The 53,444-nt window shown below is 45.6% G+C and overlaps 1 protein-coding gene and 2 long non-coding RNA genes across 3 annotated transcripts; all 3 read right to left on the reverse strand.

Moving 5' to 3' along the window:
- Positions 1-9,451: 9,451 nt before the first annotated feature.
- Positions 9,452-11,519, reverse strand: LOC310680205. Its single transcript, XR_014512683.1, has 2 exons — positions 11,484-11,519; positions 9,452-9,590 (listed from the first exon to the last, which is right to left on the reverse strand). It is a non-coding gene; the product is annotated as an uncharacterized lncRNA (long non-coding RNA).
- A 2,220-nt stretch (positions 11,520-13,739) lies between these two features.
- LOC310680212 lies at positions 13,740-16,096 on the reverse strand. Its single transcript, XR_014512692.1, has 3 exons — positions 15,994-16,096; positions 15,769-15,874; positions 13,740-14,302 (listed from the first exon to the last, which is right to left on the reverse strand). It is a non-coding gene; the product is annotated as an uncharacterized lncRNA (long non-coding RNA).
- Positions 16,097-17,508: 1,412 nt separating this feature from the next.
- RGS16 (regulator of G protein signaling 16) lies at positions 17,509-28,730 on the reverse strand. Its single transcript, XM_083446567.1, has 6 exons — positions 28,486-28,730; positions 25,474-25,566; positions 24,407-24,468; positions 23,478-23,644; positions 21,040-22,431; positions 17,509-20,349 (listed from the first exon to the last, which is right to left on the reverse strand). Exons 1-5 carry the CDS (start codon positions 28,527-28,529, stop codon positions 22,231-22,233), a joined length of 567 nt encoding a protein of 188 aa, XP_083302693.1. The 5' UTR covers positions 28,530-28,730; the 3' UTR covers positions 17,509-20,349; positions 21,040-22,230.
- Positions 28,731-53,444: the final 24,714 nt, after the last annotated feature.

Raw genomic sequence — 53,444 nt, forward strand, 5'->3', positions numbered from 1 at the left:
TTGTTTTGTTCTATTGTTACATTATTTGTGGCCTTCTAACACTTTGGGAGAAGCCTTCTCTCCCTTTTCCCTTTAAAAATGAGGATCTGTGCTTTACACTCAGCAGGAAGGTCCATTTAAAAGAAAACATGTAGTTGGTTTGCTGCTGCTTTTTTGTGTTCTCAGGGGTCCACGTTAGCCTCCTGGCCCTGCTCCTCTAATATACCACAGCAACATCCCCCACTAGGAATCCCTACTTGGGCTTTCATTGGCCATCAGCAATATCCGGTGGAGCCAGGTGGAGAGAAATGCCCCATCTTGCCCATCTTTGGGGTTTCAAGAGGTACAGCCTCTGTGCATGTACAGAATTCATGATTCAGCAAATCTATTAAACCATTGAAAGAGTTATTTCCTCTGATTAAATTATCAAAGGAAGAAAGCAGGATTGGCTTTTCTCACCAGGGACACAAGGAAGGGGAAGGTGTATGTTTAAGAAATCAAATTCCCCAAGGGCTGAAACTCTGTTCAGCCAATTAAAAACCCCAAATTCTCTCAGGAGAGTGCTTCATATCTGGCGGGCAGGGCTTGTGTGCTTTGCTCATGATCCCTTGGATGTCCTGAGGCTGTTAGAGCAGCAGCCGTGAGTATTGGGGCTCTGGGAGTGAGACATTGTCCTCAGAAGGCAAATAGTAACTGAGGTTCCCTTTTCTCTCCCTTGGAGGCCCTGAACAAGGAGCTGGCCAGTTCAGGGCCTCCATGGGAGAGAAAAGGGGGGCCAGCACTTGTGCTAAAACGAGCTTTCATACGCGGTCATCCTGCCCCACACTCACATTCCAAAATATCTGCATGCTCACCTATCCAAGAGGTGGTTGGTGTTGGGCTGGGGGGTCCCAGAAGGCAAAATAAGTTGAGAAGCAAAGCCCAAGAAGTTTCAGGCATCCTCTTCGCATCCACCCAAACCCAATCTAAACAGCTTTGCTCCAGAACCAGCCCCTCCCTTCAGTTCTGTTCAGTTAAGAATGTCAGTTAAGAGGGACCACCTGTATTTTCTTGATTCTTGCCTGAGGTCATAATGGGCATGCACACTGGTATCTGTTTACCTGTAAGCACACACCTTTAGTTTATCTTTTTTAAAATAAAAATAAAATACAAGTTTCTCAATCTACCAGCTTTGCACAAAACAGCAGCCTTTTTGTGATCCATGGCAGTGAAAACCCCACGTTTTATGGTGCCCCCCCAAATGAGGCTTCATTGCCCTAACCCACAGGGTCACGAATTCTCCAAAGGTCCAATGTCATCTGATTCACTCCAAAGCAGCACCAAACACCCAGAGAATGCAACATTGGGGGTGGGGTGGGTGAAAACACTACATTTCCCATTCTTAGAGTGGCATACAAAGGATGAACAAAAGAATTCATATCTGTCTATATATTTTGTCTGTAGCAGCACTCAACCTCGGGAATCCCACCTACAATCTAAGGTGGAGCAGCCCAGAAACATGTTTGCCTCCTCAGCTGCTGTTTGTGAGAACTTGGCCTGAGCCGCTAATAGATTGAGCTCCCCTTTGCCAATGCACATCTGAAGGCAGTATCCAAAACAGCACACCTACTTACCCGCCCTCAAAGAAGTATGGGAAGCTTGGAAGATTTTGCAAGCAGTTCTGATTTTGCAGTAGATCTTCCCTTTTTCTGCTGTACCACAAATTGGCAGAATTTGTGTATGGGTTTGGCAGAGATGGTACACAAATGTACACCAGGGGATGCTAGTGCCTTAAAGGAGAGTTCTGGCACAGTTCCATCATTACGGATAGTGATGATCTCAAGTCTCTGAGCCCCAGGCCTTAGGTAGTCAAAGCAGCATGCAAGAGGGAAAGAGAATCAGACTTGGGTTTGTGAACATGCACAAGGTTTGCAAGAGTACACAAATCATTTATTTTTTTTGCGGGGGGGGGACTTCAAGGGGACTTCCCCCAAAATTAACCCAACGAGAACTGAGCTGGGTATGGAGTGTTGTGGAGGGGGAGGGTGAGAAAACTGAGGTATGTGTATGTATGAAATTGAGGGCTTATCCACACTTGCCTTTTGCCCCACACTTTTCAGGCAGAGTCCATGCTTAAAAGCATTGATTGAGCATTGTTGTTGCTGGTTTTTGCCCCAGAGCTTTCTTCACAAAAATCCACTCTTTAAAGCTCAGTCGGAGCAAATGGCGAATTGAAGGGTAGGCATGGACTGTGCCTGGAAAAGGCGGAGGATTTGAACTGTTGCTATAACCACTGGTGCTATAGTACAGTATATTTTAAAGGGCAGAAACTCATCATGACAGCTGTCATATAGCCATGCCAACTAGGAGAGTCCAATAATCTGGGTAGCTGTGCTGATCCAATACTGCAATTATATTATAATACCAGGGCTTACGCCCCTGCTTGCTTCACTCACTAACAGTGACGGAGTGGGAGTGAGATCTTCTTGCAATTAGAGGTCAAGAGATATGTAAAAGTAAGTGCTTTATATGATTCAGCCACATGGTGGAGCAATACACAAAGATTAAAGAAGCCATGATAGCCAGCTCTGAAAAGCTGGGATGGTTTGTGTCTTCAAAGGCATGGCAGTGTGGCTTGAAGTTAATGACTTGTAACACCTCACAGTCATCATCATCATATAATAATAATAATTTATTATTTATACCCAGCCACTCTGGGCGGCTTCCAACAAAATATTAAAATAAAATAGTCTGTCAAACATTAAAAGCTTCCCAGAACAGGGCTGCCTTCAGTTGTCTTCTAAATGTCAGGTAGCTGTTGATCTCTTTGACATCTGGTGGGAGGGGGTTCCACAGGGCAGGCACCACTACCCTGTAACTTGGCTTCTCGCAGGGAGGGAACCGCCAAAAGGCCCTCAGCGCTGGAACTCACTGTCCAGGCAGAACGATGGGGACGGAGTCGCTCCTTCAGGTATACTGGGCCGAGGCCGTTTAGGGCTTTAAAGGTCAGCACCAACATTTAGAATTGTGCCTGGAAACATACTGGGAGCCAATGTAGGTCTCGGGGGCCACTCCCAGTCACCAGTCTAGCTGCCGCATTCTGGATTAGTTGTAGTTTCTGGGTCACCTTCAAAGGTAGCCCCACATAGAGCGCATTGCAGTAGTCCAAGCAAGAGATAACTCCGGTGAGACAGTCTGTGGGCAGGTAGGGTCTCAGCCTGTGTACTAGATGAAGCTGGTCAACAGCTGCCCTGGACACAGAATTGACCTGCGCCTCCATGGACACCATGAACTGAAAGGTCCCGGGGGCGTTACCCTGAGCCTCAGCCACAAGGAATGTGCAGCAGCAGAAAATGGTCACGCTGTTCTAGGTTGCATCTATGGAAGTCCAGGGTCCTGATGAAACGAAGTCAAAGTCCTACTCTCTCCTACCTTGGTCAGGCCACACCTGGAGTCCTGTGTCCAGTTCTGGGCACCATCATTTAAGAAGGGTGTTGACGAGCTGGAATGTGTGCAGAGGAGGGCAACCAAGACAATCAAGGGTCTGGAAACTCAGATTGAAGAGAAACACTTGAAGGAGCTGGGTAGGTTTGGCCGGGAAAAGAGGAAACTGAGAGGAGATCTGACAGCCATCTTCAAATATCTTAAGGGCTGTCACATGGAAGAGGGAACAAGCTTGTTTTCTCCTGCTCTAGACAGTAGGACTCGAACCCATGGATTCAAGTTATAAGAAAGGAGATTCCAACTCAACATTCATAAAAACTTTCTGACAGTAAGGGCTGTTTGGAGTTGGAACAGATTCCCACGAGAGGTGGTGGACTCTCCTTCCTGGGAGGTTACTAAGCAGAGGTTGGATTGTCGTCTGCCATGGATGCTTTTGCTGAGATTCCTGCATCACAGGGGGCTGGACTAGATGACCCTTGGGGTCCCTTCCAGATATAAGTTTCTATGATTCTACGAAATGGATCTGGATTAATGACAGCCATCCACCATTTCATATGCAAAACTGCTTCCCACCCTTACTGATTAATATATATATAAAAGTAGACAAATAATAACTTACAAAAAGGATCAATAAACGTGTCACCTTTATTATATAAACTGTTATCATAATCACATGTCAAAATTTCTTTTGTGAATGAAATAAAATGGTTCCAATCAGTTTTTAATAACCAACAATCAAATGTAGAGCTTGGGGTACGTTTAAACATGGCTTAGATCAATTCCCCAGATGTTCAGTGTCCAGGGGTTCAGCGCCTGGCACCCAGAAACTCATGGCAAAGGGGAGTCTGGCACCAAGTAACTCATAACATTTCACTTCCTTGCAACCTAAGGAAAGCTGTTGATTGGCAGAAGACACTGGGCAGAAACAGAAGGAAACAGGGGGATGAGGAGGTCTAAGGGTGAAGTCCTGCTCCTGTCCATCATAATACTGGACAGATTATTACAGGATGTTGAGAAGGGTCGTTTTTTACTATTAATTGAGAAACAGCAGCCATCGTCTAGGCCAGGAGTGTTTTTCCTTGGTGACACCGCCATGTTGAAAAGTGTGTGTTTGCAAGGTGTTTCCTGTCCTGTCCAGAAATGCACCGTGCTGGATGAAGCCAGCTCTAGATCTTTCCTAAATAAATAAAATAAAAACCCACTGGAAGATATATTTGAAAAATTAATGTTAAGGGGAACATTGTTAAGCAAGATAGCTAAAGCAATAGGGACAGGGCCTCCATTGCGACACGTCCCCCTGCTGAGGACTTTGGGAAGAGCAACTATCTGAGGATAGTTCAGGAGAAAGGAGGCGGTTTGTGAGAAGTAATGATGTTTTCTGGCAAAATGAAGATTTCTTCTTCTTGAATGTAAGTAGGATGTCTAATTCTTTCTGCATTCTGCTTCTTTTGCTCTCCCTCAAGATTTAGAAACATAGGGCAGTAAGGCAGATCTGGAAAAAGCCTAGGTAAAGGTACAGGTACCCCTGACCGTTAGGTCCAGTCGCGGACGACTCTAGGGTTGCGCGCTCATCTCGCTCTATAGGCTGAGGGAGCCGGCGTACAGCTTCCGGGTCATGTGGCCAGGATGACTCAGCCGCTTCTGGCAAAAGCAGAGCAGTGCACGGAAAGGCTGTTTACCTTCCCGCCAGAACAGCACCTATCGTATTTTTCGCTCTATAGGACGCACCAGGCCATAAGACGCAGCGGACAATAGGAGGGGGAGAACAGGGGGGAAAAAATTCTCCCCCTCTCTGCTCAGCGTCCCTTCAGCGAAGCGGCAGGAGAAACGGAGCCCCTTCCATTTCTCCTCCCGCTTTGCTGAAGGGGCGCTGTGCAGAGAGGGAAAACGGTGCAGCGTCTCTCCAGCGAAGCGTAGCCTGGAGAGCAAGAGGGATCGGTGTGCACTGACCCCTCTCACTCTCCAGGCTTCAGGCGGCTATCCGCAAGCCTTCGGAGCATGGCGGGAACTCCTGCTGCACTCTGAAAGCTTGCGGATAGCTGCCTGAAGCCAACAGCGTGCAGCCTTTGAAGCCTCCACAGAGCAGTGGGGTGAAGTGACCCCGCTGCCCTGCGGAGGCTTTGCACAGCCATCCCCAAGCTAGAACAGTGAGATGGAGCGCTGCGCAGCGCTCGGCCTCGCTGTTCTGGCTTCGGGGACTGTCTTTGAAGCCTCCGCAGGGCAGCAGGGTGCTTTCACCCCGCTGCCCTGCGGAGGCTTTGCGCAGCCATCCCCAAGCTAGAACAGTGAGACGGAGCGCTGGACAGCGCTCCTTCTCCTTGTTCTGGCTTTGGGCTTAGCTGCGCAGCCTGCATTCACTCCATAGGGCACACACACATTTCCCCTTAATTTTTGTTGTTGTTTTTTTATAAAATAATTTTTATTAGCAAACCAATCAAATCACATTAGTTCCAAATTACAAAACCGAATTTTAATTTTTTGTTGGGGGTACCCATGCCTCGAGCTCAGAAAGGGATCCAATCATCTCTTATTTCTGCTGCTTTGATCATTTCCCCTTAATTTTTGAAGGGGGAAAAGTGCGTCCTGTAGAGCGAAAAATACGGTATTTATCTACTTCCACTTTGTGCTTTCGAACTGCTAGGTTGGCAGGAGCTGGGACCAAGCAACGGGAGCTCACCCCATCACGGGGATTCGAACTGCCGACCTTCTGATCAGCAAGCCCTAGGTTCTGTGGGCATCCGTGTCCCTATGGAAAAAGCCTATTGCAGACCAAATCTCCCTCCCAAACCTGGTATGTAAGGGCTTCCGGTTTTTCCGCCCTCCGTTGTGGATGTGCTTCAAGGGTTCTGCGCGCCTAGCAGCTGTTAGAGGGAACTTTGGGGGGCAATGCAGAGGCTACACGACCCCCAAAAAGGCTCTGGGTGTGGCCCAGGGCTGACATTGTCCGGCAGCGTCAAAAAAGGAACCCTTCGAAGCCCACGTCCTAACCAGGAGGTGAGTCGACAGACAGTACCTAGACGCAAGGACACGAGCAATCCTCAGCAGCAAGCCTCAGAGTCCCAAATGGTAAGAATGGCAGCAAAATCTCTCACTTTCTCAATCCCCTTAATTACTGCACTAAGCTAACAGGGAGAGCTTGAGGAGAAGAGGGTCCGTGAGACTTATTTATACAAAGTGAACTGCTCAGAAACAGACCCAAAAGACTAGCACATAAAGAGTAAAGAACAGGAGATTTTATCTTAAATATATTGGAAATCTTTCTCATTATGCTTAACCATAAGCGAAGATTTCTCTAACAAGTACCAGTAAGAAAAGGAAGACAGATTCAAATTTCACTCTGCAGCAGCAGTACTAGCCCATTAAAAGAAGCGAAATTCAAGGACTTAAGTTGTTTTTTACTTTGAAGTGGCGTGAGCCCAGAGAAAGAGACTGAGTTAAAAGACTTGGATTGTCAGCGCTGTTTGTGGTAAAAGAGTGGAAGGTACTGGAAAACAAAGGTAAAAGAGAAGGCAACACTTTAAATATTGAACTTATATTAAACACTTACATATAAAGATGGCGTAGCGTGGTCTAGGAGAAATGGCTGGACTAATTGGAGAATCAAGAAAATAAAAGCGCCGAAAGGAGGGGTGGAACTGGACAAAAGAGGAGAGGGACTATAAAATTATAGATGAGCATATTTAGTTTGAGGAGGTAGTTTGTGAGAAAGGAAATACGTTTTCTGGTGTAATGAAGAGACTTTCTTCATATAAAGTGTAAGTAGGATTCCTAATTCCTTCTGCATTCTGTTTCTCTTACTATCCCTCAAGATTCAGAAACGTAGGGAACCATGTCATGGTTAGATTAGTTTATAAAGATTGGCTGCGTGAGCTGCTGGTCTCCTGCTGTCACGTGCCAAAGATCCATCCCCTGGTCCGTGAGGAGGAGGAGGAAGAGATATTGGAAGAGAAATGGGAGGATGAAGTGATGGTTATGAAGATCAGAAGGAATCTTTAGTGAAGGTGAAAACATTTTATGTAAGACCAAGCGACCAGCGGATGGATGCCACCGATGCCAATATAGATGGTGAGAGATGGTGATCTTTGTTCTTGAGGAACAGGGAGGTCAGAGAGAATCTGGATCCCTGGGATGGGGGGGGGCAGCTCCCTGATTCAAGAAGGGATGGGATGATGACGGGAGAATAACGCAAGCCACCTGGAGATCCTTGCAGGAAAGATGGGTCATCAATGTAATAATCAATGAAAAAATTAAGAATTTTTTCTCTTCATTTCTCTTCCAGGCAGCGATAGCAGTGAGGCCAGCAGCTCCAGTACAGCTCTACCCCGCTCCAAGACCCAGTTCTCCCTTCGCCCAAAACCCAAGTATCTAAATAAATAAATAATAGGGATGTGGGTGGCGCTGTGGGTTAAACCAGAGAGCCTAGGAATTGCCTATCAGAAGGTTGGGGGTTCGAATCCCCACGACGGAGTGAACTCCCATTGCTCGGTCCCTGCTCCTGCCAACCTAGCAGTTCGAAAGCACATCAAAGTGCAAGTAGATAAATAGGTAACGCTCCAGCGGGAAGATAAAGGCGTTTCCGTGTGCTGCTCTGGTTCAGAAGCAGCTTAGTCATGCTGGCCACATGACCTGGAAGCTGTACACCGGCTCCCTCGGCCAATAAAGTGAGATGAGCGCCGCAACCCCAGAGTTGGCCACGACTGGACCTAATGGTCAGGGGTCCCTTTACCTTTATATATTTCAAAAACACTATGAGTCTCCAGTGTGGTCTCTCGTCACAAGGAAACAGACTTTATAAAGAGGCAACCTTTCAAACTTCTTATAAATGGAAACTGGGGAAAGCCCCCTCCAAAAGAATAGACTAGCTGATCCACATGCCTGTTCAGTTGACGCTCTAGATGCCTACTCAGTTGTTCTCAAAGGCTGTTGAAAGAGAGAATGGCCAGTGTGGCAGGCTGGGTGAGCTGCTGGCCTCCTGCTGTCGTGCCCCTAAAATCCACCCCCTGGTCTGCGAGGAGGAGGAGGAGGAAGAGATATTGGAAGAGAAATGGAATGAGGAAGTAAATATAATTAAAGAAAGGGGGATAGCGTAAGCCACCTGGAGATCCTTGAAGGAAAGATGGGTTGTCAACATAATAATAAATGGAAAGATTCAAAATCTTTTCTCTTCTTTTCTCTTCCGGGCAGCGACAGCAGTGAGGCCAGCAACTCCAGCACAGATCTCCCTCCCCACCAAGACCCAGTCCCCCCCTTCCCCACAAACCCAAATAGAAAATAAAAATCATTATTATTATTCTAATCAAGTTCCTTTACAAACATGCTATTCTGTGATCATCCTTTTATCCTAGGCGGTGCTTTTTCCTACGTTTGTGGGCCTGGGTGGGAATCCTGAGTCTCGCTGCAGGAGTCGACAGTTTGGCTCCTTCCCTTGTTGTTGCTCCTAGATGGAACTGCGCATGTGCGAAGACAAGTCAGAGACTTCCAAGCTGGATCAATAAACGTGTCACCTGTTGTCTGAAAACCACTGTCCTAATCACATGCCAGATTGTCTTTTGTGAATGAAATAAAGTTCTTTCAAATAGTTTTTTAATGTTGGCATTTGTCTGTCTTGAGAAGCAATGGAGTGCGCCTCCGGGGGTGAGGTCAAAAGTCAAGCAACGGTGTCAGCAGTCCCAAAATGACCTCTCCAGGGAGCAAGACTGGGCAGTGTGTCTGGAGGTCCTGGGCTTCCCAGATGACAAGACTCCCTCTCTTGGCCTTGCAGATGTGTCTCCAAGGAAAGCAGAGTTAGGCACCAGTTGGGCTGCAGGAGTTGTCAGAAGGGGTTGTAAATGGCGCCACACAACCGCCTGAGGGACTCCACTCCAGATTTGTGTAGGGTTTTCTCCTCAGCCTTTTCAGCTCCCAAAGATATCCCACAAGGCAAATTAGGAGTTTTCCTTCTCCTCGATGGGCTATCTTTATAGGTGGATGAGCCCCATCTGCCCCTCACTTCCCTCCACAGCATTGCAGAAACCACCTTCTTGACCACTGGGCCCACGCTTGGCCTTGTCCGCTCAATCTGCTGGAGCCTGTCTTTGCACACAGGGGAAGTTCCTGAGCATTTGAGACTCCTTGGCTGCCCTCACCTGGTTTAGGTGGCCAGTCAAAGCCGTTCCCAGGATGTGGCCTCTGTCGCATGCTGACCGTTTCTAGGAGCAAGAGAACAAACTTTTTATTAAAGAATGGAAATGGTTTAATGAATAGTTACAAACTGTAAACAGATAAGAACATTGGCAGGATTATTGGAATAACCTGCAGTTTAATAAGATTATATATTTAAAGCAGATGCATAAATGAAGAAATTAAGGTAATTTGGATATGCATAAGATCTGAAGAATCAGTTTAAGGAACTGCAGAAAGAGGGGGAAGGAAGTCAAGTTTTGAAATGTTACAATGACTGCAAAATTATTGAAATGTATAAACTTGAAAATCATAATTTTTTAAAAAAAAAATATTTTGCCAAAAATCAGACGTCATCTGTTTCACTCCCAACTGGAGCCAAAGGACACAGGCCTGGCCAGAACAGCTTTCCAGTTATAGCTTCTGCGGTGATGAGGCATGTGAGCTGTTGCAACAGGGTTTTCCCCTCACTTGCAGGAGAGAGGAAAAGACACAGAAAAATGGTGTGCAAGACCTTATAAAAACTTTTGAAATTCCCATCCTCTAGGTCAAGCCCACCCCCAGAAACATCATGCATACATTACAGAAAGGAGGGGTTGAGGGAGGAGTTGCGGTGGTAACCTGAGTGTCCTGTCACCTGGCTGGTTCCCCTCTTCCCCCCCCCCATGAGTCATTTTCTGAAGAGAAAAGGTGGTCGCAGTTTCCTGCCCCCTGAGGGAAGATATGATCATTGTCCTTTGTTCCAGTCCATGCTGAATCCACTCCCATATGGAAGTTCTTTGTGATCTCGATTGTCTTCTGTCAGGGATCATCAGGGTTGGCATAGCAACTGGGCAGGGCTCCTGTGGATGTGCTGGGATGGTGAAGGGATTATGGCGCCCTGTATCAAACCTTCCCCATTTTGTAGTCTTTCCTTCGTGGAGTAAAATAAAAGTGGAACAGTGCAAATCCGATGTATGGTTGATTTTTCTATGAATTTATAACAGAAGCGTGGCGTATGTAGTGTGTGAGTGTGAGTGTGTGTGAAGTTTGTACAAACTGAATGATTGGGGTGGGGGGGTTCCTGCTACAAGATGCAATGGCACATTTGTTTTGTTCTATTGTTACATTATTTGTGGCCTTCTAACACTTTGGGAGAAGCCTTCTCTCCCTTTCCCCTTTAAAAATGAGGATCTGTGCTTTACACTCAGCAGGAAGGTCCATTTAAAAGAAAACATGTAGTTGTTTTGCTGCTGCTTTTTTGTGTTCTCAGGTGTCCAAGTTAGCCTCCTGGCCCTGCTCCTCCAATATACCACAGCAACATCCCCCACGAGGAATCCCTACTTGGGCTTTCATTGGCCATCAGCAATATCCGGTGGAGCCAGGTGGAGAGAAATGCCCCATCTTGCCCATCTTTGGGGTTTCAAGAGGTACAGCCTCTGTGCATGAACCGAATTCATGATTCAGCAAATCTATTAAACCATCGAAAGAGTTATTTCCTCTGATTAAATTATCAAAGGAAGAGAGCAGGATTGGCTTTTCTCACCAGGGACACAAGGAAAGGGAAGGTGTGTGTTTAAGAAATCAAATTCCCCAAGGGCTGAAACTCTGTTCAGCCAATTAAAAACCCCAAATTCTCTCAGGAGAGAGCTTCATATCTAGCGGGCAGGGCTTGTGTGCTTTGCTCATGATCCCTTGGATGTCCTGAGGCTGTTAGAGCAGCAGCCGTGTGAGTATTGGGGCTCTGGGAGTGAGACATTGTCCTCAGAAGGCAAATAGTAACTGAGGTTCCCTTTTCTCTCCGTTGGAGGCCCTGAACAAGGAGCTGGCCAGTTCGGGGCCTCCATGGGAGAGAAAAGGGGGGCCAGGACTTGTGCTAAAATGAGCTTTCATACGCAGTCATCCTGCCCCACACTCACATTCCAAAATATCTGAATGCTCACCTATCCAAGAGGTGGTTGGTGTTGGGCTGGGGGGTCAAAATAAGTTGAGAAGCAAAGCCCAAGAAGTTTGAGGCATCCTCTTCGCATCCACCCAAACCCAATCTAAACAGCTTTGCTCCAGAACCAGCCCCTCCCTTCAGTTCTGTTCAGTTAAGAATGTCAGTTAAGAGGGACCACCTGTATTTTCTTGATTCTTGCCTGAGGTCATAATGGGCATGCACACTGGTATCTGTTTACCTATAAGCACACACCTTTAGTTTATCTTTTTTAAAATAAAAATAAAATACAAGTTTCTCAATCTACCAGCTTTGCACAAAACAGCAGCCGTTTTGTGATCCATGGCAGTGAAAACCCCACGTTTTATGGTGCCCCCCCAAATGAGGCTTCATTGCCCTAACCCACAGGGTCACGAATTCTCCAAAGGTCCAATGTCATCTGATTCACTCCAAAGCAGCACCAAACACCCAGAGAATGCAACATTGGGTGTGTGTGTGTGTGTGTGAAAACACTACATTTCCCATTCTTAGAGTGGCATACAAAGGATGAACAAAAGAATTCATATCTGTCTATATATTTTGTCTGTAGCAGCACTCAACCTCGGGAATCCCACCTACAATCTAAGGTGGAGCAGCCCAGAAACATGTTTGCCTCCTCAGCTGCTGTTTGTGAGAACTTGGCCTGAGCCGCTAATAGATTGAGCTCCCCTTTGCCAATGCACATCTGAAGGCAGTATCCAAAACAGCATACCTACTTACCCGCCCTCAAAGAAGTATGGGAAGGTTGGAAGATTTTGCAAGCAGTTCTGATTTTGCAGTAGATCTTCCCTTTTTCTGCTGTACCACAAATTGGCAGAATTTGTGTATGGGTTTGGCAGAGATGGTACACAAATGTACACCAGGGGATGCTAGTGCCTTAAAGGAGAGCTCTGGCACAGTTCTATCATTACGGATAGTGATGATCTCAAGTCTCTGAGCCCCAGGCCTTAGGTAGTCAAAGCAGCATGAAAGAGGGAAAGAGAATCAGACTTGGGTTTGTGAACATGCACAAGGTTTGCAAGAGTACACAAATCATTTTTTTTTTTTGCGGGGGGGGGGACTTCAAGGGGACTTCCCCCAAAATTAACCCAACGAGAACTGAGCTGGGTATGGAGTGTTGTGGAGGGGGGTGGTGAGAAAACTGAGGTATGTGTAGGTATGAAATTGAGGGCTTATCCACACTTGCCTTTTGCCCCACACTTTTCAGGCAGAGTCCATGCTTAAAAGCATTGATTGAGCATTGTTGTTGCTGGTTTTTGCCCCAGAGCTTTCTTCACAAAAATCCACTCTTTAAAGCTCAATCGGAGCAAACGGCGGATGGAAGGGTAAGCATGGACTGTGCCTGGAAAAGGCGGAGGATTTGAACTGTTGCTATAACCACTGGTGCTATAGTACAGTATATTTTAAAGGGCAGAAACTCATCATGACAGCTGTCATATAGCCATGCCAACTAGGAGAGTCCAATAATCTGGGTAGCTGTGCTGATCCAATACTGCAATTATATTATAATACCAGGGCTTACGCCCCTGCTTGCTTAACTCACAACAGTGACGGAGTGGGAGTGAGATCTTCTTGCAATTAGAGGTCAAGAGATATGTAAAAGTCAGTGCTTTATATGATTCAGCCACATGGTGGAGCAATACACAAAGATTAAAGAAGCCATGATAGCCAGCTCTGAAAAGCTGGGATGGTTTGTGTCTTCAAAGGCATGGCAGTGTGGCTTGAAGTTAATGACTTGTAACACCTCACAGTCATCATCATCATATAATAATAATAATTTATTATTTATACCCAGCCACTCTGGGCGGCTTCCAACAAAATATTAAAATAAAATAGTCTGTCAAACATTAAAAGCTTCCCAGAACAGGGCTGCCTTCAGACGTCTTCTAAATGTCAGGTAGCTGTTTATCTCTTTGACATCTGGTGGGAGGGGGTTCCACAGGGCAGGCACCACTACCCTGTAACTTGGCTTCTCGCAGGGAGGGAACCGCCAAAAGGCCCTCAGCGCTGGACCTCAGTGTCCAGGCAGAACGATGGAGGTGGAGGCGCTCCTTCAGGTATACTGGGCCGAGGCCGTTTAGGGCTTTAAAGGTCAGCACCAACATTTGGAATTGTGCCTGGAAACATACTGGGAGCCAATGTAGGTCTCGGGAGCCACTCCCAGTCACCAGTCTAGCTGCCGCATTCTGGATTAGTTGTAGTTTCTGGGTCACCTTCAAAGGTAGCCCCACATAGAGCGCATTGCAGTAGTCCAAGCAGAGATAGCCAGAGCATGCACCACTCCGGTGAGACAGTCTGTGGTACAGAGAGTACCTAGACGCAAGGACACAAGCAATCCTCAGCAGCAAGCCTCAAAGTCCCAAATGGTAAGAATGGCAGCAAAATCTCTCACTTTCTCAATCCCCTTAATTACTGGACTAAGCTAACAAGGAGAGCTTGAGGAGAAGATAGTCTGTGAGACTTATTTATACAAAGTGAACTGCTCAGAAACAGACCCAGAAGACTAGCACATAAAGAGTAAAGAACAGGAGATTTTATCTTAAATATATTGGAAATCTTTCTCATTATACTTAACCATAAGCGAAGATTTCTCTAACAAGTACCAGTTAGAAAAGGAAGACAGATTCAAATTTCACTCTGCAGCAGCAGTACTAGCCCATTAAAAGAAGCGGAATTCAAGGACTTAACTTGTTTTTTACTTTGAAGTGGCGTGAGCCCAGCAAAAGAGACTGAGTTAAAAGACTTGGATTGTCAGCGCTGTTTGTGGTAAAAGAGTGGAAGTTACTGGAAAACAAAGGTAAAAGAGAAGGCAACACTTTAAATATTGAACTTATATTAAACACTAACCTATAAAGATGGCGTAGCGTGGTCTAGGAGAAACGGCTGGACTAATTGGAGAATCAAGAAAAGAGCTGAAAGGAGGGGTGGAACTGGACAAAAGAGGAGAGGGACTATAAAATTAAAGATGAGCATATTTAGTTTGAGGAGGATGTTTGTGAGAAAGCAAATACGTTTTCTGGTGTAATGAAGAGACTTTCTTCATATAAAGTATAAGTAGGATTCCTAATTCCTTCTGCATTCTGTTTCTTTTACTATCCCTCAAGATTCAGAAACGCAGGGAACCATGTCATGGTTAGATTAGTTTATAAAGATTGGCTGCTTGAGCTGCTGGTCTCCTGCTGTCACGTGCCAAAGATCCATCCCCTGGTCCGTGAGGAGGAGGAGGAAGAGATATTGGAAGAGAAATGGGAGGATGAAGTGATGGTTATGAAGATCAGAAGGAATCTTTAGTGAAGGTGAAAACAATTTATATAAGACCAAGCGACCAGCGGATGGATGCCACCGATGCCAATATAGATGGTGAGAGATGGTGATCTTTGTTCTTGAGGAACAGGGAGGTCAGAGAGAATCTGGATCCCTGGGATGGGGGGAGGCAGCTCCCTGATTCAAGAAGGGATGGGATGAGGACGGGAGAATAACGCAAGCCACTTCCTTGATACTCTCTATCTCTGCACTGAATGTGGGGCATCTGGCAACTGAACTTGCTGCCACGAACCTCTAATGACGAGTGCAGCAAGGAGTTGGACCCACAGAGGAGGGCATCTTGTCAAAAAGACCATCAGATAAGGTGCTCTTCTTGTGATGATGCCCACAAGGGAGATGGAAAGCCATTTCCCTCAAAGCATCTGTGGTAGCCCTGAGGACAATCTTTTAAAAATAACCGTGACATGGTTCCCTGTTATGTACTGAGTTGAATAGGATCCAAACTGCAGCAGTCTGATTGGTCCCAGAACAATAGGATCCAAACTGCAGCAGTCTGATTGGTCCTAGAACAATAGGATCCAAAAGGCAGCAGTCTGCTTGGTCCTAGAACAATGCAGCAGTATGATTGGTTGGCAGTAACCACCCAATCATGCTCCAGATAGAAGTGAATCCACAACCTGATTGGCTTACAGTAGAATTCCAGAATTAGCCAATCATGTGCAGCCCATTGTGTAAATAATGTATATAAGGCAGATACTTTGAGGGGACTTCCATTCATTCCTCCTCACCACTATGAGCTGAATAAAGAGCATGAAATCACTTTGCGACTCTGAGTATATTTCATTCCCTATGTTTCTAAATCTTGATGGATAGTGATAGAAGCAGAATGCAGGAAGAATTAGAAATCCTACTTGCAGTCTTTTCAACCCCTCAGGAAACATATCTTATTTGTCACCAACTATGTGCCATGCACATTGATAACTGACTTTCACGAGTGTTGCCTTTTCGTTTTTCATCTCTTCCTCCTCCTCCTTGCAGACCAGGGGGTGGGATTTTGATGCTCGGCAGCAGCAGGGCAGCAGCCTGTGAAACCTAGGGAAGAACAGGGGGAAAGTCAGAAAATAATCCAACCAAGACATGATCCCCTATTTTTCTAAATATTGAGGGATAGAAACAAGCAGAATGCAAAAAGAACTGGAAATCCTACTTACACTTGAGAAGAAGAGAGACTCTTCAATCCCTCAGGAAACATCTCCGATTTGTCATCAACTAGCTGTTTTCTCTCTAACCACCTAGCCTGGAATGGTGGCTCTTCCCAAAGATCCCTGCCAAGTCAGTCAGCAGGGGGACGTGTCACAATGGAGGACAGGTCACCATTCCTTTAGCTACCCCTCCCGCATTGCAGGGGGTTGGACTAGATGACCCTTGGAAACCCTTCCAACTCTTCGTTTCTATGATACTTTGCTCAACAATGGGCATTGCTCCTCTTAATAGTCAGTTTTATAACTTTCAGTTGAGAGGGTGCCGGACATTACACCTCAGGAATGCCCCCGTTTCTCCTCTCATAGCTAGGGTCCAAGGCAGCAGCCAGCCATGGTTCAAGGTCTCTCAGCATAGCCTCTTTCAGCCACTGCTGCCTGGAGTTCTGCCTCCTTCTTGCTCCTTCTTCCCAGAAAACCTTTGCAGAAAACAAGCCGTCCCCTGCCGCTTCTGGTATTCCCTTTGCCACCCTGGAAACCTCACTTTCAAAAAACACTTTTGTGTGGTGACATCACATCCCCAGTAATCCCCCAGTGTGTCCCATCAATAAACAACCAGCTTTCCTTACTCTGCAATACAGTAAATATTAGTTTTATTTATGTTTAGCAAATGTCCCTACCACATCACAATGTGTCTCTTTGGGGGGGGGGTGTTGTTTTTATTTTGATTATATATATTGTGCTTTTGATTATTTTGATTATATATATTGTGTGTTGAACTTTTCTGTGAACCGCCCTGAGACCTTCAGGTATAGGGCGGTATATAAATTCAATTAATAATAATAACTACTACTACTCTGATTCCAGCACCTTCCCTTTCAAAGCATCTTACAAAAAGCACTTTTTCCTGTGGTGACATCATGCCCCCTGTAATCCTGATAGCCTCCCCCTTTCTTGTCTGATGTCTCACCTTTTGTCAGGGTAAAGACTCTGCCATCACCTGACTTCAAACCCACCTTTACTAACTGCAGAAATTATGGGGAGAACCTGGCACCCAGGAAGTTTAGGGGATCTTTGTCCCCTGCAAACCCACAACAATATCAAAGTCTGTTATGTTTTCTTAGATTTGTACTTAGGGTCTGGTTGGTTTTTTCCATTCATAGGGTTTCCACTAGTCGTACAAAGGCTGAACCTTCCTTTCTAAAAAAAACATGGTAGGGTTTCAGTGCAATCTAAAAGCAGTGACAAGTAGGCTTTTCAGTAATCTGGGCAATATTATAATGGACTGGACCTAAAGGATTTCACCCTTAGACTTCCAATTCCGTCACCAGTTACTTTCGATTTATGCTCAGTGTGTCCCATCAATACACAACCAGCTTTCCTTACTATGAAATACAGTAAATATTAGTTTTATTTATGTTTGAATAAATGTTTCTACCAAATTATATCATGCAGATGCTGTCCTCCCCCCCTTTCCTCCCCCCCCTTCCTCCTCCCTGGCCAATAGGAAACAGATTTCCATTGCACTGGTTTTGTAACTGATTTATTTTCAAATAATATTATAACAACAACATTATAACATTCTTGAATCCACAACGTAGTATCTCAGTCATTCACACTGAAAGAACCGGAATAAGTTCCAGTTGTAAATAAATAATAAATATTAAAGCTGCTCTGGCCTTGGGGAGAATTCCAGTTCATCTTCTCTTAGACTTCTGGCCAGGCTAACTTCAGCAATAGGACAGTACATTTCATCCTGAGGTTTTAAACTGGGCTGCAAAGGCGTGGTCACTTCATTGCTGGTTTGCTGGTGGAATCAACTACCACTAGACAGGCATCTCACAATTTCTCATCTGTGGTTCAGCATTAAGAAATGCTTTATATTTTGTAGAACTTCTCAAGAAAACCAGCAATAAAGGGTCAGCATGGCAGCTGTGCGAAACAGAATAATGCAAAGAACTGGGTAGAGTACATTTTTCAAATTCATATCCTCCACCCTCCTTTGCTGCTGAAGAATATTTATTTTGGCGTGCAGTCAGATCGATGGTTAAATCGCAATGGCATGCAAACACTGCAGCAGTAAAGCGTTCAACCCAAGTAGACCCACAAAAGTAGCATTGGGTTTTTTTTAAAAAAGAAAAGTTTGTGTAAACATGGTTTGGCTTATATAACTTTATATACATATATATATATATATATACTGTTCTTTCACCAGTGAAGTCCATGGAGGGAGGTTTTAACCATAGACTTCAGAAGGAAAACGGCATCATGTCTCCTTTTTCAGACAACACTTCACAGAAGTCAACAGGAGTTTGTCTGAATAAGGTTAATCAAAACCAGAATAAGAACCTCAGGATATGGTCTCTGCCAAGTGAGTTGCCGCATGCAAGAGGCTTTTGCTGTTGGCTCAGGGTGCATCTGCTCTGGGAAATGTTGCTTGTGGATAAATGAAAGAAAAGCATAAACTGATCTTACTGGTATTTGAAAGCTTTACTAGCAGCAGCAGCAGAAACAGCACTGTAAATTGCTCGGTAGTTGCAGTTTGACTGTTTATTTTCTCAGCTACTTCCAGTACTTAATTCACATAAGTCTAGATAGGTTTCTGTTGTGAACAAATACTCTGCTTGGTATTTTGCAGTTTGTCAAATGAGCAAGGCAGGGCGTCAGGGCTGATTTTAACAAACTACCTGGGGTACAATTGTTCAGCCAGGTGTGGCACATTCTGTTGCTGCCAGCGTTATCTTGCGCGTACAATCCTAGCTGGTGTACATTACAAGATGTATGAGCAAAGTACAAATGAGCAGGGATTCAATGACTGCGAGCCTGTGCCCCTTCTCAGTTGTAATCCGGGATCCTGTCTATCCATTACACAAGCTGGATCAGTAAAATCTCATAGTGTCTGCCCTGCTGAATGACTGGGCCACTCCTGAACCCACCTCCCATTCTATTATATGCATTAAGTTACGATGGGCCTACTAACTTGCTAACATGATTTAACCATATATCTTTGTTCTGTGTGTACTGCTTTAGCAGCAGAATTTGCCTTTGTTTGCCCATTCACATCATTCTTCATTTGCCAGGTTTTTCCTTGTCTCCTTTTTCAAAATGTCCTTCCTCTAAACCTGTCAGTCTACGGGCACAATTCACTGGAAACGTCTCTTGTACATATAGCCCTACAAAATTGGAATATTGGAAGTTCCACATGCACGATTGCTATCAGTTTCAACAGGTCTTGCACTGGAGATGAGGCTAGAATTGAACAGTGTTTTAATATTCCCCAAATAATCTCCATTTATTCTATTTTCAGAATTTAAATGAGACTGGTCTGCAGTAAGTCGCTTGTGAATCAGACAGCTTTTCATCCCTGCTGGGCCTTTTAACTTTCCCTGATTGCATTTTGGTCAAGGACTGCAAATACCTAGTCACCTGGTCACCTGTGATTATGAGTAAGAATAATATTGGCAAACAAAAGATGAACAGGTCAAATCCATGATGATTCACTGGGTGAAGGATTTGGGGTACAATATTGAGTTAGCAGCCTGGGAGAGATTATGGACAACAAGTTTAAATTCACAGCATGTTACACTCTGAAGGAAAATTATATGAAAATAATGTATTGTTGGTATTTAACTCCTAGTTAATTAGCTAAAATGTACAATCAAAGTCTAAAACATGCTGGAAATGCGAAGAGGAGGGCATCTTTTATCATATATGGTGGTCATGTAAGGTGGTAAACGACTTCTGGGAAATGATATACAGTATAACGACCTGAACAAAATGCTGAAAATAACTTTTCTTAAGAGACCAGAAGATTTTCTTTTAGGAATTTTAGGTGCCGAGATTCTGAAGGACCAGATGAAATTATTTATGTTCGCGACCACGGCTGCAAGGATTCTGGTAGCCCAGAGATGGAAAGATGGTACAACTCTGACCAATGAAGAATGGCAGATAAAATGGATGAACTATGCCGAGATGGCAAAACTTACAGGAAGAATTAGAAACCAGGAAGAGGCTGGTTTTAATAAGGAATGGGGAAAGTATATAATCTATTTGAAAAACTATTGTAAACAAATTCATTGGTAGGACTGACAGAACACTTGTAGTAAAAATTTGAGCTATGGATTGATAAAGGACTTATAAGAATAGAGTTATGGAAGAGATGCAGAGGGAAAGGCTTATGAGGATTTAGAAAGGGCGGGAGGGAAATCAATGTGGATTTTACAGTATGATTCTGTTTGAGTGTGTATCTTTCTTTTGTTTATTCTTGTAAAATTGAAAATGCAAAAATACAATTTATAAAAGAAAATAATCTTCAGGCAGGGAAGATTTCTGGAAAGTTTCTCTTCCCCTGCCCTTTCAAGCTGTCAACTGACCACATGTTAAGTTTGTTGACCACAAACTTAACATGAGCCAACAGTGTGACGCGGCAGCTAAAAAAGCCAATGCAATTCTGGGCTGCATCAATAGGAGTATAGCATCTAGATCAAGGGAAGTTATAGTGCCACTGTATTCTGCTCTGGTCAGACCTCACCTGGAGTACTGTGTCCAGTTCTGGGCACCACAGTTCAAGAAGGACACTGACAAACTAGAACGTGTACAGAGGAGGGCAACCAAAATGGTCAAAGGCCTGGAAACAATGCCTTATGAGGATCGGCTAAGGGAGCTGGGCATGTTTAGCCTGGAGAAGAGGAGGTTAAGGGGTGATATGATAGCCATGTTCAAATATATAAAAGGATGTCACATAGAGGAGGGAGAAAGGTTGTTTTCTGCTGCTCCAGAGAAGCGGACACGGAGCAATGGATCCAAACTACAAGAAAGAAGATTCCACCTAAACATTAGGAAGAACTTCCTGACAGTAAGAGCTGTTCGACAGTGGAATTTGCTGCCAAGGAGTGTGGTGGAGTCTCCTTCTTTGGAGGTCTTTAAGCAGAGGCTTGACAACCATATGTCAGGAGTGCTCTGATGGTGTTTCCTGCTTGGCAGGGGGTTGGACTCGATGGCCCTTGTGGTCTCTTCCAACTCTATGATTCTATGATTCTATGATTCTATGATTCTAACTGTGCTGCACACGATTGAGACAGCAAACCTATACACATGCACACTTCTTTGGGAGCAAGTCCCATTTAAAAAAGCGGGACTTTCTTTCAAGTAAACAGACGTAGAATGCTCTGTAACACGTTTTGTTTGGACCACCAGGGTAGTAGTTGTTTTTTTCATGGAGGGGTGAGGAATTAATAACTTTTGCAGACTTATATTTGCAAGGCCAATCTAGTCTTGTTTCCCACTCTCTCTTTTTCTTTACCTCTCTGCTGATGCCACCTGTCAATGTAGTCTTATAGGTATCGTGAAATCAGCGGAGATATCATTTGCAGGCCCCTTGCTGCAGTGACTTGTACCTGTGTCGAAAGTGCTGTGCTCATTAAATGCCCAATCTAAATAAATAATTATTAATAATCACTGTAATAATTAACAATAAATGGGAAACCATTAAAAAATGGGGCATGTCACCCAAGGTTGCTTATAATGTTCACAGAGTTTGTTGGCTTCTGCAAATGTCACTGGAAGGAAGTTTGCCCATCATGGCAGAAGGCAGACATGCAGTTGGATCAAAGCAGATGCAGCATTCCTCTGGGTACAAAGGCAAAGCAACACCTGCACTGTTAAGGATGCTAAGTCTTGACTGTTCAGCTGGTTGGTGTACAAACATGCAGAGAGCTGTGTGCTTCTGGAACTGTCATGCGGTAGCTGGAGATTTCAAACCCCAGTGTGCTAGATACAGTTTGTCGTCTGTGTTTTGCAAGTGCAGATACTGGATTCTGAAAGCAGATAGAGTCTGATGCATGCGGATGGGTGCACAGGTGCATAACATTGAACACGAGGATGATACACAGTTTTAGAGAGGAATTCAACCTTTCTGGTTCTCTGCCCCTCAATTCTCGCCCCTCAATTCTTCTGCTTTCTTTGTCCTACTTGGAGCGCAGGTTCTTTCTTACACAATTTTCTCCGGTGCTTTTCACATGAGCGCCTGCTTTCTGCCCTTCCTGGATGCCAGGGAGGGCCTTTTCTTGGTAGAGCTCCTGGGTGTATGGAAGCATATGAGGTCCCAGGTATCCTGGCCAATGTAAAGGCCCAGCCTAAACTCCACCACTGGAAAGCTCTTATCACCTCCCTCTGAGGCGCCTGCCTCTCCTGGTTCATTCTTTGTCTCTGTTCCCCCAACACAAGTCCTAGCAGTGACCATGAGCAGCTTCAGGTGTGTGTGGGCTTGCCTGTCCTGTGGCTGGCCGCTTGCTCTGTCAGGTCCCTGTAATAGGCAGATTTCAGAAATCTGGGATAGGAGTCCTTCTCCATCAAGGTGTGGGTTTTTGCTTGGGCTTCTTCAAAGCAAGCAGAATTGGCAATGGTGAGGTTCCTCCTGGTCGCCTCTCTGGTTTCATGGTCAAGGTTCACCTGTAAGGAACACAGCAGCAATTAATTCTATGCCAATATGTTTCTTAACAGTGAGGAAAAGCAACAGGTATTGTATGCATTCTAGCAGAGCCAGTGTGAAGCAGTTAAGAGCATGGAAGAAGAACTGGGGAGACCCAAAAGCCTCACAGGGTGACTTGGGGTCAGGCTGGCCGGCCCATGAAGCAAAGTGAGGCAGTTGCCTCAGGGCAGCAGACTCCAGAGAGGGGGCAGATTTGCTCCTTGCAGAGCCTCACCCCTCCCTCCTGACGGTGAAGCTTTATCTACAGACTTAATGGTTCTAGGGGTTGCTCGTGCGTAAGCCGGTGCAAACACCTGGCTGGATTGCCTGAGTGAACCTTTTCTGTCCGGACAGCCACTCACCCGTGGCTGTCTCAATCGCTGGCAGAATCCGTCAGTGAAGCTCTTTGACGCCTAGTCTCCTCCTACTCTCTCTGCGCAAAAGCCTTCTGCGCAAGGAGGGCGTAGGCAGCGGAGGACCCCTACTCTCCCCGCTGGTCCCCGGCAAGGAGTCATGGGACCGCCTCGCCGCTTCCCCCATCTGCCCCCCTTCTCCACTGGTGCTACGCTGATTCTCTTCCCCAGAAGATGGGCTGCCTCTCCCAATCCCGGGACGCTCTCCGGAATCCCTCTGGATTTTGCTCTCTCCCTCCGGCACTGATGGCAGTTCCCTGACAGACGGTATACAAATTTAACAAATAAAAACAAAATTTTCCTCTAGGAAAAGTCATTGCAGAGCCTCATGCCGCCCCGCCCCCCCATATCCCAAGGCAAGACTGCAGTGGTGGCAAGGGGGGGTCAACGGCCGGGGGGTGGCAGCCGGGCATTTTGCTTCAAGCAGCAAAGTGTCCTGCGCTACCTCTCAGTCTAACCTACTTCACAAGTTCGTTGTGAGGATAAAATAGAGTGATCGTGGGGAAGGAAACATGTATACTGTCTTGAGAACCTTAGAGGAAATATAGGGTGCAAATGCAGTAGTATATATATTTTTTTTTAAGGATTGCATCATACTGAGAAATTTTACTCACCTCTTTGGGGGCCTCATTTTGAACAAAATCTTCAAAGATCCTGTTGGCTTTGGCTGCTAGTTTGGCTTTTGAGTGGGTTTTCTTGTACTCCTCACAGGCCAGCCAGAACTCCAGGTTCTCTTCACTGAACTCTGTTTTGAGGAAGCCATGAAATGCTGCCAGGCCACCTGCGAAGGAGGACAGGGAAGGTTTAGCTTGGAAGGAGAGTGAAGAGAACAGAAGGACGCACTTTTTCTTACAGACATTAACACAATGCTATGGGATTTATTTATTTTTTAGAAAGAAAAGACATAGGAATAAAACCCTTGTGCGGAACAAGGGTCAGAACATTGGTAGAAAAATTATTTTGGGAGAACTAGAGCATAGGCAGGAAATATTTTATAAATATATCCAAATCAGCAGGTTTGGAGCAAACTGATAGGCAGCTAACTTTTCTATAGTATATATATTATTTAAACCACCACAGGGCCTTGTCTGAGGATTGAATTGTTGTTTAAAAGAACACTCTCTGCTCTGTGTTATTTATCTGTCTCTAGCTGCAGGATCTAGCAGCTTGGACTGGGAATGTGTGGGGAGATATGCAGTGGGGAAATGGCACTGGGGGGGGAGTTAAACGCCTCCCCGCATACTGTAGTCCTTATATGAAATGGAGCTGCCTGTGGCTGGTACTCGTTTTTTAAAAAAGACAGGGGAAACCAAGCGTTGCATTCAAGGGCATGTTTAATCATACATTAATCTGACCCAGAAGTGAACCTGTCTGAGGCACAGTACACTGTAGGACATATCACACTTGAAGGAATTATGGAACAATCAAGGCATGCATTTGGTAACCATGGGGGGGGGGGAAGGAATGTGTTTTCCTAAAACAAGTTTTGGAAAAACTCTCTGCTCCCTTTGACGTGTTGGGGGCTGTGAAAAGGAACACTCACTTTTGCTTCTCAGAAGGTGGTCAAAAGACTCCTTCCATCCGAGCACCTCTTCTAAGGCATATCTGGAGAGGAAAATAAATGTTAAAATCATGGTGGTGCCAATAGGAATGTGGGGTGAAGAGTTTAGGCAGAAGAGCAGACAAGACAAGAAGCCCAGAGATCCTCAACTAAAGCGAACACCCTCATCACCACTTATGGGGGGGGGGATGTGTCTGTCTCTTAATTTCACCTTCTATGGTTTCCATGGTGTGGTTACAATATTTAGAAAACAGCTGAAGCAAGGTCTTCAGTTCTCCTATTTCTTGTTAGCTGTATGGGAAAACATGGGTCCCTGTTCTTGCAGAGAACAAGCTGGCTTCTAGCTTGAGCACACATAAGCCACCCCACTGAATCACTGGAATTTACTCAGACTACATGGGCTGAGCGGTGGTTTCTGCATGTGCTGAAAAGGGAAGTGAGGGGCAGATGGGGCTCATCAACCTGGGAAGAAAGTCCATCTAAGAGAAGGAAAACTATGATCCTAAACCTCCACTGCCTTATGGGATATCTTCAGGAGAAGAAAAGGCTAACGAGTGAGCCCCGCACAAATCTGGAGTGGAATCCCTAAGATGGTTGGATGGCGTCTTGTACGCCTCCTTCCAGCAACTTCTGCAGCCAGGTTGGTGCTAAACATATTGCTCTGCTTTGCTTTGGACCCCTTCAGTGAGGTCTTATTGTCTGGGCAGCCCAGACACACGGCCCAGGCTTGTTCCTGGGGGAAGTGACCTGGGTGCTACTGACACAGCAGTTGGACCTCATGCCCAGAGGCACATGCCGTTATCTCTTGAGACAGATGGATGGCAACAGCTCAGACTCAGGAGGGCAGGTCGTGGCTGAAGAACAGTTTTCTTCCATAGACAGCTAGTTATGATTCCTCCCTCTCACTGAATTCCTTAGGAGCTTATATATATATTTATTGTTGCACTGCTCCATTGCACCTTTCAGAACCGGTCCCTCTTAAGTAGCTGCAGCAGTGCTCTAGGTTGGACCAGGGTTTTTTTTTACGCTACCTTCAGCACATGACTTACCTCTGCTTTGTGCTTCGGCTCAGGCTCCCAATTTTATATCCCAGATCTGGTTTATGAAGCAGGATCCCCAAGCGGGTCTTGAATTCCTTTGCTCTGCAGAATGAGAGGAATGGAAGAATGTCAAAATGAATTTTAAGGTAAAACAAGAAGTGGCCACGAGGGGGCAGCAGTGTGCGTGTTCCTTAAAAAGAAGAGAGCTGCTTCAAGTGAAAACCACCGTCTGTCTGGTTCCAAACTGGCTGTTGGCTTCGGGTGTGAATTTGCAGAGCTATACATTGGGGGCTGGAGACAGCGGCGGAGCATATATCCGTGCCCCTGAGGGGGGCGTGGCGCGGAGGGTGCCCTCCCAGGCGTGGGACAGCCGCTTGGGTGCCCGGATCGGTGTGTGCGCCCTGCAGCCAGGGGCAGAGCGAGCTACTCACAGGGCGGAGCAAGCCGCCCATGGCGGGCATTTGGCGCGACTCCCAAGCCTCCCCCAAGCTGTCAGAATGAAGGGCAAAAGGGGGGGGGTGCGGCTGGCAAGGCGGTGCAGCTCTTCCCCTTACCCCAACAGCTGGGGGTAGACTTGGGATCTGCATGTCACCCCCCTCAGTGAGGGCACCCGGGGCAGACCACCCCCACCACCCCCCCTTCCTATGCCCCTGGCTGGAGAGAAGAGTTGTTTCATGTTTGTTCAAATAAATGCAGGAGATATATGATGGGGGGGGGTGAGAGAGAGAGAGGGAGAAACAATACTAATTTCTGTTGTGTGAGGGCATGCAAGCATTTCAGTAATGTAGAATTCCTAATCAAGCTGTAATTCCCATTAATGCAGAAGGCAAGGCAGGATTACACATGCAAGTAATTTAATCATCTTTGACAGATGGGTGGCCATTTGGTCCTTCAACGACTGCTGTAATGATTCCAGGCCTCTAATACAGCAATTGGGTATTGTGTTTATTGTGCTTGCGGGCTCTGTGCGTTAATCATGCTTTCATGGCTACACAACTTTCCCTGAGTTCCCCCTTTTTTTAAAAAAGATTTTTATTTCCCACCTAGTTCCCACTTTTATGGACAATGGGATCTAGCTGGCAGCAAAGCTAGCTTATTTTTAGCCTTCAGATTCAATGGTTAATATCTGAACTGTGTAACCTTTACAACATGAAGGATTCACTAGTGTCCTTCCTGTTTAATAAACTGGAACCTCTTGTAACAGCTTCTCTTCATCCCTGGCATCATTAACCCCTTGCCCTCTGTGCCAGGGGACTCTTTCCAAGTCTGTCATGATTGTCACATATGGTGCCCAGCTATGGCTCCAACAAGTGATCCGAAGGTCACACAAATGAACCAAAATTCTGTTTGCCCAGCGGCCAGCCAGATGCCCCAGGGAAGCTCTCAAGTGGGACGCAAGTGTAACCTAAGGCCTCCATTTTTGATGGACAGTTTCTTCACTTGTTTGGTACATTTTGTTATGTGGCACCTGCTCTTCAGATGCAAAAGGACTGGAATATCACAACATGCAGATGGAACTGTTTGTTAACCACTTTTTGTAAAGACCAAATCATTTCCGCTTGGAGCATCTGCTGTCCCTTTAGTCTCTTCCTCTACTCTTATGTTTCCCTGCAAGATTGCTCTTCCTGTTCAGGCATCCTCTGATAGTCTCTCTTATTCCTCAAAGCTCTATGTTCTTCAATGCATCTGTCAGAGAACTGGAATATTTAAGGTCCAGAGATTCAACACATTCACTCTTTTCCTCTGCCACTGTCTCTGACGCTTTAAAGCACCACAACAGCTTGACCATAGATGATGGTGGGGTGGGGGAGTGCATAAAGAGGTCTCTATTTGCATGCCTCAAGCTTTCCAGGAAAAAGTGTTTGTTCACAGGTATAAAACAACAACCCCACATTCTTGGACAAAGTATAGAAACCAGGAAGAGCATCCCTGCAATAGTATTATTCTTTCTTTGCGATTAAAAGGGCCTCACTTGGGTGGATAATACAGTAAGCCAGAGTTTCTACAATTACTAGGGGAAAGGATAGGTCCCTGCCTCAAGAAGGTCACAACTGAAATTGCTCACTGTGCTGCTTTTCAGGTAGACATTCAACACTGTACTCTATTGCCATGCTCAGCTGAAACTAAGCTCAAGAGAAACATCCTATTTATTATTTCTCTTTATTTCCTCCCCCTCTTGTTGTCTCCCCCAGTGTCAAAATATAAACTGTGAACACTATTATTCGGTTATAATTCGGTTAAAATGTTACATCAATAACGGTAGAGAAATTAATACTACTAATGACAACAATCACATTCCTTCTTCAAAACTGCATGAAGCCGAGTTTCTTCCATGCCATCTCTCCTGAGCACCCTTTGCACCACTTCTCAGTGACCCAGATTTACTGCGCTAGCCATAACAATGCGGACACGGTCTCCCCTTTTTAGATTTCTAATGACAGCTGCCTGCCTGCTGTAGTGCGTCTGCAACCAGCCGCACCGAGGTGCCTCCCCGCTTGGTGCATCACTGCGACAGTTTGTAGATGACTGCCTGGCGCGCCGCTTTCTATTCTTAGCTCACCCCCCTCTGGGTGGTGTGTGGCAGGAATGCTAATTGTGCCGAGTGCTGCTGCTTGCAGAAGCGTCTTGTAGGACCGCATTGCAAAAACAGGTGATCGTTTGGAGAAAAAGATTTCATTATAACATTTAAAAGCCTTCCTTTTGAGTGAAAGCAAAAGTATGTACGGGCCAGGAAGCATCCCTCAACAAGAGTAACAGAAATTCAGGATAAATGCAGTTATTTTGTTTGCTTGTTTGAATTATTCCCCCCCCCCCCCGCACCTCCTGCCCTTGCCAGTGATAGATCTTGCTCATCTAACTAACAAAAGTTTTTCCATTCTTTAGAAGATGCTATAGGAGTATGAGCTATGGTTGTACACAAATGTTACCCCGATCAGTACAGGTGTTGAAGCAAAGCACACTCCTGTTTTATCAACTCAGCAGTTGTTTGCTAAGAGCCCCAAATATTTTCCAGCCTCTTACCTTTCCAAGCAGCTTGTAGGAAGGGAAGCTAAGCCCCGACACATGGCGAGGAAGCAGACAGACGCTTTGCCTAAGGCTGTGCAGAAAAGAGAAGCGGTGCGCAGCTCCAGCAGCACCTTTGGCTGTTCAGCGCTCTGTGCGCCGGTGTCTGGAAGCGGAGCTTTTATATCTGATGGGAAATGGGGGGGGGGAGGGAGCGGGAATTAAGTGCACAGCTCCTGCCGCCAGACAAGAAGAACTGGAACTGTCCTTGAGCGTCGCAGTCATGAACAGTTCCCGGCAGGAGAACAAGCAGACCAATTCTGCTTTATAAAATATGCCTTCTTCTGTTGCTGTGGTGCCTTAGCATTTGTTGATTTGAAGGGCATACAGAGAGACTCAGGGAACGCATTTTGTGACAAGGTTCACAATTAAATAAACACTTCAGTACTGAGTGTATGGCAGTGCCAGATTTACGCATAAGCTAAACAAGCTATAGCTTGGGGCCCCACTCTCTTGGGGGGCCCCAAAAAAATTAAAGGGGAAAAAACTGGATGTACATTTCGAAAATAGAAGATAAAAAACAAATAAAATGGCTTTAGATACCTATTAGGTCCATAAATTACCATATAGCATATATTCAACACAAAAAACAGTGACAATTTGTTGTTGACAAAGGATAGCTGGACATACAAAGGGCCTAAATCCAGCCCTAGTGTATGGTGGGAAAAATAGTCACGAATGCTGTTTGCTGTACTTTATATGTGATGGTTCCAAGCCTGCCCAGGAAGAAGCAAGTCTCATTAAAAGTGGCAGGACTGTGTTCCAAGTGGACCTGCTTCAGACCACGATGCCAGAGAAAGTTGGCGTCCATATTGTGCAGGTTTAGTGCTGTCCTGGGAGCTGCACTGTGAATTCTTAAATATGTGACTGTGGATAAAGCCCAATGATAAAATGCTTTCATTTATATGTAGTATTTATTTTTTAAATGCTCTCTGGTCCAACAGGAAATGTGGAAGTGGTAGCCCTCCAGATGTTTACTGCCACAACTAGGGGCTGGTGGTCAGTGTAGCCCAACATCTGGCGGCCATAGCTCCCTCACTTCTGACCTAGAATTTCCACAGCAAAGCATCTTTCCTGTCACATACCACAAGCATCTTGCAGGTAGGTACACAGGATGGACACCCCACCCCCCCATGGGCCATGTCTGCTTTGAGTAGCGGGGAAATATCTCCCAGTTCACATCTTTTTCTCCCATCTTCCCAGGTAGGAAAAGCATTAATTGTCCAACATCCTCCAAGTGTATTCTGCTCTGGTCAGACCTCACCTGGAGTACTGTGTCCAGTTCTGGGCACCACAGTTCAAGAAGGACACTGGCAAACTGGAACGTGTCCAGAGGAGGGCAACCAAAATGGTCAAAGGCCTGGCAACGATGCCTTATGAGGAACGGCTAAGGGAGCTGGGCATGTTTAGCCTGGAGAAGAGGAGGTTAAGGGGTGATATGATAGCCATGTTCAAATATATAAAAGGATGTCACATAGAGGAGGGAGAAAAGTTGTTTTCTGCTGCTCCAGAGAAGCGGACACGGAGCAATGGATCCAAACTACAAGAAAGAAGATTCCACCTAAACATTAGGAAGAACTTCCTGACAGTAAGAGCTGTTTGACAGTGGAATTTGCTGCCAAGGAGTGTGGTGGAGTCTCCTTCTTTGGAGGTCTTTAAGCAGAGGCTTGACAACCATATGTCAGGAGTGCTCTGATGGTGTTTCCTGCTTGGCAGGGGGTTGGACTCGATGGCCCTTGTGGTCTCTTCCAACTCTATGATTCTATGATTCTATGATTCTATTCTATGATTCTATGTGTTGAAACATGTCATGTTCCAGCTAAGAAATAAAATCCTACCCAGGCAACCTTGGCACACCTGACTGGTAAATTTTCTTCCACTCTCCCCTTCAACCTTTCCCTGAGGGATAATAATGAGCATTTTTTACCTAGGACAGAGATGGAGATTCGAGTTCTCCAGATGTTGCTGGACTCCATCTCCCATCAGCCCATCCACCATGACCAATGCCTAGGGACAACCAGGATTGTCGTTCAGGAATATCTGAGGGGCCACGGGTTCCCCATCCCTCCCCCATGAAATCTGCAATCCATTTGCCATCTGCCCAGCATTTACAAAACATTATGGGTGATCATTGAACCTTCCCAATAAGTTGTCTGTATGTGTTTCTACTGTGCACTATTTAGAATGTAAACTAGTTCGTGTGAGTTCCGGCACCTCTTTTTTCTAGAAAAATAGCACTGCATATCTATCTACAAAGCATACCTAGTTTAATCCCTCAGGATGGCATCAACCAACCCATTTTAAGGAACTGGGTTGATGGATGAAGAGGTGGGGTAATTTTTATATCAGGAATGTTACTCTGAAATAGGCATGATCCATTTCTGTGTTCCTTTGGAGGAATAAGAGACAGCAGAGACTGTCGTAGCTTTAAGAAATATGGCTTACTCACCTATTTACACCTTCAGTCTGCATGGAAGGAGTCGAGATCTCACAGCCTGGCCATTTCAAGAGGAGCTTGTACTCTGCATCAGGGCAGCCATGCAATTCAAGGCCTCTCTCCCAGCCATAGCTGTCAACGTTTCCCTTTTTTAAAGGGAAATTCCCTTATTCTGAATAGGATTCCTCACAAGAAAAGGGAAAAGTTGACAGCTATGCTCCTAGCCTGCCTTCAGCCAGCCTGCCTAATATGGATTCCAGTCTTTCCTCCCTCCCATTCTTCTTCTCAGAACATGTTGCTAAAAATTCTCTTTTCCCATCACTTCACACACCCCATCACCTTGGCAACATCTGTCTTCCCAGGCCAAAGGATTTCTCTCAGATGGCCCATCAACCCCCTTTGCCACCTTAACATATTTGCCAGCCAGGCTGGTTTGCATAAGCCAGTCCAGAGATTCCTTGTCTGGCACAGCTCTGCAGCTTGTACTTTCATCCATACCCCAATTACTCATTACTGATAGCCAATAAGGCAGATAATTCTACTACCCTCAGTGGCTTCTTCTGTTTTAAGCTACCTTGTTTATCCCCCTTCTGCTGGTGGAAAGACCTCCACTTGGATCATATTAGCAGGGCAGGGGAATTTCAGCCTGGGGAAACAGCAGGAAAAGTTAAACTCTCAACTTCTGTCATGGCAGCCCTGAACCAGATTTGAGGAGCAGGGGAGGGTAATCTGTAACTGCAGTATTTTTATTTTTAAATGAGAGAGATCTAACAGCCTTCTCCCTCCACCACCTGTCTTCAGGACATGCAGGTCATGTATCCACATCATTGACCAGAGGAGGAATGACTGCGAGAGAAGAAATGCCATGGTGTGACTGTTGTAGTGAAACAAGGCACCTTCATCTGCCCCAGCTGCAATAAAACATGTCTCTCCTGTATCAGCCACAGCACACGGCCCAGGCTTGCACCCCAGAGAAGTCACTTCAGTGCTAATGCAATGGTTTGACTTCACCCTCGAAGGCACACTCCACCATGGTCTCCCGAGACAGATGGATGCCAACAACCGTGAATAGTGCCTTTCCTTCAAATAATCATAATAACCACCTTGGGGATCCGCTTGCCTCTCCCTCCCCCATGTGGAGCTCCAAAGCTGTAGAATTAGGTGTGAATTGGGGCACTTCCCTGTTGAAGGTATAAAACTCACATTTTTTAGATTGGCTTTTGGAGCATCGTGCTACTCCCCCCCCCCATCTTCTCTCAGCTGTTCCTATTTGTTTTTTGTGTTTTATTAACTGATTTTATATTTTGACAGCTGCCTCAAGCTTTGAAGAAAGTGTGGTATTGCAGTGGATGAAGTCAGGCACGGGGTGATACCTCAGTCCTCGACTTCCCCACCCCTGTAGCAGTTCAGCCACTTCTACCAACCCTGAACGACTGCCTCATTCTGCTGCCCTGTGCAGGGCACAGCTCCACAGCTGTGTGGCGTTTCCAGTAAGGAAACTCATTTGCTCTTTTTCAAAAACAGCAACAACCCTGGGATGCAGTGATGGATGGGCTGGAGGAGGGCAAAGGTGCTGTCCCCCCCCCTTCCTGCTGCAGGTGTCTCCCACTTCCACTTGAGGCTTGCATGACATTTCCACTACAGCTGAGGGTGCGGGGGGCGGGGGATACACCTTCCTGAGAACTACGGGAAGCTGTGTTGAACCAGCAAACGCATAACAAAGGCGCTCCTTCTGGCACAGTGACAGATGTGGCTCAGAGTCAGTGAAATCCCTCTGGAGAGGGAGGCAGGGAGAAAGGCAAGCAGGAAGCAGCTGTGGAGAGTGGCTGTCATGTGCAGGGAAAGGTATACCAGGAACAAGATGAGCCAGAGAAAAGGGGCCAGAAGAGATGAGTTGTCCTTTAAGTGAGGCTTGAATGTATCAGAGAACAAGATGACTGTTTCGTTCTTGCTTCCATGCAGGACACGGCTCCTGTGGTTGTTAATGCTGCCCGGGAGAGCTTTAGCTATAAAGTTCCTCTCATCAGAGTGCCATTTGCTTGTTTATTTTATACACAATACATACTAAAAACAAAACAAACACAGAATATTTCAACTGAACAAATAAAGTGAATGGGACAGGGATATGACCAATGGCTGCTCATACAATGATCCAAATCAGACAGAAGAGGATTGGGAATAAAAAAGCATACAGGATATGTCTATCTGAGGAAACTGAGAGTGTGGTTTGTAGTTGGCAGTGTCACATCACATTCACACCATACACAAAACATACAGCTTTCCCCAAGGAATAACTGGCAGCTGTGATTTGGTAAGGGGGCTGGGCATTGTCACTCTATGAGGGAGGGGTAAACTTTAACCTAAGACAACATGGAAAGAATCTGAGGTGGGCTTTCTAGCGTGAGCTGTGGTGTTTGAACATTGAGGGGAGTGGAAATGCTATCGGAGAGAAAGATCCCAAGAAAGTGGGAGGGAGGCCCTGAGCAGGCTTGCTGGAGGAAGGCAGAGGGGAGAGAAATGAAGGATTCTAGCAAGGAAGCAAAGGCTGGCCTGCACACACTGCTCCTCCTGCCGCAAGCCGGGCTCCCCTGTTTCCCCTACGGAAGCTGCTCTAGACATCCAAGAAGAGTTTCAGTTAAACACGTTGTAACTCATAAACAGGGAAATCTGGTTGGGGAAGGTGGGACTCCACAGCGCCACCTGCTGTTACAGCGTTACATCACATATACAACACATATAAAACACACTTTCTTTTCCAATCTAACTGTGAGGAAAATGTATTTCTCTCTCTGCCCCTCACACACAATGCAGGCTTAGAAAGATGAACACCCACGGGAAGAATGCATGGCTCTGGTTGGCAGATTGACATGGTGGGCAACCTCACTCCCACCCGCTGCTTCTCTTGTTCCAGCTGGCTTAATATCCTCCAAGGCTTCTTGCAAAGAAAAACAGGGAGGAAAAGGATAATAGAATCCACCATCTACCATATTGACCCAAATATAAGCCACACTTTCCCCCCAAATTCTGACAGTAAAAAGTGTGGCTCATATTCATGACCTTACACTGCTGGCAAAGCAGTGCGGCTCCCCTCCACCCCCCACCCCCCCCGGAAGCAGCCCTTGTATTGTTTTTTTTTTTCTTTTCCCCCTTCAATTTTCAGAGTGTGGCTTATTTGCGGGTGCATCTTATATTCGGGCCAATACGGTAATCAGGTCATTTCTAGGGGGAATGACCAGGGAGGGACCTGCTGATAGTGATTACCATATTTTTGGAATATAAGACACCCCCTATTTGGGGGGACTCAAAATTAAGAAAATGGGGGGAGATTGCCCAGTGTATAAGCCAACCCCCCTTTTATCATTATTTATTAGTAAAAAAACCCCTAGTCTTATACATGGAAAAGTACAGTACATTGATTGGCTAAGCAGAGATGGGCTGAAGCATCCAGGAGCCTCTCAGTCACTGGAAATGTGGACACCTCGCCAATCAAAATGTTTCAGTTCTGTGCTCCCAGGAACTGATGGATTGATAGCAAAACTGCCCAACGGAGGAGCCTCCACTGAGACTTTGCTTGCAGCCCTCTTCAATTGAGCTAATCTCATAGGTCATTTGGATATAGAGCCTTCAAACAATTAGATTGTAACCTCCTATATAAGCTCTGTGTGAGGCCTTGGGTCATGTGAAATTGGATGGGGGAGGCTGTAAATACTGTAGTTAAAAGTCCCCTGTTCTGAACTGAATGCCTGGAATTCAGGAGAATAGCAAAGTGGGAAGGTGAAATGTAGGGGATTGAAGAAGAATGTGAATACAAATGTGGGTTTGTATTGGAGGTAAATGTGTGGTGCTTTCCTTTCTCTCTCCCCCCTCGGCACTGGTGAACTAGAAAAAAACCAAAGCACCTGATTTGAAATGCTAATGTTTGTTCCCAATAACTTGTGTGTTCTTCTTCTGTTCTTTCCTTTCTGGCCATCATTGAAAATATGCACTGAAACTAAACAGGAGCAACTGCTGATGATAGCACAGCACTGATTACAGACACGAGGCACAAATGCTGTGTGTGTGTGTGTGTGTGTGTGTGTGTGTGTGAGCGTGCAAAGGGAGGGAGGTTTCATGAACACTCAAGGGAATACTATTTATATAGTCATTCACACGTGTGCTTAAGGTGTGTGTATTCTCAAGGATCACTTGTTCAGATCTGATCTTGCTTTTATGGCTGAGTGTGCTAAAAATTGCTCTGTGAACTATTCCTGTGTGAGAGTGGGCACGCCTTGGAGAGACACTAGCTGGCGTCTTTGTGACAGATCCGTTCACATGTGGGCACATGTGGGAAGTTCTGTTATATATACAACCATATGACTGCTAACCTGTGTGGGCAAATAGCCTAGCATAGAAGATCAACAACTGGGGCTTACATGACAGGGAAAGCTCATTTCCACATCATCTAGCCTATTGTCAGCAGCTGCAAGAGCAGCAGCGTTTGATTCAACACTTTGCATGCCATTTGTCCACAGATGCCTGACTCACCAAGGTTTTTTCACTTCAACCCCGGCATCCTCCTCAGAGTTGTAAAGGCAGCAGAAATGTTAAGTACTGGTAAAGCACCTAACATGTTTCAGTTGCCATTTCCATTGCTGTGTCAGACTAAAGGAGTAATTACTATTGTGTGCTCATGAGCTGATTAAGCCTGAACCCCATCTGGGGTTAAACTCAGAAGACGCAGTGAGACTCATACAGAGGCAGGGGTAGACAACCTCAGGCCCGGGGGCCAGATGCGGCCCAATCACCTTCTCAATCCGGCTCACAGACGGTCCAGGAATCAGTGTGTTTTTACGTGAGTAAAATGTGTCCTTTTATTTAAAATGCATCTCTGGGTTATTTGTGGGGCATAGGAATTGGTTCACCCCCCCCAAAAAAAAATAGTCTGGCCCCCCACAAGGTCCGAGGGACAGTGGACTGGCCCACGGCTGAAAAAGGTTGCTGACCCCTGGGGTAGAGTAAGGGTTCAAATTTGCAGCGGGTGGGCTCTTGAAAGACTGTTAATTATTTCATTATATTATTCCTCATGGCATATTAGCATCTCCCAACATACACTATTTCAATAAACTGAAGCATGTTGTTCTCTCTCTCCCTCATTCATTCTACAGAGAAATAGAAGCAAATTACTGCTGGAAGAATTAGAAAAGAGTTAGAAAGCAAATTGTGGAGGCAACATTATAAGGCTTATTAGGCAGATACAGAGAAACTGTGGTTGGCAAAACATACAGGAAATTCAGATTCCTAGCAGAACAAAGGAGCAAAACTGGGAGAAATAAATCTAGTCTAATCTACATGTGACATAGGCAAATAAAGGGTATATATATTGAGAATTTACCTTGATAGAAATAGTGTGGCTAAACAGGCTGTCAACTGAATCTAATCTAATCCTTTCCAAAGGGGTAAAAAGCCCTTAGGAGGCCACAGTACATGGTTCTGTCAGAGCTGAGGAATAGTTATGAAGTGGGTTGTACTGGGCTGTACTGGTTTCTGAACAGACTCAAGGGTAGGTTAACCTCCCATGTGGCTTAGGCTGCTTGGAGCTAAGCTGCTAATTGTTGAAGTGCCTGAGAGAGCAGAGGGGAGGTGAAATCTCCAAGCAGGAGATTTAGATGGAATTTAGCTGGCTGTTCCCCTACTCTGGAGGAGACCACTCTACTGTAAGTCTCTGGAAATCCCACACACCTAGCCCTAGGTGAAACATAAGTGAGAGAACAAAATTACAGGATGTCTGGTGCTACTAAGCTACTCTGCAGAGTTGGCACTGGAGCAGGGGCCACCTTACCATTACAAACCCTAACATAGGTTCTTTCCAAACCATCAATGAACAGCTCTGCAAATGCTATTTTGGGCCACAGGCCTCCAAAGGTGGCTGCTGCTGACATCTCAAGTTACATACCTGTTTGTATTTTGCAAGGCTCATCTGCTACCTACTCATCAGCTAATCACATTGTCCTTGAGGATTTCCTGCTTCTAGTGAGAGGGTGTCCACCTTTGGGTGCATCTAGTGGTTAATTTCTAAGAAAAGGGGCACAAGGCTTATGCATGACTGGAAATCTCGTTTCCTAATCCCAGAAACATGGGGGTGGGGATGGTTGCTCAGTGATGAGAAAACTCCAGTTGGCAGGCAACTCATGTTCTGTGCTGATGCTCCCCCCCCTCCCCCCAGTACTTATTTTAAGAATGGAAAATTTTTGGAACTAGATGTTCCATTGAAGCACTCGAAGAGGCTCACTGTTCCATGCCCCAGGAGTACATGTGTCTCTGAACATGCACAGAGTGCCTTTTCCTGCTTAATGGCCAAAAGACAGCAGACCTGGATAATCTAGTTGCTTTTTCAGATAACATTTTAGGTACACAGTACATTTGCTTCTAATCTGTAATGTGGACTCCAAATATCTTCCCACAAGGTGGCATTTAGGAGATATTGTAAAAGCTTGTGCAGGTGACCGACCTCGGTGTGAGGGGAAGGCGAGGAGCTTTGCCGTGAGACTTCAGTGGGGACTGGATGAGGAGAGTTTCCTTCCCTACACTTTCGTGACCAGGTTCTGTCATATCCAGTCGCTAGAAGGAAGGAGTTGGGAAAGAGAGATTTTGGGAGTGATTTTGTTGTTTCAGTTATGTTTTGTGATACACCCCCCCTTCCACAGATGCTGTTCAGCATCCTCCAGCTAAGCTTGTTTCTATAATAGTCCTTTCCCCCCGGAACTGTCATTCATTCACTTTTTAACACTGAATCTACATGATGTTGTAGATGTCCAAATCATGGCAGCCTAATGTACTATTCTAGCACTATTCTTCTACAAAGCGATGGGGAGTTGAAAATAAACTAGTCATTTATCTGCCCATCCTTTTTACTTTTGTCTAAATTGAATAAGGGCTCATCCACACTTCTAATTGTCCCATGGCTAGAAAACATGGGTCCGAGAGCTCTTCTGCTTTATAGGCTGACAGGAGCAAGCCGGCAATAAATTGCGCTGTTCAAATTGAAGTTAACTCTTTATTAGCCCAGGTTTGGCAGAGTGCCAGGCCTAATGAGCACAACACCTCATCCCTGGTAAGTCTTGACCCATGGATCAGTTGCTGAGACTGAAAGCAAGAGGGGTTGCATGCAATCAACCTCTCCTCCGCCCTTTTCATGCCTCTCCTGGTTCTGGGAGACAAGAGGGGAGGGGAGCTTGTTGCAGCAGGAGGGGGAGACACTCTGACACTTCACCAGCCTGGCTCATCTCTGCCTCTTGGCCTCCCTCCTCTCCTGTTTCTGCTTCTGGACAGTTCGAATCTCCATGATAGGTGAGCTCCCATTGCTTGGTTCCAGCTCCTGCCCACTTAGCAGTTTGAAACCCTGTTACCTCTTCAGCTTCTGTCACCTCCTCTTCCCAGTCTTCTCCCTCTGACCACTCATTGCTGTCCCATCGTCCCATTACTGCTGAATCAGAACATCAATTAGCAGAAAAAACCTATTGACCTTTGTTCCACTTCCGGAGGGAAAGCGGCAGGACAAGCAGAAGTGTCAGTTCAGCATTAATCTCCTAGTCAGGTTGCAGCAGGGAAGCAAGGGGTGGGCTGAATCTCCAATGAGAAAAACTGAATGGCACTTGCTTATGAGAAGTCATTAAAGATGGATCTTGGCAGAGGGGAAGGACATTGCTAGATAAGACAGAAATAAACCAAGTTCCTGCATGGAATCTCCATTTCAGTTCCACTTCTAGCTACGGTAATCGTGAAAAGCAGTGCCTTAGTAGTACTAACGGACTCTACTGTGGGAGCAACATAAACACACTAATAGACTCTAGCATCCTATCAACCAAAGTTCAGCTGCCAGCTTCTTTGTCAGCCAGTGGTAGATGTTCAGAAATGTGCCTCTTACCACCATGCTGACTTCTCAGTATTGCCTGCTTTGTACAAAGAGATTTGAGAGCCCATGGGTTAGGGGTGGGGGGGTCTTTTTTTTTTTAAGAATAATTTTTTATTAACCGACCAATCACATCAAATCAAACCAAATTACATAAATTCCAAATTACACAGCCAAATTTTAAATTTTTGTTGGGGGTACCCATATTTCAAGTTCCAAAGGGGTTCCAATCAACTTCTTGCTTCTTACTGCTGTTTTAATGTCCACAAATCTAACCTTATGATGTTCACAATACTATCCAGTCCTTTCTTCTTGTTTTTCCACATCTCTTGTTGTTATTTTCATATATTTTTCCTTTCTCTTTGTGACCTCTGATAGTCTCCGCAAGCTGGTTAGAACAGTTTGTGATCCTGCGTGGATATTATTATTTTTTATCCAGTAGCCATATCCAGACGTTTTCCATATAACATCACTTCCATACATCAAAACAGTCTTAGCGTCATTAATCTTCACCAATCTGCCTCCTTTCTCAAAACCTCTGAGGAGATTCACTAGGAATGCAGTCTAAAAACAAGTCCGTTCTTCCTCCCGGCTATAAATCCTTTGGCAAGATGGCGACTCTGAATTAATTGCTGCGCCATTCCCAAAAGCTCTTATTGCTTCTCGATCTCCATAAAGCATACTTTTGGTTAAAGTTTATCTCCACACAGACCTTAATCATCCTGCTTGGGTCAGTTCAACCGATGGTTCTAATGAGGAGGGGTTCTTGTAAATCACATAGAAGGAAAGTAAAAAAGGTCCCCCCCCATTCAGTCCCGTTGCCGACATACCCAGCCTTTGGTGTATCTTCATCGTAAAATATTCCTGTTGCTCCAACCCGTCGTCTTCTTTCGCAGAGGTCACTTAAATTAGCAGTCTTCACTCCCCTTCTTCACTTGAAATATGTGCATTTGCTTCTTTTGTAATTAATTATTCCAAATTGCTGCAACTAGTGCGCGATCAGAGACAGCGTCCAGGAGAGCCGAGGTCCACACGGGGGCATTCTGCCTAGGGCCCTCACCCCCTTCTTTCGAATTAGGGGGTGATTTATGGGCACAGCAGGCAAGGGCAGTGTTCCCCATTTCCTTGGGGCAACAAGGGAGGCTGCCTACTCCCATAACAGCCTCTTAATTACCCCGTGTGGGTCGGAGAGATGGTATTGTCGGCCATCTTCCAATGCGCCCCCTAGTGGCCCAAGGGGTGGGGGATCTTAGACCTGGGTGCTGGATGTGCCCCCCCCCCCCAGCAGCTCCCTCAAAACTCTTTCCAAGCCTAGAAATTTTTTACTTTCCCTCCCCCACCGTCTCTGCTGTGGTCCCAGTGAAAATTCACTTTGCCCCTGGAATTTACCCTATGCCAATGGAAGCTTTCCTCCCAGGATAAATAGCTGCTTGATCATAGATGTCAACATTTCCCTTTTTAAAAAAGGGAAATTCCCTTATTCCTAATAGGATTCCTTGCAAGATAAAAGTTGACAGCTATGCGCTTGATGGAGGGAGATTTGATGGAGGGGACATCACCGCCACCCCATATAGACTCTCTCTCTCTCTCTCTCTCTCTCTCTCTCTCTTTCTGCTGATCTGTTCTCTGACACCTCTCTCTTTGGAAATTAGCCAGTGCTTTACGAGGAGACAAAATACCCAAAATCACACACTGTGTGACGGCTGGTAGGAAAGCTGCACTCCACTGACCAAAATGTAGTTGTTCCCAGAGACACTTTAACCCTGCGCTCTGACATTAAAGCAGATGCAGCATTAAAGGTAAAACAGGGTGGGAAGACCACTATTCTGTGCTGCCTGACCTATATCTGGATCAACCCTTTCACCTCTCTGTTTAACACCATGTCACCAAGTATGCCTGCTTTTGTGTACCCGCTGCACCTCTTCACGATGCTCCAGGCCTTGTTTTTTAGCGGCCTGTTTACTGCGCCCTTGTGCTTGCAGGCAAGAGCTGCTCGCCCACTTAGCCGCTCCATCCATTATTGATAGCAGATTTGGAGCAGAGAGGTTGTTTTGCATTTCACATGTGCTGTTTCCTGGCCACGTTCCCTTCCCTTAAGCTCTTCCTTGACAACACTGGGGCAACAGTCTCTTGTGGTGACAAGCAATGAAAGATTTTAAGCACTGAAATGCTAGGGAGTTATTTTTTCAATATTTTTCTTTTTTTTAAGATTGTATGCACAGAGTGCCCCAGAGATACTCTTTGAACTTTTCAGAAGCACTGCTCCAATACCACAACCATAATAACCCTCATAATTTCTGAGTAATGGCTGCTGAAGGAGGTTCAGGGGGAAAGAAATGATAATGGCTGTTATGCAAGTGCACAGGGTTCTACTATCGGAGCACTCGGTGAACCTTAATTTGGTCTCTTCAGGCGAACAAGCATAATAGGATTTCCACAAAATGATATACGGGGCCAGGAAGTAGATCTGGATCCAGCGTCTCAGCCATTGTTCAGATGGCAGAGCTCCAGCCTTTCTAGCCAAACCAGGCTGGGGAACAGAGGCTGAACCTCTAGCCAGATGCCTGCGGTGGCTCCAGGTAGCTTATGCTGTATTTGAGCCTGGTTTAATTTGTTGCTAGAACATTGTGGTTGCTTTTTCACAAGTGGCTGGTCCAAACCACTTGTCTGGTGGTGTCTGAAAGATGGGATCACATTCGACAAGGGATATTGGGCAAGAAAATCATGTAGGTAGCAACAGCACTGCCTTTCTTTCTTCCCCTCAAAAATGAGGGTGCTAAAGTTGCTTTTAGTAGAAGCCATATCACGTAAGCTCCATGCTATTCAAATATTACTGTAGCAGCATAGGAGCCAGCTAAAAACAGTAACTATACAGCTCCTACTGGCAGTTCCTTATGAAACCACTTAATCCCATATTAATTTGCCCATTTGCTGAGATGTGCTCTGAGCGCCACAGGGCAGTTTTGCAATCTGCTATTGATTAATGGATTTCACAATACAGTCATACCTCTGGTTACAGACGCTTCAGGTTGCGTTTTTTCGGGTTGCGGACCACCGAAACCTGGAAGCACCAGAACGGGTTACTTCTGGGTTTCGGCGGTTGTGCATGTGCAGAAGCGCTAAATCGTACTTTGCGCATGCGCAGAAGTGCCAAATTGCAACCTGCATGTGTGCAGACGCGCCGCTGCGGGTTGTGGACGCTGCGGGTTGTGGACACTGCGGGTTGCGAACGTGCCTCCCGCATGGATCACGTTCACAACCCAAGCATCCACTGTACTTTTTCTATTTTGATTTGCTATTAGCTGCTTCATATACTGTTTCTCAGAATGGTGGTGTATATACAGGAGTCCGATATGTGGAGAAACGTGACTCAAAGAAGTAGGAGGCCCAGGGTTCGCTCTGATTGTTTAGAAATACACAATCACTTTGAGGTCCTCTCCCCTAGCATGGAAGACGAAGAGCAGACTCCATTTGAGGATCTCTCCCTCATTACAGTCGATCAGGTATATGAAGATGAGCAGCAAAGTCAGTCCTCAGGGAATGTGCAGGCGACCTTGGAACGGACCGCTCACGGAAGAACCCCGACCAAACCTAAGAGAAGGCGTGTAGTGGTGATAGGGGATTCAATACTGAGGGGAACAGAAGCAGTGATCTGTGGGCCTGACAAGATGTCTCGGGAAGTGTGCTGTCTCCCCGGGGCTAAGATCCAAGATGTAACTGAACGACTGCAAGGAATCATAAAACCCACTGACAAATACCCCTTCCTCTTGGTTCATGTGGGAACCAATGACACTGCAAGCAATAGCCTCCAGAAGATCAAAAGAGACTACGAGGCTCTGGGCAGGAAATTGAAGCAATTAAATGCACAAATCGTCATCTCATCTGTCCTCCCAGTTGAACGACGTGGCCCAGGGAGAGAGGACAAAATAGTGGAAGTAAACAGCTGGCTTCGCAAATGGTGTAAACAGGAACGGTTTGGATTCTTAGATCACGGACTGCAGTTTCTTGAAGATGGACTTCTGGCAAGTGATGGGCTGCACCTCACAACAGTTGGGAGGAATGTTTTTGCCAAAAATCTCAGAAATCTCATCAGGAGGGCTTTAAACTGACTAATGTGGGGGAGGGAGACAGTGCTCCTGAAGGTAGGAGTCTATCAATTGATGAAGATGATCATCCAAATGTCATAGACCAAATGGAGCAAACAGCAAGCAGACCTAGTGGTGGGAGGAAAAAATCCTTAAATAAGAGACACGGGGGAATGACTAATGGACTTCAATGTCTGTACACTAATGCACAAAGCATGGGAAATAAACAAGATGAGCTTGAGCTCTTGGTACAGCAAACTAAATATGACATAATAGGCATCACTGAAACCTGGTGGGATAAGTCCCATGATTGGAATGTAAAAATGGAGGGATACAATCTATTTCAGAGAAACAGACCAGACAAGAAAGGAGGAGGAGTGGCGTTATATGTCAGGGATGTGTATACCTGTGAAGAGATCCAAGATTTAGAACCTCAAAGCCAAAGTGAGAGCATTTGGGTCAAAATTAAGGGAGAGAAGAATAACAGTGACCTCATTGTGGGAGTTTACTATAGATCCCCAAGCCAAACGGAGGACATAGATGATGCCTTCCTGGAACAGATGGCCAAGCATGCAAAAGGAAGGGAGATAGTAGTAATGGGGGACTTCAATTACCCGGATATTTGTTGGATGTCAGACTCAGCCAAGAGCATAAGGTCAAACAGATTCCTCACTGGCCTTGCAGACAACTTCATTGTCCAGAAAGTGGGAGAAGCAACAAGAGGAACAGCCATTTTAGATCTGGTCCTAACCAATGTTGATGACCTGGTTAATGGGGTAGAAGAACAAAGAAACAGTGGGGTCACTCAGAGGAGAAGATGGTGAAATGCAAACAGGGGACACAGAAAGGGCTGAACTCCTCAATGCCTTCTTTGCCTCAGTCTTCTCCGATAAAGAAAACAATGCCCGACCTGAAGAATTTGGAGCAAATGATTCAGCAGAGAAAACACAGCCCAGAATAACTAAGGAGATAGTACAAGAATACTTGGCTAGTTTAGATGTATTCAAGTCTCCAGGGCCAGATGAACTGCATCCAAGAGTATTAAAAGAACTGGCAGATGTGATCTCAGAACCACTGGCAATCATCTTTGAGAATTCCTGGAGAACAGGCGAAGTCCCGGCAGACTGGAGGAGGGCAAATGTTGTCCCTATTTTCAAAAAGGGGGAAAGAGAGGACCCAAATAATTACCGCCCAGTCAGTCTGACATCAATACCACGGAAGATTCTGGAGCAGATCATTAAGCAAACAATCTGTGAGCACCTAGAAAGGAGTGCTGTGATCACCAATAGTCAGCATGGATTTCTGAAAAATAAGTCATGTCAGACTAACCTGATCTCATTTTTTGACTATTACAAGCCTGGTAGATGAAGGGAACGCAGTGGATGTAGTCTACCTTGATTTCAGCAAGGCATTTGACCGGACCCAAAGGGTGCTCATCAATGGTTCCTCTTCATCCTGGAGAAGAGTGACAAGTGGGGTGCCACAGGGTTCTGTCTTGGGCCCGGTCTTATTCAACATCTTTATCAACGACTTGGATGATGGACTCAAGGGCATCCTGATCAAATTTGCAGGTGACACCAAACTGGGAGGGGTGGCTAACACCCCAGAGGACAAGATCACACTTCAAAACGACCTTGACAGATTAGAGAACTGGGCCAAAACAAACAAGATGAATTTTAACAGGGAGAAATGTAAAGTATTGCACTTGGGCAAAAAAAATGAGAGGCACAAATACAAGATGGGTGACACCTGGCTTGAGAGCAGTACATGTGAAAAGGATCTAGGAGTCTTGGTTGACCACAAACTTGACATGAGCCAACAGTGTGACGCGGCAGCTAAAAAAGCCAATGCAATTCTGGGCTGCATCAATAGGAGTATAGCATCTAGATCAAGGGAAGTAATAGTGCCACTGTATTCTGCTCTGGTCAGACCTCACCTGGAGTACTGTGTCCAGTTCTGGGCACCACAGTTCAAGAAGGACACTGACAAACTAGAACGTGTCCAGAGGAGGGCAACCAAAATGGTCAAAGGCCTGGAAACGATGCCTTATGAGGAACGGCTAAGGGAGCTGGGCATGTTTAGCCTGGAGAAGAGGAGGTTAAGGGGGGATATGATAGCCATGTTCAAATATATAAAAGGATGTCACATAGAGGAGGGAGAAAGGTTGTTTTCTGCTGCTCCAGAGAAGCGGACACAGAGCAATGGATCCAAACTACAAGAAAGAAGATTCCACCTAAACATTAGGAAGAACTTCCTGACAGTAAGAGCTGTTCGACAGTGGAATTTGCTGCCAAGGAGTGTGGTGGAGTCTCCTTCTTTGGAGGTCTTTAAGCAGAGGCTTGACAACCATATGTCAGGAGTGCTCTGATGGTGTTTCCTGCTTGGCAGGGGGTTGGACTCGATGGCCCTTGTGGTCTCTTCCAACTCTATGATTCTATGATTCTATGATATAAATAAATACATTGTTATGTACTGAAGTTCTCACCCTGGGCCAGCAGGGGGATACTGTAGATAGTTTTCACTCAGGTCCACATATGCAAATAAGGGATCGAAAGTGACGTTCAGTGATTCGATAGTTACAGAAAATGGTTACTGTTGCGTTCTAGTGGAGCTCTGTATAAGCAGGCTGGCTGAGCCCTTCAGTTCAGTTCTGTTCTGGCCTGTGAATAAACAAGAGCTGTTTGAAGAATCGCTGTGTCGTCTGATATGTTCACCCACAACTTAACATACATACACATAAGCATACCCTCCAAGTGTTCTGATTTTCCAGGGAGAGTCCTGGAATTGTGAAAGCCATCCCAGCTTCTGATTTTATCCTGGAATGTCCCTATTCCCCCTGCCAGTGTTTCCACCACCAAATTCGGTGTCCTGAGTGACGGCAGCAGTGAGGAAGCATCCTGTTGCCTCTCCTCACTTGGGCAGCTCATAGCGGAGGAGAGATCCTGCCAGCGAGGCCCAGCCCTGCATGATGTGCCAGCTCTGAGGGGCAGGCAGAGGGCAGGACGAAAGGGGGAGTGGAGTGCAAGAAGTCGTGATTTAAAAAAATACTTCATGTGTCCACTTCCAATCTTGCCCCTTTCTAAAATGTATTTGTTGGTGTGTGTGTTTTTTAAAAAATCTATTAAATAATAAAATAAAATAGGATTGAGGGGTTTTCTCAGAACGGCAGAGAGCATGTGTGCTGTGTCCCACTGGTGAAGTGGTTGTGGCTGTTCTTTTGGGTAGGAAATGTGGGGGTGGGGGGATGGGACAAAAATGGGGATTCAAGGAGGGTCTCTTGGGGGGGGAGTGAGAAATGTCCCTATTTTCATCTGAGGAATGTTGGAGGGTATGCATGCATATATATATCCTAACTGAGTGTGTTCATCCTGGTGTCTTGTGCTGTTCTGCTGCCACTGTGGATTTCTTGCTGCTGCTTTTAGAATTGTAGCTTAGCTACCCTTTGTTATTATATTTTTATTCTGTATGCCCACTTGAGTATGTCTTTAACACAGATAAGTGGGCTTGAATATCAAAATAAGCATGGATTGGGCTTCAGTAGCTGACAGCAAGTACTATTATCTAATTTCCAGAGAAGCTCAAGAGGTTCATGGTTCAGGATCAGGCCGCCTTCCGTCATATTTACAATTTTCTTCAATGCATTTATCTTGGAGGGGGAAAGGGTTAGAGGAGGAATTAGATAATTCCTCAAGAACCAAGCAGGGAGTGCATATTCTTTGTTTCGCCTTCCTGCAGCTAATAGAGAGGCTTCAACATGGATTCTGAGGAGAGGCTATTTTCAGCCAAGGCCATGAGGCTTTGCCATTCATTTCCCCCTCACACACAAAAAGAGAGCCAGCTGAGGGAAACTGTCAGAATGATTAAACTGTCTGTGGCCTTTTAAATGTGCTTGTGGGAAGGGTTTTCGTCTGCTTGTTTTTATTATGTATTTAGTGTTGCCATTTTGTATTTTTATGTTGTGAAGCACACTTTGATTTTTGAATGAAGGGCAGAATACAAATTTATGGTTTTTAAAAATTTACAGCACAAATGCCTAGGCATGTCCATGCACAAGTACTGAAATAAATGGGGCTTACTCCCAGGTATACAATTGCAGTCCTAGTCATTTGGTAATTGTAGAGTCTGGGTTTTTCATGCTATGGATACTAAACTAATATTTCTGTTGGTCTCAGAGCAAAAATATTCCAGGTTCTTTTTCAAATGATGACTCCAAAACAAGCACAAATATATTCAAATGTGTTTGATTCACATACATTGCTTATTCTGATACCAGAAGCTGGAACTTCTTTCTTCAGAGTTTGGGTTATTTTGGCAGAGCATTGGCTTAAGACATTTTGCATCCTTAGGCAAAGAGCAAGATGGTCTCCTGTCCCCTTCCACTTACAGCCTCTGACCAGATTGGCAATTGAATCTTATTCTGATATTCTGGCAAGAGAGACAGTATCCTTCACCATGCCTGAAGGCAGCTGTGTCGCTTAGGGAGTGCAAGGCAGGTAGCTGAGAGGGTTCAGACTGGGAGTACGTACTGGGAGCAACTGGTGCCCCCCCCAAACATCCATCTGCCTGAGGCAGCAGACTCCCTTTGGCAGGACAGCCCTGCTTTGCGCAGATACCCAGAGCTTTCAACAGGGCTTTAAAAAGTAGTCCGAAGGGAGAAGAGAGCAAGTGTGGGCTTTAGAGGGGGGCGGGGAAATACAGCACAGATGGTGTAAAGAATAAAAAGGATCAAAAATAGACGTTTAATCATTTGGTGTCAATAGACTTGAAGTGTGGGGAGTATTGAAAACAAATGAGAGGGAACCATAGAATTGCAGAGTTGGAAGGGCCCCAAGGATCATCTATTCCAACCCCTTTCTTTGATTTAGATAATATTTTTCAGAGGGTAAATGCTTTGAGGCATGATTTACTGAACTTTTTTGGGCAGTTGCTGTAATGAAAATCTGATTATAGAAATAACCGGAAGGTTGTGTGTGTGTGTTTGCATTCATATACAGTGGTACCTTGGGTTAAGAACTTAATTCGTTCTGGAGGTCCGTTCTTAACCTGAAACTCTTCCTAACCTGAAGCACCACTTTAGATAATGGGGCCTCCTGCTGCCACTGCGCCGCCGGAGCAAGATTTCTGTTCTCATCCTGAAGCAAAGTTCTTAATCCGAGGTACTATTTCTGGATTAGTGGAGTCTGTAGCCTGAAGCATCTGTAACCTGAAGTGTCTGTAACCCGGGGTACCACTCTTCTTCCCTTCATGAAGGGATTAAGGCACACATCTTTTATGATAGTGATATAATTACAGTTCTGCAAATACTGTTATCAGCAGCGCCATACTAGCTTTCCAGCCAAGCAGGCGAAGGAGTTAGCAAGGACGGGGCAGTGAGGAGGTGGGGGGGGGGGAGAATCTTATTATGTGAGATATGATATTATAGATCAAGTGACGCAAGTCCTGGTAATTCCTCTTTAAAGTAATCTACACAAGGTAGAAATGAACTGGGAGGAGGGAGACAGGGTAAGCAAAAGTCAGGGGTATATAAGGTAAATTGTGTGAAGAACGACTGTGGGATTTGAAGGAGAATGTCATCTGGCAGAAGAGGTGGAAATATCCTATCCTGGGTGTAAGGAAAATATGAGAAAAACATGGGTAAAGGAGATGGGTATAAATAACAGTAGGAGGTTCATTTCTCTGGGTTCCTGACTTTAACTTGCTGGAATTAATGGAGTCCCTCATCCTTCAGGAGGTAGGTAGCTTTTTCACAGGTATTTGTCCTATTGACACTCCCCAGCATATTTCTCCTTCCATGCTGAGTACATAGTTCCGTTGCCATAGGGAGCCGATGGTCCCTAGCAGAGCAAGGATATTGTTGCTATGAATATAAATTTAGAAAGCCAGGATCTTTTCCCTCTCACAGACACTTTTGTGACTGAAGAGACATACTCTGAACATAAGACCCATACAAATTGACTAAGTCAATGACCTCCGAAGGTCTGCACAGTTAACATCATGTCCTTCATGCTATTTAATATCCAAATGAATCAAGTGAGATGAAGTCATTCTGAGATCTGGCTGTTGATGACCCAACTATTTCTCTCCTTTTCATCTGATCACCGGGGGGCTTTCCTCCCCACCTGCACGCCAGCCAGCACTGTGGTGGGTGTGAGCTGAAATGCTGCCGTTTACCCTTAAAGAGGAGGCAGATGGATCTCTTTATCTTTAATCTTAGCATTATGTACAACAGCAGCACTAAGATCAAAGATAAGCTCTCTGCCTGATCTTTCTCTAAAAAGCAGGCATGTCTGATCTTAGTGCTGTGGTGCTTAGCGCTCAGACTGGAGATGAGAGATCACTCTGCCTGCTCATTAGAGATCCTAGTGAGGGAATGGAGAGGTCTGGAAATGTTGGTTTTGTGGGTGTATGTGTGTGCATGCTGATACGGAGGGGGGGGCATGTCTTCTTCACCTCCTTCTTCGCTACAATATATCCATTTATTTCCAACTGTCAATGACAGAAGGGACTAAAATCTATAAATCATAGAAAATCAACGTGCCAATTTGCTCAATTTCTCTAGAACTCCATGACACCTTCCCTGTCCTTCATAATCCCTCAAGCAAGGTGTTAAGACCCTAATCCTGTCAAATCACTCTGCCTGGCCTTTCCTCTGGGCAATGCCAGGTGGCAGACTATGCATACATGGACCATTGTCTTCTCATCACCGGTACTCAGGATGTGCTTATCTACGCATATCTCCAGCTCTGCATATTCCCCCCTCCCTCCTCCATATGTTAATCCTGTGTAACCCAACCTCTTCTTAATATATTCATGATGTAATCTGTGTAACCCAACCTCTTCTTAATGTATTCATGATGTAACTGGGATGTATTTTGCACTGTATTCTGGGACATGGAGGGAAGTTTCAAAAGTTCATGTCACCCTTTTCTCGCTGTTCAATCTCGCCTTGAACCTTATTGCGCAATAAACATGGATCTTCTGCAGTTTGCTCCTGTCTCCGGCTGAACTCATTTTCCTCCGCAGGGACCCGCGGACTTAGTCCGACGAGCTGGGTGGCAGAGCAGCCTCGCACCCAGATTTTGCCGTTACAGGATGGCGCCCAACGTGGGGCTGGAGGTTCTCCTGCGTTGCTGACCGGGGGCCCCGAAATCTTCAGCCGGCTCCGGGCCATTTTGCCTGGGAAGATCCTTTGGACCCCCGGCCATCTTCCAGGCGGTAATCGAAAGCCACAGGAGTTCAGCCGGGGAGCAAAGAGGGATCCAGCCGGCTTATTCATCAATCCAGGGATCATAATTGAAGACGCGTGAGTATAAGGAAAAGGGAAATTAAGTGCACTGGTGGAAAGGGGTGGAAGTCTCCTGGCAACCGAATTCTCTGCCCTCCTCTCTATCGTTCTTCTCACCTTTCTCTTGGTCCGGTTAGTGAGAGAGACCGTGGACCGCTGCTCAACCCGAAAAGGGGGTCCTGAGCTCTATCTCTTTCTCTTAAAATCTCCAGCCAGCCGCACCAATTGGGAGCCCGAGCGTAAGACGGAGAGACCCGACTTGAAAAATAGCCGACTCTCTGCAATGGGTGTCCCCAGTTGAAAGCAAGGGGTTGGAGCTCTCTTTCCGATCTTCCCTAGCGTCCTAGCAAGGGGGCAGGAAGTGGTCTTGCTTTCTATCTCAATCCCAGCCGCACTGGTCGGTGCCACGTAACACGTGTATCGTGCGTGAGCCCGCTTCCAAAAGCAAGGGGGATTTTCGGTTCGAAATTCTGTCCAGGGACCACCCGATCTGGCACCGCACGGCGCGGGCGTCCAGTAGGGCCCCTTTTCCTGAGATTGTGACGATAGGTAGGAGGTTGCCAGGAAGGATAGCCCAGAAGGATTGGGCGGGCAGAGTGGAAAGGAACCCCAGATTATGGAATAGTAAGTAAGGATAAGGAAAAGGAATAGAATAGTTAGAGCTCGTTAAAAAACCCCCATAGGAAGTTGCCAAGCAACAGGAGAAACCCCAAAATAAACCCCTATACAGGTTACCCCAAATCCTAATCAACCCCTCTCTTTCTCCCGTCCCTATCCCAGACACCCCCCCCAAAAAAGGAAAAACCACAAAAAAGCAACAACAGCAATGCATGCATATATAAAAAGGGGTACCCAGACAACCAAGCGTTGTGAGCCCTGCCAGTTTGATTAACTGGTGGTGTGTTTGAAGAGGCAAGGAGGCTCATAAAACCATGTGGGACCTTCCTACTAATTTCACTTAATGAAGCCAAAGGAAGCGACCCAACTCCTTGCAATAACCAACTAAAGGATGAGAATATATATGTTTACATGTTGTCTGTTATATGTGTTGTCTGTTAATTCATATATGAGAATATGTATGTTTACATGTTGTCTGTTACATGTTGTCTGTTATGTGTGTTGTCTGTTCCTTCTGTCTCTGACAGACTGCTTTTCCTAAGGCTGCATAGTTTAAACTACAAGCTTGCTCCAAAATTTTAAATCTAAGAAAGCCATGTTGGGCCTTATCAATCTTAAACAAGACAAGAATGTGAATGAAGTGTGCAAATGTTTGTTATTTGGGAGAGGCTCTAAAAGAGGGTTTTCCTCCCAAGTGGTAAAATAGTCCGACGAGCTGGGTGGCAGAGCAGCCTCGCACCCAGATTTTGCCGTTACAATGCACACATGCCTGCATGTCTGGTGTGTGACTGCATGTATGTATGTGAAAGAGCTAGAGGGTGCTGTGTGCCATGTGTCTGCCGCATGCTTTAACAATCATGGAAGTATAGAGGTGCATGCAGAGAATTCTACCTGGCCTCCAAACTGGACATTCCCACTAAGGATGGAGGAATTCAATTCATTTCACATCTAAAGGTGATTCTATCTAGTTCTCACGTCCCAAAACAATATGCAAACTGAAATGCAGTCATTTTTCAAACATCACACTTTTCCTGATTTTGCAGAGCAGGTCTTCAGCAAAGCAATACGTACAAATATGCATATACAGGTGAAACTCGGAAAATTAGAATATCGTAATTCAACTTAAAAGGTGAAACTAATATATGAGATAGACTCATGACATGCAAAGCGAGATATGTCAAGCCTTTATTTGTTATAATTGTGATGATCATGGCGTACAGCTGATGAAAACCCCAAATTAACAATCTCAAAAATTAGAGTATTAAATGAAACCAGCAAAACAAGGACTGCACATAGAGCAATATTGGACCTCTGAGAAGTAGAAGCATGCATATGTACTCAGTACTTGGTTTGGGCCCCTTTTGCATCAATTACTGCCTCAATGCAGCGTGGCATGTGGCACTGCTGAGGTGTTATGGAAGACCAGGAAGCTTCAATAGCAGCCTTCAGCTCTTCTGCATTGCTCGGTCTCATGTCTCTCATCTTTCTCTTGGCAATGCCCCATAGATTCTCTATGGGGTTAAGGTCTGGCGAGTTTGCTGGCCAATCAAGCACAGTAATCCCATGGGCATAGAACCAGGTTTTGGTACTTTTGGCAGTGTGGGCAGCTGCCAAAGTCCTGCTGGAAAATGAAGTCAGCATCCCCATAAAGCTTGTTTGCGGAAGGAAGCATAAAGTGCTCCAAAATCTCCTGGTGGACGGCTGTGTTGACCCTGGACTTCATGAAGCACAGTGGACCAACACCAGCTGATGACATGGCTCCCCAAATCAACACAGACTGTGGAAACTTCACACTGAACTTCAAGCATCTGGCATTGTGTGCCTCCCCATTCTTCCTCCAGACTCTGGGTCCTTGGTTTCCAAATGAAATGCAAAAGCTGCTCTCATCAGAAAAGAGATTTGAGGAGACCAAAAGTGGAAGATCTCCCATCCCTAAGCCTTGCAGTGTCTGTTGAAATATTACACAGACCTCCTGGGGAAGTGAACAGTGAGGAGCTTTTCCTGGATCAAACCTAAAAGCAGAGCTGCTTTGGTTATGTGACAGTGTTGCCCATCAGGCTCTATTATGGTCCATTTGACTGATGGAAAACAAAAGAGCACGCTCTAGCTGCATGTCTCTGAGACAGATGCCTCCTTCTGCCCTGTCAGCTTATTGTGGTACCCCGGAAGATTTTGCTGAAGTTAGAATTACAAACAAAGCTTTAAAAGTGCATGTAAGCCTTTCTAGTAGTTTTTAATGCCATTAAGCTAGGTGTATTCACACAAGAGTAAAACACTCACTCCACCCCCTCCTGTCTTTTGACTTGAACACTTTGACTTGTATTTAAAAGGTAAGGAACACCTCATCCCCCCCCCCCAAGTCATTTCCTTCTGAGAGCGCCCCTGTGAAAGTGGGGGCAGGGAATCACTCTCCAAGTATCTCAAAGTAATTTCACTCTGTGTGTGTCTGTCTGTGTGTGTGTGTGTGTGTGTGTGTGTGTGTGTTTACAGTACAGTATATGTCTATTTTAAATCACACGAATCCTTTTCCTATGGGACGTCAGGCGCTCTGGCAATTGTCAGCAGGGTCGTCCCGGAGTGCCGGCCAGGAAGGCGCTGCTGACT

The sequence above is a fragment of the Podarcis tiliguerta genome, assembly GCF_965153285.1.
Source record: "Podarcis tiliguerta genome assembly, chromosome: 6".
Lineage (NCBI taxonomy): Eukaryota > Metazoa > Chordata > Lepidosauria > Squamata > Lacertidae > Podarcis > Podarcis tiliguerta.

Excerpts from the sequence above, each read along its gene's own strand:
- RGS16 (XM_083446567.1), bottom strand. The coding sequence starts at position 28,529 with ATGTGTCGGGGCTTAGCTTCCCTTCCTACAAGCTGCTTGGAAAG. Across the intron at positions 23,645-24,406 it reads CCACCTTCTGAGAAGCAAAA|GTGGCCTGGCAGCATTTCAT; the intron begins GTGAGTGTTCCT and ends CCTCCTTCGCAG. Across the intron at positions 22,432-23,477 it reads AAAATGAGGCCCCCAAAGAG|GTGAACCTTGACCATGAAAC; the intron begins GTGAGTAAAATT and ends TGTTCCTTACAG.